The 72,089-nt window shown below is 40.5% G+C and overlaps 1 protein-coding gene across 2 annotated transcripts; it reads left to right on the forward strand.

The window, feature by feature from the left end:
* The first annotated feature begins 16,607 nt into the window (after positions 1-16,607).
* LOC122540552 (myb/SANT-like DNA-binding domain-containing protein 2) lies at positions 16,608-53,017 on the forward strand. Of its 2 annotated transcripts, none has more exons than XM_087976609.1 (4): positions 16,608-16,693; positions 46,865-46,913; positions 48,345-48,789; positions 52,194-53,017. In XM_087976609.1, the coding sequence occupies exons 1-4, from the start codon at positions 16,690-16,692 to the stop codon at positions 52,593-52,595; spliced, it is 900 nt and encodes a 299-aa protein (XP_087832735.1). In that variant the 5' UTR covers positions 16,608-16,689; the 3' UTR covers positions 52,596-53,017. The 2 variants fall into 2 exon arrangements, with proteins under 2 accessions (XP_087832735.1, XP_087832734.1); XM_087976608.1 differs by lacking the exon at positions 16,608-16,693 and adding an exon at positions 44,630-44,723.
* The last annotated feature ends 19,072 nt before the right edge of the window (positions 53,018-72,089 follow it).

Here is a 72,089-nt window from a genome sequence, read left to right on the forward strand (position 1 = left end):
GCAGAGAATATAATTACAGAGACTCTGTGATGAAATTTTTATCATGGGCTGTACTTAATTGATTTCTAATAGAGTCACAGAGATGTACAGCATGGAAACAGACCCTTTAGTCCAACTTGTCCATGACGACCAGATATCCCATTTAAGTCTAGTCTCATTTGCCAGCATTTGTCCCATATCCGACTCAACCCTTTCTATTCATATACCCATCCAGATGCCTTTTAAATATTGTAACCATACCAGCCTCCATCTCTGGCAGCTCACTCCATACACGTACCACCCTCTGCATGAAAAAGTTGGTCCTTAGGTCCCTGTTAAATCATTCCCCTCTCACCTTATACCTATGCCCGCTAGTTTTTGACTCCCTCACCTCGGGGAAAAGACCTTCCTATTTACCCTATCCATGCCCCTCGATTTTGCAATCCTCTATAAGGTCACCTCTCAGTCACCAACTCTTCAGGGAAAACTGCCCCAGCCTATTCAGCCTCTCCCTATAACTCAAACCCTCTGACCCTGGCAACATCCTAGTAAGTCTTTTCTGAACCCTTTCACGTTTCACAACATCCTTCCTTAAGGTCAGTGAAAATGCCAGAATGACCCATAACTGGACATCTTAATTCCTAACAATTGATCACTTGGTGGGCAGCAATGCCACTGATGTTTCCATTGCTAGTGAAACATCTTCTAATGCCATTTTACCAATCCTGTTGCCTCTCTGCTGTCTCTAAAGAGCTGGTAATTCACACTCTGATGTATCCATTTCTGGACATTTGACTTTAGAATGAGACTTTAGAGAGAATGCAGAAAATACCCACAAGAATAGTTCTAGAGGTGAAAGACTTCAGCTATTTTAACAAATTAAAGAAGCTTGAGTTGTTTAAATTCGAGGAGAAAGTGAAGACTGCAGATGCTGACGATCAGGGTCGAGAGTGTAGTGTCAGAAAAGCACAGCAGGTCAGGCAGCATCTGAGGAGCAGGAAAATCAGCATTTCGGGCATAACATCAGAAAATCCTGTCTTGTTCTACTTCGAGAAGAGCAGATTGAGAAGAAATTTGATAGAAGTGTCCAAAACCATGCGGGGTCCAGACAGCAGACAGAAGACAGAGAGAAATAGTACCCAATAGCAGAAAGACTGGGAACCAGAAGACACTCGCTTATGTTGATTGGGTAAACATTAGAAAACCATTAATTGTGGCAAGAAGGCTTGGAATACAGTGCCTGAGAGTGTGGTGAAGACAGATTGAGTTGTGGCTTTCAAAAGAAGTTTGGGTAAGCACCCAAAGGGAAGAAAATTGTAAGGTTACAGGGAAAAGGTGAAGTAATGCCAGAGAGCTGACACAGAAATGACTGGTTGGTTGGTTTCCTTCTGTGATGTCATCATGTTATGATTCTACAACTTGCACTAAAACATTCATAAAGGAACAGTTGCTGATGTTATAGACCTGATAGTGTTATTCACAGATCATTAGAGATACTGTGAATACAACAATCATTGAGACTGATGCAATGGGGCTGTCACTATTGAAAATCGCATTGGCCTTGACATGTTAAGCAAGTAAAACACACATGGGCTAAATATTTTGAAAGAAATATCATAACCTCTGATATTAAGTGAGTTCTTTGAACACACCCAAATCAAGTAGCCTATTGACTAATTCAGTATCAAAATTATAGCTTGCTCAGAATATATTAAAATTGAGGTGAAATGATAAATGCAAATTAGTTTAAAAGCTCATGATGAACTGTGGCCCAGATGCTTGCCACCTTAATGCTATTTACTGCTAGGAATGAGTTTGATCCTGGACCAATGCTTCTCAAACTTTCGTCCACTGCAAACACTTTTTGAGGTTTGAAAATTGCCCCAATTTCTCAGTGAAAACTGAGAGAATGGGGGGCCTATTAGAAAGGAAGCAATGCTGTTCTAATCAGGTCAGGGCCGCATTGCTTGTTCAGAAGTCATGACCCTAAAATGTCACCTTGTGACCTCATTTGGGAGATATTTTCTAATCATCCATTACACACCGCTGGAGCAAGTGAGATCTGTAATTGGGCCTCATGCCTCAGAGATACGGATACTACTATGTGCCACAAGAACTCCATGCTAGATGAATAATAAGTTGTGGTTGGGTATTGTTGAGTATTGAATCTTGGGGGGATTGGATCAGGTGTGGCAGGAGGTGGGGGCCTTGAGTTGGGTCAGCCGAAGGCTTCCGGGCAGGAATGGCAATGGGGTCTGGTCGGGTCCAAGGGCAATATTCAAGCTAGTAATATAAGAACTGGTTTAGACCATTCAGCCCCCCGAGCCTATTCCACTTCTCAATGAGATTGTGGATGATCTGTGGCCTAACTCCATACAGCTGCCCTGGGCCCATATCTCTTAATACATTTGCTTAAAAAAAAACGATCTCATATTTAAAATAAATAACTGAATCAGCATCCATTGCTTTTATGTGGGATAGAGTTCCAATCATTTACCACTCCTTGTGTGTAGAAGTACTTCCTAATATCTCTCGTGAATGATCTGGTCCTAATTCTCATTCTAGGTTCCCTTTTCTGGAATAGCCAAACTGTGGAAATAATTTACCCTTATCTACACTGTCTTTTGCTGTTAATATTTTGGAGACTTTTGATCAGATCAAACCTTGACTTTCTCAATTTTAGAGAAAGCAGGCATAATTTGTGTAATCTCTCCTCATAATTTCACTCCTGAAGTCCAGGTGTCATTCTTGTAAATTTGTGTGCATTCCCTCCATAGTGAATATATCCTTCCTGAAGTGTGGCACCTAGATCCTGCTCTCAGTGGAGTCCAAACAGGGTTTTATATAACTGCAGCACAACTTCTGCACCTTGTAGTCCTCTAGAAATAAAGGCAAGTATTCCATTAGTTTTCTTGATTTCTTTCTGCATTTGATTGCAATGTTTTAAAGAACTATACACCGGAAACCTCAAGCCTCTTTGGATATTTACTGTATTCAACTTCACACGATCCAGAAAGTACCTTGGTCTATCCTTTATCAGTCCAAGGTGGATAATCTCACATTTGCTTGCAGAGAACTCTATCTGCCACTGATTCTTTTTCTTCTATGAGTAGCAGCAGCAGTTCCTTCCTATTTGTCCAGCCCTCTCCTGCCTTTGCAAATGTCTATCCAATCTTCACTTAGCCTTCTCCTTTTCAAATGTTTCAATTTTTCCTCATAATTCAAGCATCTTAAGTGAGATAAACTTCCCTCCACAATCACCTGATGAAGGAGCAGCGCTCCGAAAGCTAGTGCTTCCAAATAAACCTGTTGGATTATAACCTGGTCTTGTGTGATTTTTTTAACTTCCCAAAATCTGCTCAATGGAGCCTTTTTCCCCCTCCCCATTGTTTCATTCTCAGCACCAACTTGTAAAATTCCTCTACGACATGTGCAGCCCATGAAGTTGTTATTAAATTGTTTAAGCTATTTTTAAGACCCCAAGCTTAATGATCAACATGTTAAGTCAGCAGACATTCAATAGAAAACTTCTGATATTTGGCAAGATGCAATTTCCATCTCGGGTTTGTCTTGAACTGTCAGCAGTCATTGCAAACATAATAGAACAGTGTGGGCCATTGTGAGTAAAGTGCAAGCCATCTCTTAACTCAAGACTCCTTGCTGTTCAGTCAGAAAATCCAGTGTCAATTAACGTATTTGAACTGTTCCAAAATAAAGATTAGAAGAAAAACCAAACCCAGCGATAAAACAAATTTGGAACAAAGTAGAGAATACCGCAACAGGATATCAATTTAGAAATGATAGAAGACTAGAAACTGGAGTCCAAATTGAACCTGACTCAGCTGGACTGAACCAGTTTGTAGCTCTGCTCGAGGGGCTAATTGACTCACACCATTAAAAGAGTCGATTTTTATCTGGCTGCTAAAGAATGGAACAATTGAAATGAACAGGTGATTTCCAAATACGGATCTATATTAAACTGGTAAAAGTGTGCAGGCTGACAGAAAAATCGATAAAACTAATATTGGCTGTGGAGTGGAACTAAATCTAATTCAGTAAAACTGCAGGTAGTTAGCTAAGATTGACTGCTTTGACAGCCTATTTTCCTGATACGGTGAACGAATCTGCACTTTACAACCCCGATTTTTAAATGAATCAGACATTGATTTCAATGGAATGTAGAATTAGAAATGGAGTAAAACTGGCCCATGCCTGCACCATTCATGCTAGTGGGTAGCTCTGCCGTCTGAGCAGATGCTTGTGCTTCACAATATAAAATAATTAATGAGGTCTAAAGTTCTAAAGCCTGTCACATAGCTGCTAGTTGTCCCCAGGAGGAATTTAGAATTATTTTAATGCAAAGGATTTGAAGGAAACCAGGAACCCAGTCGTTTGAAGTAAAGCCTGAAAATAAAGTTTTCTGATGGCTCATTCTATAGATACATAAGCTAAACTTCACTTTGACAGCGCATCCCGCGATTTCAACTCTATTGTAAGTTGTGTCAGCACATGAGGGCTTCAACATGTGTGATAGCCTGAGTAGCTTATTGGTGGATGGTTGACTGGGGCAACCCAAATTGAAAACAGTTTTCTGAAAACTATTCCCTTATTCTCTATTTATTCATTATTTATTACCCATCCCTAGTTGCCCTTAAGAAGATGGTGATGAGCTGTTGCAATCCATTTAGTGTCAGTACGCCAACATTGCCACTGTGGAGTTCCAGGATCTTGACCAGCGACACGGAAGGTATGGTGATATAATCCTAAATCTGGGTAGTAAGTGATTTGGAGGGGAAGCTGCAGCTGCTGGTATTCCCATGTCTCTGATTCCCTCATTCTTCTAGATTGTAGTGGCCATCAAATTGGAAGGTGCTATCTGAGGACCTTTGGTGAGTTTCTGCAGTGCATCTTGGATAGGGTACACACTGCAGGTAATGAACAACAGTGTTGAAGGGAATGAATATTTCTGGATGTGGTGCCAGGTTTCTTGAGTGTTGGTGGAGCTGCACTGATTGAGACAAGTGGGGAGTATTCCATCACACTCCTGACTCGCATATTATGGATGGATGATCGGCTTTGGGGAGTTAGGAGATGACTTACTCATTGGAAGGTTCTGACCTACTCTTATAGTCACTGTTTTTATATGGCTAGTTTAATTCTGCTCAATGGTAGCCCCCAGCATGTTGATAGGGGACTAGTTCAGTGATAGTGACATCATTGAATGTCACAGTGTGGTGGTTCGATGCTGTTTTGATCCAGTAAATTTATGTGGCACAGATGTTGCTAGCTACTGACTAAGAAAGAGTCAAAAAGAGGAGAGCTGAAATCCCTCTCCTTTTCTGGTTGTAACAACTTATAGTGCAATTGTTAAACAACTGAGGATGTGGATCTGTTGAAAATCACAAAGAAAAGGATGGAAGAAAGGAACTTGGACCTGGAAATTTATTCTTCAAGTATTGTACTCAATCTTCTGAGTATATAATGGCATTTTAAATTCCCCCAACGCCTGATTTCAACATATTTGTCAGTCAAAGCTTGGATATTATCCAGTTTCTTTTGCTGCATTTGGGCATTGACTATTTCATTATGAGTCACGAATAGTGCTGAACATTGTGCAGTCATTAGTGAACATCTTCATTTCTGGCCTGATGATGGAGGGGAGGTCATTGATGAAATAGCTGAAGATAGACAAGTTGAGGACAAGAGTGGTGCTGGAAAAGCACAGTAGGTCAGGCAGCATCCGAGGAGCAGGAAAATTGACTTTTCGGGCAAAAGCCCTTCATCAGGAATGGATCTGGGAGGAACTCCTGCATAGATGCCCTGGAGCTGAGACCACCAACCACCAACAATCACAATGAGCAACCTTTGTGCCAGATATGACTCCACTAATGAATGGCTTTCCCCCAATTCCTATTATTTCCAGTTTGAGGCATTGATGTCAAAGGCAGTCACTCTCATCTCACCCTTGGGATTCAGCTTTTATCAATGTTTGGACAAAGCTACAATGAGATTGGCATATTCAACTCCTAATAAACTTACTGAATAATCTAAAGAGTAGGGGAAGAAGTAGGATTAAAATTTTATAGCCTCTTTATCCTATTCCTCAGCATATCTTAAAACACTGAACACACAATAATTAATAAAGTAACATAAGCAAAACATGTTGCTGTTTTTCTACTCCAAGGCTCACAATTGGCTGTGAGATGAATGACTAATTGATCTGTTTTGGTGTTATGGTGATGCTGGAATGTTGCTCAGGCTACTGTGAGAATTCCCTGTTGTTGTTCGGATCAGAAACAGAATATCTTTAATATCTACCTGAACCAGTGAAGTGATCCAATTTAAGGTGTAATACCTTCAACATCTCATCTAAAGGTGTGGAAAACTGTTGTTGGGGGAGTTTAACAATTGCAGTGTAAGTTGTTAGAAGCAGATAAGGAGAGGGATTTCAGCTCCCCTCGTTTTAACTGCTTCTTAGCCAGCCATAATAATTAGTTTTATTTGTTGTTGACATGCAGCGATCACACTTTAAATAAAACATAATTTACTTGATGAAAATGAAGCAACTAATCTACATGGATTTCTTGAGTAAGTATTTTCCCTAATATTCTGAAGAAAATAATAAAAGCATCACAACAAACATACTCAATTATCACTGATAAGTTTAAAAGTATGAAGGAAGATGCAGGGTTTCTAGTACAGACCAGCTGTTAAGGCAATTTTAGTTCTTTTAACAAAACATCCTTGGCATCTTTGAGGTGATATTTTAAACCTGAAGCTGATCATTTATTCTGAGATCGTGACAGAATTTGTTAATCTTGAGTTCCTTGTGAAGGTTATTGTTCCAAGTCTTTTTTTTATTAGGTTGAGAACTGACTTCAAGGTTTGAAAGACATAGGGTGGCTTCCAACTTCCTGCTATTATCAATTCATGTTTCTATTTCTCGCGACCAGTTGTTGATGTTGGTCCATTTGTATACTCCTGCGACTGCTCCATTGTCTTTCGAGATTCAACGTTTCGGGCATAAGCCCTTTATCATGAATGAGGCTTGTGGGCCAAGGGGACTGAGATATAAATGGGAGGGGATGGGACTGGTGGAAGGTACCCCCACCTTTATCGATTTCCCAGCTACCTTCCATTCAGCCTTACCCCCCTCCCCTTTTCCTCTCTGCCCACTTGGCCCACAATCCTCATTCCTGATGTCACAAAGCTGGTCCTTTTTCCTAAAAGCTGTTCCTTTTCTCAAGGACACTGTGCACTTGATTTTTTTCAGAGGTATCATAAAACACTCCAGGCTCTGAAATAGCTGGGTTTGGTACAGAGATGAAAGGCCTTTCTGTTTATCCATAAACAGATGAGACTTTAGGTCAAAGCTTTTATGTTTTTAGAAGTAACCTGTATAAGTCAAGGGGACATGGCCAGCTTTCGAGCTGAGCAGTTAGGGTGCAGAATTTTTAAGTAGAGAGTTCAGCTATGGAGCTGTGTGGAAGCAGGCTGCTAAACTCTCTCTCCTTCTGCCCTGCTAATTTCAACCTGTAAGTCTTCATTTCAATTTTTGCTCTGTGTTTAAGGGGTTTCTTTATTGGGACTATTGTGTACATTCGGAACGGCATAATTCAGTCTAGTTTGGGATAGTCTGAGTTCTGTGGGTATTTGATATTCTGTTCTTTGTGTTCATTCCATAATTTTGTGAATAAATTTTGTCTGTTTTAACACCTGGTAGTTAACCCACCTAACTTACTCCGGGTAATTTTCACTGTGCACTTACCGAAACAAATTGCAAACTTATGGTCTGGGCTGCCTGCTTAAGAGTGTTTTGAATTGTCTGGCCTAGTTCATGACATCCAAAACATCGATTCTCCTGCTCCTTGGATGCTGCCTGACCTGCTGTGCTTTTCCTGCACCACATTCCTCGACTCTGATCTCCAGTATCTGCAGTCCTCCTAATCGAACTAGGTCCTGTGAAGAAAGATCTAGTGGAGTCCTGTTCAATCACACTTCGGCATCTCGTGAAAATTCTAATTATTATTGATTAATTTATACTCATACAATTCACAGTCCTCAATCTGTGACACATCCAAAACCCATTTGTGTTATTTATACATTGTGACAGTACTGGTAAGTGACCTGTGAGCCATTTATGAAAGATCTTAGCCAATGATTACAAAGACAGGAAGTGAAAACCCATCAGAATACAGTGGAGAAAACAGCCACAGCAATAATTTGAGCACTCATTGCTGGAGTTTGATGGCAACTGACTGGAAACCCACAAAACACTGACAAAAGCCTTAGTCCCAGACAAACTGGGGATGGAGCTGCCTCCTTCTGTGAGGAAAGGAGAGATAATTACAGCAGGAGCTAAGCATTTAAACTTGCTCAAAACACCATCAGGATCTATAAAGATGGCAAGAATTCAATTGCAAAAGAAATGGATTGAGTTAGAGGCGAGAGATAAGAAAAGGGCAGCAGCATTGAAACAGTTTGAGTTATGATTAAAAGCAAAAGAAAGAAAAACAGAGAGCAACAGAGGAGCGAGAAAAAAAGATCATTTGAACTTCAGAAATTGGCACTGAAAAAGAAAAGTCTGCTTAAAAGGCTGGAGATAAAGGCTGAAGGTAGGCTGAGTGAGGGAGAGAGTGAGGATGATCAAGCCCCTGGTAGTCAGAAACCCAGTGAGAAACTGTTCAAGTATGTTCAAGCATTGCCTAAATTTGATGAGAAGGATGTGGAAGCCTTTTTCATCTCATTTGAAGAAGTGGCTAAACAAATGCAGTGGCCAGTGGCAATGTGGGTTTTGTTGATCCAAACAAAACTTGTAGGTAGGGCAAGTGAGGTCTTTGCATCCCTATCAGAGGAGCTATCTCCTGAAAAAATCCATTTTAAGTGGATATGAGCTTGTATGAGAAGCTGATAGATAACGTTTCAAGAATCGAAAGAGGGAGCCTGGTCAAATCTGTATTCAGTTTGAAAGGATCAAACAGAGTAATTTTGATAGATGGATAAAATTAGAGCAAACCTATGATGCTCTTAGACAGACAATTATTTTGGACCAATTCAAAGATTCACTGCCTGAAGCAGCATGAACTCATGTGGAAGAGCAGAGAGTTAAAACGACAATGTTAGCAACTGAAGTGGCTGGTGATTATGAGCTGGTCCATAAAACACGGTTTAGCTTCCAGAATCAATTTCAGTCCATGAGGGATAGAAATTGGGGCAAAGAGAAATTGTCACGTGGAAAACAAAAGGTAGATCTCAGTGAAGATCATAAGGAGAACTTACCACAGAGTAAAACCAAAACCCTCGAGGGGGATAAAGAAGTTTAAAAGCTCCAGTGTTTTCATTGTAATAAAGTGGGCCACATTAAATCAGTGTTGGTGGGCTACGAGAAAGCCAGGATAAGCCTGGAAGTTTTGTTGGCATAGTAACAGAAAGCCCAATGAAAGCTAGAAAGCTGAATCAGAGGTTGATTAAGGAGGAAGTGCCAGATCTGCTAAAAAAAACCTGCAAGGGTAAAGTTTATTCACATAGGCCAGAGGTAGCAGGTAAAGAGGTTACAATATTAAGGGACACAGGATCCTCTCAGTCTGTAATGCTGAAGGATGAGGAGATATGTGCTCCTGAAAACTATTGCCAGAAAAGGTACTGATATCAGGAATCCATGGTGAGACAAAAAGTGCTCAATTATATAAAGTGAGGCTGGAGAGTCTAGAGAAGAGTGGAGAATTTGTGGTGGGAGTATTGGACAAACTCTCAGCTCCAGGAATACAATTTGCCCTTGCAACTTAAATAGCTGATTCATCGGTAGGTGTGCTGCCTCCCTAGTTGAAAAGCCAGTGGAGACTCAGGCAACTGAAGCATGGCAGGAGTCTTATTTGGAAATTTTCCCAGATTGATTCTTAACGAGGTCACAGAGGCACAAGCTGAAGCAGGAGAGATCAAAAGGTACAGGTAAAGAAAGTGAATAAGTATTATCAGAGACTCTTTTTGAACAGATAAGTGGGACAGAACAGGAGCAAATAGGTAAACATGCAAGTAACTTTAGCTCTACTATGCTTATTGAGTAGAAAGATGAAAACTGAAAACAGTTGTATCAAACCAAGTATCATTATATACGAAGAAGAAGAGTGAATGCATTCCTGTGTGTTATTATTTAACAAATGATGTCCTAATGAGGAAATGGAGACCATCACACATTAAAGCAGATGAGAAATGGGCAGAAGTTTATCAGATTGTTTTGCCAGTAGGGCATTGAAAGGAGGTGTTGTGAGCGGTGCATGGGCAACCACTTGGAGGAAAACACACTCTAAAATACAAAGATGTTTTTACTGGCCTGGACTACACAAGGATGTAGTTGAGTTTTGCCAGACGTGTCATACATGTCAGCTAATCGGAAAACCACAGGTAGTAATAAAACCTGCACCTATAATTCCTATTCCAACATTTGAGGGGCCTTTCACAAGAGTTTTGATGGAAGGTACGTAAAAGGCCTGGATAAGTTCACTGATGACACTGTCACTGTCGGCCAGATCTCAAACAATGACCATACAGAAGACAGGAAAGTAATAGAGTGCTTAGTGGTGTGGTGTTAAGGTAACAATCTCTTACTTAATGGCAGCAAAACAATAGCATTGGTCATTGATTTTAGAAAGTAAGGTGGAAGGCACGCCCCTGCCTAAATCAATGTAGTTGAGGTGGAAATGGTTGAGAATGTCAAGCTCCTAAGAGCGGCAATCACCAACAATCTGTCTGATCCATCCACATTGATACGATGGTTAAGAAAGGACAACAACGTCTCTACTTCCTCAAAAGATGAAGGAAATCCAGCATGTCAGTTCAGACTCTTAACATTTTTTAAAGATGCACCACAGAAGGCATTCTGTCCATATGCATCACGGCTTGGTACAACAACTGCTCTGGCCAGGACCATAAGAAACTACGGACAGCTGTAAGCACTGTGAACACAGCCCAGTCCATCACCCAAGCCAACCTTCCATCTCTTGAGTCCATCTACACTTTTCTCTGCCTCAGAAAGGTAACCAACATAATCAAAGATCTCTTCATCCCAGTAATAATCTCTTCCAACTTATTCTGTCAGGCAGCAGATACAAAAGCTTAAACACACATGCCAACAGGTTCGAGAACGGCTTATTCTCTACTGTTATTAGACTTATGAATGGACCTCTCAAATTTTGAATGTAATGTTGACTTCACTCATTGTGAATCTTTTCTGCAGCCATAACATTGTATTCCTCCCTCTGTTCTATTACCGTAATGGACTTTGTATGTATGATCTGCCTGTATTGCATGGAAAACAAAACTTTTCACTCTACCTCAGTGCATGCGACAATAATAAATCAAATCAAATCAAAAGACAAAGCCATGCATTGGATTAATTGGCAATGCCATATCAATCATTGGCAGGCCACCTCTGGACTCTCACAGCGGCCTGAGAAGGAGTAGGTTAGTTATTGCTGTGTGCAATCAGACCTCATTCCAGTTAAACATGAGATCACAGAAAACTCCATCAAATATGAAGAAGACAGTGAAGCTTTTGATTCTCATTTTAGTTTAAATGCTAAATCTGGTAAAGTTAATTTGGTGCAGTCAGGAGCTTAGGGGAGAGTTTTGATTTTTTTTATAAATTTCCCTTACTGCCTCACTAATACTTTGAATGGGGAACATTGAGAAATGAACTCATAAAAGACTGTACCAGGGGTGCTAGATGGAGCTGAATCAGATTTTTCGCAGTCAAAATAAGACCATACATTTACAAAATCAGTACAATGCAATTCACCAGAGAGGCTGAAGCTTACAGGCAAAACCGGTTTTTTTCTTATCTGAGGAGACATGTAAGTCTGTTGTTGCCAGTCCATCGATTCTGACTCAATCTAGCTCACCAGAGTGCTGCTAATGTACTACAGAAGATGTGATGAAGATTTTCTGTTCAGATTAAAATCATCTGATAGTGTTGAAACAGTTCATACCTTTCAGTTTTCTCATGGTACATAAATATAAATAGATATTTTCTATATTTCTCAGGACAAGAGAATGCAACCCTCACTTCTTAAAAATGAATGAGAGCACTGTTGGAATTTGATGACTTTAGTGAAAAAAAACTTTGGGCAAGGGAGTTGGAAGAAGATCTAAATAGTTTATGGGGTATATTGAAAGATTTCAGATGAGGTGTCATACATGAGATTAATAGCTACATGCTAATAACTAGACTGCATCATCTGGTGGGCAGCACAGTGGTTAGCACTGCTGCCTCACAGTGCCAGAGACCCAGGTTCAATTCCCGCCTCTGGCGGCTCTCTGTGTGGAGTTTGCACATTCTCCCCGTGTCTGCGTGGGTTTCCTCTGGGTGCTCCGGTTTCCTCCCACAGTCCAAAAATGTGCAGGTTAGGTGAATTGGCCATGCTAAATTGCCCGTAGTGTTAGGTGAAGGGGTAAATGTAGGGGTATGGGTCTGGGTGGTATACGCTTCGGCGGGTCGGTGTGGACTTGTTGGGCCGAAGGGCCTGTTTCCACACTGTAAGTAATCTAATCTAATCTAATTTTTAATCAACGAATGGTCTCTGATATGATAATCAGATGATGGAATTTGACTATCAATAGTCTATTTTTATTGTGATCTAAACAAGATTGATGAATATTTTCCTGGAAAAGCTTGTTTCACATTGTGAAACTTATTAGATTGTACTTTTATAGGCATTTGATAAGGACTTTTCATTTATCCAATGTGTAAACATAGAAAATAGGAGCAGGATTAGGCCATTAGGTCTTTGAGCATGCTCTACCATTTGCTATAATCATAATGTTCATCCAATTCAAGAATGTGCAAACTCCACATAGACAGTCACCTGAGGCTGGAATCGAACCTCGGGTGACTGTCTGTGTGGAGTTTGCACATTCTCCCCGTGTCTGCGTGGGTTTCCTCCGGGTGCTCTGGTTTCCTCCCACAGTCCAAAGATATGCAGGCTGGGTGAATAGGCCATGCTAAATTGCCCATAGTGTTAGGTGCATTAGTCAGAGTGAAATGGTCTGGGTGGGTTACTCTTCGGAGGGTCAGTGTGGATTTGTTGGGCCGAAGGACCTGTTTTCACACTGTAGGGAATCTAATCTAATCTAAAAAACTCAGTATCTTGTTCCAGCTTTATCCCCATATCTTTTAATTCCTTTCGGCTGAAGAGCTACATCTAACGTCTTCTTGAAAACATTTAATGTTTTGATCTCAACTGCTTTTGTGGCAGATATTTCCAAGATTTACAACTCTTTGGGTTTCATCATTTCAACATATCTTCCACCAAAGTTATGATGAATGAACAGAAGGAAATTCACCTCTTCTCGTGGTCTATTTTGAAAATGTTTAGTGTCTTTAAGTAATACACTGAGTTTTAACATATAAGTGAAATGCTAGACAAATGCAATATCTGACCACTAGTTGCAACTAGTCAAAAATTCAGTTCACTGTACCCTTGAATATGTACTGGCAGTTTTATTTAGATAGACAGCATTTTGAGGTTGAACTTGACGAAGAGGTTGGATGTCGTGCAGTACGCAATTTCAGACTATTTATAAGTGATACAAGATTCATTTGTAACCTTGTTATAGGTTAATGATGAAGAAAAAGAAGTATAGGGCATTGCAAAATCAAGGCACATATCCTTGTAATATTATTGTCTCAGTACAAAGCCACTCAAATAGTTAGTACTGATGTATTGAACATAATGGAAATGCCACTGTCTCTCAACCAACTGTGATTTGGAGTGCCAGGCTCATAAATGAAGCAATGATTTAGCATTTTAGTGAGTGTGTTAGCGTTAATAAGGGACAGGGGCACTGTAATGTCTGAAATATTTGTCAAACCACAAGTAGACAGTCTGCAGCAGGAGAGAGTAATAAAACTAATTTCGACCACATCTCTGCCATTTTCTGGAGGAAGATGGGGGTCAGCATAGGTTGAGGCAACATAAAATGAGCAGCTGTCTTTTTGCTACTGGGAATACAGAAGCAGGGCTTTGGGAAAGCGAAGTGATTTCCCCAGTAGTACAAATGCTAATGTTTGTTTTTAAATTGGAAGTATATGTGTATGTATAAATATACTATGTCGTGTTTATTTAATTTTTCCATTTCACAAATACACTACCAATATTTTTCCTCCATATTGAATTGGGCATAAAGTAATTTACTTTTGATCTTAGTTATGCTGAATTTCAATATACTGGCTACAATTTAAATAAGAATTGACACAAAGTGGGGATATTCATTGTTACTTGAATAAATATTTAAGAATGGAATTCTAAGTGATGGGGAACCACTGTAAATGCCCATGCTGTATTGCTTTTGTGGTTAAAGAAAATATCAATTGTTCAGCTCATCAGAGTTTTATTAAGCTCCATAAAAGTTAGCTGAATCCCTCTGAGTCATACAGTATTGGTTTCTTTTTCCCAGCCCAATTGTCACACCTCATTTCATTGAAAACTCCATTCTATGTTGGTATAACAACAACTTGAATTGAAAGAGCAGGTAAGATATCACAAAGCTCTTCACAGAGAAAGAATTGGACTGAAAGCCTGAATTTGATAATGCGTTATGATTTCCTTTAGCCCTTAGGATTTTGTTCGGTGGTGGAGTTAGCAGGATTATGGAAAATAACAAGGGAAAATTAATGAGCAATAGATGGCATTGGGAGGTCTTCCAGGGCCTTCTAATACTATCGTGGTTCCCTTAGACATCAGGATCTAGGATGGCCAGTAATGCTCATAACTCTATGTACTTAATAGAGGTTGGGCTAGGTTTTGCTGCGTGAAACACCTTGTGATATGCCTTGATAGGTAGACTTGTTTATGCATATTTGAACTTAAAGTTTAAAGGATTAATCATAAAATGACTGGAATTGTGAGCTAATAACTGTGCAAAGGGAGCATCAGATCATCTGCTACATTGGTCAACTATGAGACAACACACTTGGTTAACAAGTAAAATTCAAAGATTCAGAACTAAACAGAGAAGGAACTAAGGAGAGGGCGGATGAATTCAGTTGCACATCAGGCACAAAACAAAATGGAAAACAAGATTGGAGCAAGACAGAATGATCAAAAAACCAAACAGAGAGGAAAAGTAAGAAAATTGGTCTTAATTTTAAAATCTCCTGAAATGTTTTGAAGGAATGAAGCTTCATCTACTGTTTGGGCATGAGAGATTGACTGGCAATCATTAATAATTATCCTACCATTAAAAGAGTTATTATTTGCTAGACTTAACTTTCTATGAAGACCTCAATGAGTAATTAAAGGACAAATTTAGCAACTTGATGAAAATTATCACATGTTTAACAATGCAATGTTGTTTTTAAAAGGCAACATGTTATAAATTGATCAGCAATGTATTCTAACTTGTAATTCATGTTCCAGTGCCTCCTGGTGACACATTGCTGCCTGAATTAAAGGTTTTCGGAGTATGGAGTATGCAGTTCGACCATATAGATTGGGACCATATAGATTGATCTCAATAAATGGTGGAACAAGTGTGAAGGGGCTGAATGGCCGACTCCTGTTTCTATGTTCCTGTAAATTATAATATAACAGTGTATATAATGCTATTTCTTCAGCTAAGCTTAGCTCATTATGCATTACAGTTAATACAAGGTCTTGAAATAATGATGAAAGAATGGAAAAGAAACAGATTTTTAACTTGAGGACTGAAAGGCTGCTGCTGTTATGTAGCCATTTTGGCCAGGAGATCTGTTGTCATGTTCACGTCTTGTACATCCACATTCATCCTCAGTAGTTCATCAACTACCTCTCCATAACTGCATCATGCAGCCATACCTAGGTTGACCATTCTTACAACTGTTTTTCACTTTGTCCTCTAGAAGAGATTTCTGTAGATTTTTCACTCTGATCAAATGGCTGAAATATGGACAATTTATTTTGTTGTTGGAGCTATTTCTATACTTAGAATTTAAAACATCCTCTTCTTCTGTCTTATGATCTGTGTATTCAACTTGTAGCATGCACCTTAGCAGCCAAATTTCAAAAATTTTGGTTCTGTCCAATAACTCTTCAGTTATAAATCTTTAGGGTTGCATGGTGGCTCAGTAGTTTCCACTGCTGCCTCACAGTACCAGGGTAAATCCCAAGAGCTACCTTAAATATATTAAAGGAACAAGAATAAGTAGAGTGAGAATAGGGCTCCTCAAAGACCAAAGTGGACATGTATATGTAGAACTACAGGAGATGGGCAAGGCTCTCAATGAATATTTCTCCTCTGTGTTTACCTTGGAGAAAGACATGAATGCTTGGGAACTTGGAGAATTTAGTGGTGATATCTTGGAGACAATCCATATCACATTAGAGGAGATGTTGGATGTATTGCAATGTATGAAGGTGATAAATCTCCTGATCCTGACCAGATATATCCAAGAACTAGCCTGTTATTGTTACAAGTCATTTTGTTTATTAGGTTGAGAACTGACTTCAAGGTTTGAAAGAGACTGAGTGGCTTCCAACTTCCTGCTATTATCAATTCATGTTTCTATTTCTCTACAGGCTAGAGAAGAAATTGTGGAGCCCTGGCTGATATTTTTGCGTCATCATTAGCCATGGGTGAGGACTTGGAAGAATGGAGGTAGCAAATGTTGTGCCATTATTCAAGAAGGCCTGCACAGAAAAACCTGGGAACTATAGACCAGTGAGCCTAACATCTGAGATGGGTAAGTTACTTGCGAAGATTCTGAGAGATATGATATATATGCATTAGAAATCGTCAGCATGGCTTTGTGAGTGGGAGATCATGTCTCACAAATTTCTTTGATGATGTGACCAGGAAGGTTGATGAGGACAGGACATTAGACATAGTCTGTATGGATTTCAGTAAGGCTTTTGAAAAGGTTCCACATAGTAGGCTGCTCTGGTAGGTTAGATTGCATGGAATCCAGAGCAAGCTGTCAAATTCGAAACAAAATCAGCTCGATGATAGGAAGCAAAGGTAATAGGGGAAGGATGCTTGTTAGACTGGAGGTCTGTGAGTAATGGAGTGCCTCAAGGTTGCTGCTGGGCCCTTTAATGTTTGTTATCTAAATCAATGATTTGGATGAGAATGTACATGGCATGATTAGTAAGTTTGCTGATGACACTAAAATATGCAGTATCGTGGACAGTGAGGAAGCTTATCAGAAATTGTAGCATTACCCTGATCAGCTGAGGAAGTGGGTCAAGAAATGGCAAATGGAGTTTAATATAAATAAGTGTGAGGTTTTGCTTTTTGGAAAGTCAAATCAAGGTAGGAGTTTCATGGTGAATGGTCGAGCCTTAAGGAGTGTAGTGGAACAGAGAGACCTTGGAGTTCAGGTTCACAATTCTCTGAAAGTGGAGTCACAAGAAGTGGAGACAGGGTAGTGAAGAAGGCTTTTGGCACACTGGCATTCATCAGTCAAGGCATTGAGTATAGAAGATGGGAAGTTATGTTGCAGTTATACAGGATATTGGTGAAGCCACACTTGGAGTATTGTGTTCAGTTTTGGTCATCTTGTTAGGAAAGATGTTATTAAACTGGAAAGAGTGCAGAAGAAATTTACAAAGATGTTGCTTGGACTCAATGGTCTGAGTTTTTTCTTTAGAGCATGGGTGACTGAGGGGGGATCCTCATAGATCCTTGTATAAGATCATGAGAGGCATGGATGGGGTGAATGCATTCAGTCTTTTTCCCAGGGTCGGGGAATCGAGGACTGGAAGGCATCAGTTTAAGATTAGAGGGGAAAGAATAAAAGGAAATCTGAGGGGCAACATTTTTACAGAGAGGGTAGTACACATATTGAATGAGCTGCCAGCGGAAGTGGTTGAGGTGGGTGCATTAACAATATTTAACACATGGATAGGAACAGATCAGAAGAATATGGACTGAGTGCAGTAAAATGGAGTTAGTGTGGACAGACATTTTGGTCGGCATGGACCAGTTTGGGCCAAAGGGCCTGTTTCTGTGCTGTGGACTCTATAACTCAGGCTTGATTCCAGCTTTGGTCGACTGACTGTGTGGAGTTTGCATAATCTCCTCATGTCTGCGTGGGGTTTCCTGTAGGTGCTCCAGCTACCACCCACAGTCCAAAGATGTGCAGGTTGGATGGCTTGACCATGGAAAATGCAGGGTTACACAGATAGGGGTGGTCTGGGTAGGATGATTTGCAGAGAGTCAGTGTGGACTCAATGGGCTGGATGGCCTGCTTCCACACTGTAGGGATTTTATGATGCTTAATGTTCAGGTTTCTGAGGCATACAGGAAAGTAGGCTGAATATGACATTTTATAAGTATTTTTGCTTGTTGCAAACTTCAGTTTTCTTGTTCCTCATACATCTTTGCAAAATTGCTTCTTTTTTTTAATCCTTCTTCTAACTTCTGCATGACATCTGCCATTGTCTGTTATCATTTTTCCTAAATAGATAAACTTATTTACTTGTTACAATGTGATACATACCCTTCAATCTTCACTCCAGGTTCACTTTTCAAATAATAAACATTTATGAATGTCTCAGGATTGAGGAACCAGAATGGAGTTATCAGAAGGATAGGTAGAAAGCAAATACAAAGCATGAATGGGAATATGCTTTAAATGAAATATTACTAAAATGGAAAACAAATATACTGGGAGTGGATTAGAGGTGAGATACGTGCCATGTTAGAATAGGAAAGAGAAACATTTGAATACGATGCGATTGTATAGTAAAATAAATAATGCATGTAGGTAGACTGAAAATAAATCACACAATGAACTGTGTGATAAAGTATTGGTGCTGAAAAGAAATCACAAAATGAGACTCATGCTGCAAAAGATAAAATCTTTTGGCAGATGGGCAGAAAGGAATATGAAGCGATATGAAAAGGTATGTGGTGCACAAAAGGCAAAGATGGTAAAACATTGTTTGAAAGGGATGCAGTCACAAAACATGTTGTTAGAATATTGTATGATGACTTGAAATCCATTCTTGATTATTCAATACCACTTCTTGACCTAAAAACTCCAATAATTTGTATTATAAGGTATTTTTACACATTTTTAAAATCAGATTATTTGAAATAAGCAACTTTATATTGAGAGAATATGAATAAAAGAACAAAAACAAAGAAAAAATTACTTAAATTCTGAACAGGTCAGGCAGCATCAATGGAGGGAAACAGTTAATGGTTCTATCTAATTGTTGGAAATAGAATAAGTTAGGGGTGGAACAGGATTTAAGGAGAAAGTGAGGACTGCAGATGCTGGAGATCAGAGCTGAAAATGTGTTGCTGGAAAAGCGCAGCAGGTCAGGCAGCATCCAAGGAACAGGAGAATCGACGTTTCGGGCATAAGCCCTTCTTCAGGAATGGGGAAGAAGAGAGCTTCTTCAAGGAAGGCATCCTTGTAAGAGGATTCGCCGTAGGTTAAAATCTTCGAGGAGAAAGTGAGGACTGCAGATGCTGGAGATCAGAGCTGAAAGAAGGGCTTATGCCTGAAACATCGATTCTCCTGATCTCAACTTTTCTCGTGCATATAATATTTAACATCTTGTCTATGCTTGATCTCCACAAGCTTCCATTATTTGTTGACAGTTCTTTGTTCAGAATTTAACATTAAAATTGTCCGCATTATCACTTCTAATTAAAAATCCTGATGTTGCTTTAACGGTAGGCTGTGGTCACTCAGTGGGTTTCAGCTAGCCTGTATTCCTTGACATACCTGGTGTACAAGAGATACAGGCTGGGAAATTTACTAAAGCTTTTATCATTTGTTAGGGATAATGTAGTGATGCTTTTTACTCTTCTTGAATTAATTGACAGTACCAGGAAACTATATATTGAGTCAAAACATTTTAAAGATTATTCATACATATTTATATTGATAGTATCAAAATAGAGAGCAGAGAGTCTTGTACCTGAGTTATCAATAACATTAAAACACGGACATGGAATATGCAGTGATGAGACCATTTCCAGTTTTCAAAAGCAAGCTAATTCTATCTATATAGGATAAGAAACAGGGCATTGGGTGCCTACTCTCTATACTGTCCCATTGTACTTATGTAATGATGTCTTCTTAATTCCTCCTCAATCTGCTAAAATTCAATGGAATCCTGTTCTTCATCATCACATCATTAACCCACACACCACAGGTACATTAGGGGATTTGGATTAAAATGTAAACATGTCTGTGAGATATTGAGCTATCAAGATCTTGGGAAAAGGCAAGGAGTCAATAACAATACCTAAAAGGTCAATTTGATAATGTATTTAATTAACTACATTAACATTTCTTATTCAGGTCTGATCAATATGGTCAGGCTTGTCTGTCATGAATTTTTTGATAGAATGTGATAAATACACGAAATTCATAAGATATATGAATATCTGGCCGTGCATTACCGTTTAACATTATGATAAATATTATCATTTAATAGCAAAGAGAAATATTGGGTTATATTTTACACTCAGCTCTGTTTTATCATCAGTAATTAACAGCAAATTTTAAGTGTGCTACTTCAGTCCCAGCATTCACTGATTTTCTTAATACAGCACAGGCAACAATGTCATATGAAAGATTAATGAAAATTGCTGGCAAAACTCAGCAAGTTTGGCAGCATCTGTGGGAAGAAAGCAAAATTAATGTTTTGAGTCCAGCGACCTTCCATCAGAACTTATTGAAGCTAGGAAATACTGGTGTTATTGCTGAAGGTAAGGTTGAAGCAGGGCTGAGGGAAGGTTTATGTTGATGAGGGAGAAAGAGAGACATGAGTAGCTAGATGGAGTTGGAGCTCAGAGAGAGAGAGAGAGAGAGATATGAAGAGGGTAGGTAACCAAGGCGATAAAAGTTATGTGATACAAGTTTGCTTCCATCTATACTCCAACAATGCGAGTGGAAAGTATGCCCTTGCAATATTTTAAGAGCATATTTAAATGAATTTCTGTAAAAGTCAGTTTGAAACCATTCAAAAAATACCATTAGAGCAGCCAAGTTAATAATGCAGATTTGAATACAGAGTTTGGAATTTCTTTTTAATAAATAAAGTATTATATTTCTGATAGTGCTGTTATTTGATCCACTCAATAAATAAACCACTTGCCTTGAATCTTATTGTTTTTGTAATGCAGGTTTATACGTGTCAGATTTTTTGTTTAATAGCATGAGTGTGTTAAATACCCATGACAAAGTTTTAGTGGTTGTACAATGTTTTGGTCACTGATATAATTAGAGATACAATGATGCTCTTCTGCTTATAAACTATGAAAAAGAGAAGTGCCTTTCATCAAGGGGCCAACACATTTTGAACCAAAGAAAAAGGAATAATAAATGAGTGGGCAACAGAATGCAACACAGATCTCTGAGAAATTGAGTCAAAAGAGAAAATTAAAACACAGATGTAATCAAATAAAATGAAGAGATGAAAAACTAAAATGATAGAATAGAGGCTGCCTGCTATATAAAATTCAGGAGAACTTGATCATCAGGAACTTGTTCTGACTTTTGTTTTAATTACTCTGCCTCCTTTTGTTCAATTAAAATCCCCACCCCAGTCATATGTATCTTACTGACACTTACTGCATGACACAGATGTATGTTCCAGTAGTGAAACTAATAAAAACCAAAGTTTCAAGGCCAAATGTACCCAATGTTAAACATCTCCAACTGATGCTCTATCTCAGTCACAATGACAAAAATCAGTGGCGACACTGCACTGTAGGTCCATATCATCTTCACAGTCAAACTGATATTTGCATTAATAGAGCACTGTCACCTCACTGAACATCTGCCTTAAAAACTCTGTGCAAAGAATAAAAAGGATGTCTTTTTGTGTGGCTTGAGATCAACACCATTACTCTCACTTAAACGATCACCATTGAGAGAAATGGGCAGTATTCCAATCAATCACAAAATCTCTTGCTGCCACATTTTGCAATCTGAGAAATATTCTTGTAAAAAATATAAAAGGAAGTTATATGATTCATAAAATATATGTTTTTTTTTCCAAAGGAACAGACATAGCTAATAATTTGTTGACTGAAATAGAATTGAATATTCTGTTTGCCTTTTGTCACATGGGTCAGATACATCATGTCATTTAGTGAGATCAACTTGCATAGGAAAAACTTCAACTCAGCATAGGGTTCTTATCTAAAGTGAAGAATGGATTGATCAAAAATAAACTGAGTTGCTCAAAACAGTAGAATACTTTATTATTTAAATTCTCCCAAGGCACAAACACAAATCTCGAAGTCAAAACCACCTCATGACTACTCCTCTTAAAAATAAGCATTTTGTAATGTAGAAGGATGTTAATCATATATTAGCATGATTTGGTACATGTTTAATGCTCGTACACAAGTGTTAGAAATGTCTCAGTTTTCAACTACGATTACGCTTGGCACAGTGTGCAAAGTAACAGGAAGAAGAGAGATGCAAATGCAATTGACACTGGAGTTGCATTAAACCTCCCCATCAAGGGCAATAATGGATTAAAGGCCGCTACGGTGCTACAGTTTTCCAGTCAATATTCTTTATTTCCTGCATAACCTCTATTTCATCTTCTTCACACACCATTAGGAGGAGTCGATTTGCTGTCAATTGCCATCTCAGGCAGATGCATTAATGCAGGCTCACAAAAAGACGACACACTGCATTATCACTTCACTCCCTTTCAAATTAGAGCATAATGCTGGCTCCTCACAGCTTGTGACATGTTAACACTATCAGCTATTTGTTGTGATTGGGCTTAATGCATTGTGTCCAAAGATTTCATCAGATGTTTGATGACAGAAATAAACCACTGCCCACAGGGAAATTGGACTGATTAATAGAATTAGACATTGTGTGGAATCAATAAGGAAGAGGTGGCTATGTGAGTCCCTTGGAGACTCAGCACTTCAAGGAGACTTTTGTCAACATTCGAGAGCTGGCAGCCTCTCTTAGTAACCTGGAATCCTGTGTGTGTTCTGCTAATGGAACCCTCATTCCTTGTCTGTAAAAGCTAGGATAAGGCCTCTGAGAGCGAAATTACATGTACATCCAACAGCATTTGCTCGGCCGCATAATAGTGATTCAGAATAATCGTAATTTACCATTAGTGCTAAGATATTGCTTTGAATTGCATTTTTTAAAGATGTGAAGTATTTTGTTAGTTGCTGTTCTCTGTGTTTATCTTACAAGGATTGACATGTTGTGCATCTCAATCATTTTGTTTCAATGTCTGTAGCTTTCGTTTTCTAGCTGGCTTACTAAACAAAAAGACAGATGTGCAGTGTTTCAAAACATTTGGATGAGCATCAGGGCATTATCTGAGGCAGAATCTGAATTATGAAATGATGCTGAAAATATGACATGAAGCAACACATGAAAGATGGGAGTGTTATGTTTACATAATGCTTGATCGCTTTCTGAGGGCATCTTGAAGTGCTTCACCACAAAGTACATCTTTTGAAGTTCAGGAACTGTTGAATGCAGAGAAAGCAAACTTACAGATTAGAAAGCCTTACAAATTATGTTGTACAAGATTTATGCACACGGTTATTGTAAAATATGCCTCAGCATTCAATTAGGCTCAGTACTTGCAATGCAGCAGGAAGAAGAGAAATGCAAATGCAGTTGACACTGAAATTTCATTCAATTTTCCCATCAAGGGCAATAATGGATTAGCATTTTAATCCAGAAAGTCAATTGATGCAGAATAGTACAAGACCTCATTGTTATGCATACTGGTATTTATTTACAGAGTGAAATATCATAAGTATACACCTCCTAATCTAATCTAAAGGCAATATGAAACCACATGATAACCATGGATGAAGATAACCATGCTGCCATATTAGAGTTGAAAAGTGTGGCACTGGAAAAGCACAGCAAGTCAGGCAGTATCCAAGGAGCAGGATAGTCGATTGTTTTGGGTATAAGCCCTTTATCCAAAACATTGACTCTCCTGCTCCTCGGATGCTGCCTGCCCTGCTGTGCTTTTTCAGCTCCACACTTTTCAACTCTGACTCACCAGCATCTGCAGTCCTCACTTTCTCCCATGCTGCCATATTAACTAACCAACCAATAAGAATCCAATAACTTTACCCTCACATTATAACAGCCAGTTGTGTTTAAATTATGTCAGAAGTTATGTTTCTCTGTCTTAAAATTGATTTGTTTTTATTAAATTGGGACATGAGCGTCGCTGGCCGTCCAACATTTAATCCCCATCCTTAGTTGTCCTGCAGAAGGTGAGCTGTCTTCTTGAACTGCTACAGTTCACATGCTGTTGGTTGACCCACAATGAATGCCCTTAGTGAAGACATTCTAGGATTTTGACCCAGCCACACTGAAGGAATGGTGATATATTTCCAAGTCAAGATGGTGAGTGGCTTGAAGGGGAACTTGGAGGTGATGGTATTCCCATGAATCTGCTGCCCTTGTCCTTGTAGATTTTTAGGTATGCCTGGTGCTGCTCCTGGCATGCCCTCCTGCACTCGCCATTGAATTGGGGTTAATCCCTGGCTTGATGATTGTGGTTGAGTGAGGGATATGCCATGCCATGAAGTTACAGATTGTATTGGAGTACAATACTGCTACTGATGGCTCACAGTGTCTTATCAATGCCCAATCTTGAGTTGTTAGATCTGTTCGAAGTCTGTCCCATTTAGTACGATGATAGTGTCATACAACATGATGGAGGGTATTTTCAATGCAAAGTTGAGATATTGTTTCCACAAGGACTGTGTAGTTGTAACTCTTACCAACACTGTCATGGACAGATGCATCAGCAGCCAGCAGTTTGGTAAGGATGAGGTCAAGTATATTTTTCCCTTTTGTTGGTTCCCTCACCATCTGCCACAGACCCAGTCTTGCAGCTATATCTGTAAAGAGCCAACCAACTTGATCAGTCATGTTGCTGCTGAGCCACTCTTGTTGATGGATATTGAAATCCCCCACCAGAGTATACTTTGACCCCTTGATGTTCTCAATGCTTACTGCAAGTGTTGTTCAACATGAAGGAGTACTGATTAATTGGCTGAGAAGGGATAGTCTGTGGTAATCTGCAGGAGGTTTCCTTGCCCATGTTTAACCTGAAGCATGGAATCTGGATTCAATGTGGAGGACTCTCAGGGCAACTCCCTCCTGGTTGTATACCACTGTGCCACCATCTCTGCTGGTTCTGTTCTGTCAGTGAGACAGGAGATATCCGGGATGGTGATGGTGGTGTCTAGGACATTGTCTATAAGGTGTGATTCCATGGATATGACTATATCAAGATTTTGCTTGACTAGCCTATGAGAGACGGCTCTCCCAACTCTGGCACTAGCCCCAGATGAGAAGGAGATATTTGCAGGCTCGAAAAGGCTGTTTCTGTCATTGACTTTTCCAGTGCCTAGGTCGATGCTGGGTGGTCTGATTTAATTTCTTTGAGATGTTTTAGCGATTTGGTACAACTGAATGGTTTGCTCAGCCATTTCAATGTGCAGTTGAGAGTCAACTACATTTTGATGAGTCTGAGGTCACATGCAGACTAGCCCAGTTGAGAATGGCAGATTTCCTTTCCTGGAGGACATTAGTGAGCCAGATGGGTTTTTCCAACAATCGGCAATGGTTATCAGTCAGTTCTTAATTCCAGATTTTTTAAAAATTCAATTCAAATTCCATCATCTGCTGTGGTGGGATTCAAACCCGGCCCCTAGAGCATTAGCTGAGTTTCAGGATTCATGGTTTTGTGACAATACCACAAGTTCAAAGTTAGATTTCTTGATACCAGTCCTAAATTCACCATTTATGAACTTAAAACCATTATTCCACTCTTATAATTGAATTTGAATTAATGTCCATATTCATAATGAATCAATTTTACACAAGTCTGAGGGGAGGGGAATGGTTCTAAGGCTAGTATTCTCAATTAAAATAGAGATAATTATCAGGGCATGAAAGGAGAGTAAGAATAAGGAGAAATGAATACAAATGTTAGGAGGTTATGTTTCAGTTATACATTGCAACGTTTAAACTACATCTGAAATAATATGTATTGTGTTGGTCTTCTTAAATAAGAAAGGATGTAAAAATGTTGGAAGGGAGTTCAGAAAAGGAGCAGGAATGGACTGGTTGTCATCTGAAGAATATTTGAACATGCTGGGCTTTTACCCATAGGAGACTTGAAGCGTTGGTGGCAGTCAGATTGAGACATGTAGTATTTTGAAAGGTCATACGGTAATGATGTTTACTTTTGTGAGTTAATCTAGAACTAAGAGTCACTGTTTAAAAGTAAGAAATTGCCCATTTAAGCAAACAGTAGGGGAATGTTCTCTTGTGAAATCTTTCAAACTCTCTTCCTGAAAAGGCAGTGGAAGCAAAGTGTTTAGGTTGATTTTTAACTTTGCCCACTGCAGTCCAACACTAGCACCTCCATATCACAGATATTTTAAAGCAGAGGTGGATTGTTTTTCAATCCCTTGTTTATCAAAAACCTATCAGGGATAACTAGAGCAATCAGATCAGTCATGACCCTATAGTAGAGAGGTTTGAGGAGTCAAGTTGTCTAATTCATATGATCATATGTTAACTATTACTCTGTCATTAGTCCTGTCCACAAGATCTGCTGTTAGAGCTTAAAAATGTGTTGCTGGAAAAGCGCAGCAGGTCAGGCAGCATCAAAGGAGAAGGAGAATCGATGTTTCGGGCATAAGCCCTTTTTCAGGAATTCGCCCGAGCGCTTCTGGAGGCCGATGGAAGATTCTGGAACGGTTGAGGAATCCGGAGTGTGGGGGTAAGTACATGAAAGTTTTTGGTACATATTGTCTTTAATTTCCGATATGCCTAGAAAGAACTGTTTGTTTAGTGTATGGATTCTTCTGTGGATGAAGAAGAGTAAAGGACCTTTGCAAGTCTGTGAGACTGTTGTCCTGAGCTGGGGTAGGGCTGACCGTAGGGAATGTAGGTAGCGGCACATGGAGCGGAGGACCCAGAGGGAGGTCTAGAACATAGAACATAGAAGAATACAGCGCAGTACAGGCCCTTTGGCCCTCGATGTTGCGCCGATCCAAGCCCACCTAACCTATACTATCCTCCATATACCTATCCAATGCCCGCTTAAATGCCCATAAAGAGGGAGAGTCCACCACTGCTACTGGCAGGGCATTCCATGAACTTACGACTCGCTGAGTGAAGAACCTACCCCTAACTTCAGTCCTATATCTACCCCCCCCTTAATTTAAAGCTATGCCCCCTTGTAATACCCATAGAACAAATTGTCCTGAAGAAGGGCTTATGCCCGAAACGTCGATTCTCCTTTGATGCTGCCTGACCTGCTGCGCTTTTCCAGCAATACATTTTTAAGCTCTGATCTCCAGCATCTGCAGTCCTCAAGATCTGCTGTTACACATCTACATCCAACACCAAAAAGCTTACATTTTCCTGAATCAAAACTGAAAGAACTGCAGATGCCAGAAATCAGGAACAAAAACAGAATTTGCTACAAACGCTCAGCAGGTCTGGTAGCATCTGTGAAGAGAAATCAGAGTTAATGTTTCGGGTTCAATGACACTTCTGATTCTGAGGAAGGGTCACTGGACCTAAATGTTCACTCTGATTTCTCTCCACAGATGCTGCTAGACCTGCTGAGCTTTTCCAGCAATTTCTATTTTTGTTTCTTAAGATTTCCTAGTCTCTCTTCAAATATTAGGTTCCTGACAACTGTATTTAATGGTATCCAGAAGATTTATCACTGTAGTCAGTGCCTGAAGATGTCTCTTAATCCACAATGAATAAAATGGATGAAGTATTCAAGGTGAGAATTGATCAATACACCAGAAAAAAATACTGTTACATTCTCTGGCTTGATTTTTAATTCATTCACAGACTGAGGGTGTTTTGTGCATTTACTACCAATCCTTAATTGCACTTGAGTAAGCTACCTTCATAAATCTTTGCAGTCTATCTGGTGTATGTACACCAGTGCTTAAGGAAGGGAATTCTGGGATTTTAACTTAGTGATATTGAGGGAAGGGCAAAATATTTCTAATTCAGGATGGTCTTTGATGTGGTGAGAAATTTGCAGTCATAGAGTCATGAACCCATAAAGTTTTAGAGGTGTACAGCATGGAAACAGACCCTTCAGTCCAACTCATGCATGCCAACCACATATCCTAAATTAATCTAGTCACATTTGCCAGCATTTGGTCCATATCTCTCTAAATCCTTCTTATTCATATACCCGTCCTGATGCCTTTTAAATGTTGTAATTATACCAACCTCCACCATTTCCTCTAGCAGTTTATTCCATGCACACCTTTTGCATGAAGAAATTGTCACTTATGTCCCTTTTAAATCTTTCTCCTCTCACCCCAAACCAATTCACTCCAGTTCTGGACTTCCCACCCCAGGGAAAAGATATTATCTACTTACCATATCCATGCCCCTCATGATTTCATTACATTGTTCATTTACACTGCTGCCTGTCTTTCTTAATGGTAGAACAAAATTGTCTAGTTTTTTTTTCACATGGGAGGTCATAGTTCAATTTTTGTCCTACTCAGGGAATGATGGAAAAATTAACATAATGGTTTGCCCAACAGTACATGAATTTCAGGGAACAAAAATACAATTCCATAACAGTAAATTGATACTTTAAATGAATGAATAATGAACAAAATGACTGTTAAAGCATGTCAAGCACCAGAGTTAAACAATAAAGCTTTTTTTGCTTTTTCAGTTGTGAAGAAAAGTGAGAGGCAGATAGACGAGGCCCCAAATTTAGGGAAATGGATGGGACTGAGGCCAAGTTAAGGAGTTCAGGCAGCATCAAAGGAACAGGAGAATCGACGTTTCGGGCATAAGCCCTTCTTCAGGAATGAGGAGGGTGTGCCAAGCTAAGATAAAAGTTAGGGAGGAGGGACTTGGGGGAGGGGCGCTGAGAATATGATAGGTGGAAGGAGGTTAAGGTGAGGGTGATAGGCCGGTGGGGGTGGGGGGCGGAGAGGTCGGGAAGAAGATTGCAGGTCAAGAAGGCAGTGCTGAGTCTGAGGGCTGGGACTGAGAAAAGGTGGGGGGAGGGGAAATGAGAAAGTTGGAGAAATCTGCATTCATCCCTTGTGATTGGAGGGTTCCTAGGCGGAAGATGAGGTGCTCTTCCTCCAGGCGTCGTGTTGCCATGGTCTGGTGATGGAGAAGGCCAAGGACCTGCATGTCCTTGGCGGAGTGGGAGGGGGAGTTAAAGTGTTCAGGCACAGGGCGGTTGGGTTGGTTGGTCCGGGTGTCCCAGAGGTGTTCTCTGAAACATTCCGCAAGTAGACAGCCTGTCTCCCCAATGTATAGGAGGCCACATCGGGTGCAGTGGATGCAGTAAATGATGTGTGTGGAGGTGCAGGTGAATTTCTGATGGATATGGAAGGATCCCTTGGGGCCTTGGAGGGAAGTGAGGGGGGAGGTGTGGGCGCAAGTTTTGCATTTCTTGCGGTTGCAGGGGAAGGTGCCGGGAGTGGAGGTTGGGTTGGTGGGGGGTGTGGATCTGACGAGGGAGTCGCGGAGGGAGTGGTCTTTCCTCAACGCTGATAGGGGTGGGGAGGGAAATATATCCTTGGTGGTGGCGTCTGTTTGGAGGTGGACAACTTTCCAGCTTTCTCATTTCCCCTCCCCCCACCTTTTCTCAGTCCCAACCCTCAGACTCAGCACCGCCTTCTTGACCTGCAATCATCTTCCCGACCTCTCCGCCCCCACCCCCCCACCGGCCTATCACCCTCACCTTAACCTCCTTCCACCTATCGTACTTCCAACGCTCCTCCCCCAAGTCCCTCCTCCCTACCTTTTATCTTAGCCTGCTTGGCACACTCTCCTCATTCCCGAAGAAGGGCTTATGCCCGAAACGTCGATTCTCCTGTTCCTGTGACGCTGCCTGACCTGCTGCGCTTTTCCAGCAACACATTTTTAAGCTCTGATCCCCAGCATCTGCAGTCCTAATTTTCTCCAAGTTAAGGAGTTGTGTTTAACTAAGATTGGTCTTGGTTCACCATTGGTGAGTACTCTGTGTCAAGTTCGATGGATTTCATATGAAAATCTGGTTCAGAAACAGGTTGCTCTTATACACACACATGCACACAGCATACAAATAGTTTTAGGAGCTCAGGCTTATGCAGTAGGGTGACAATCTTCTTTTCACCGATGATCCATGTTTCTTCCCTCACGTACAGCTCTCTCTCTGTCCTGTCAAACGGGCCTGTCTTGGCTCCATTCTAGACTTTGAAAACTGATTGCTTTAGCTACCCATCCTGTGCTGTTTATCCAATCATATGCTCTCTGACGGAGGAGGAGAAAACATAATACCAGCAGCAACATAGTGGTATTGTCACTGAACTAGTCATCTAGAGATTAATCCAGAGATCTATGACCTGTGTTTTCAATATCACCCTGGCCGATTACCATAATGATGATGGAAGAAGATGGCCATCATTGTCACAAAAGCCCATCTGGCTCAATTATGTCCTTTAGAGAAAGAAACCTTTTGTCTTTACTGGGTCTGGACTACATGTGACCCTGGGTCAACAGCAATGCGGTTTACTCTGAACTTCCTTGGTGAATAGCCTCACGAGCCACAATTGAGAGGCAAACTCAGCCCTGTACACTCTTTTCATAGACTAGTCAAGTAAGAACCTTACATGGTCATATCTGTGGAATTTTACCCCACAGACAAAATCCCAAGTGGGTTTTTCCAACAATTGGTAATGGTTTCATGGTCATCACTAGACTCTTAATTCCAAATTTTTATTGAATTCAAATTTTACCATCTGGCATGATATTCCCAAAAACATTACCTGGGTCTCTGGACTAATAGTCGAATGGTAATACCACTAGGCTATTGCCTCCCTGCTTTCAACATTATGGAGTTACCTGATTTCATAAAATGTAGAGGCAGAACATAAAAGTCTTAGTATTGATAAAATTACTGTCTAAAGTAATTCAAATTGTCAGAGAGTGAACACAACTGGAGGAGAACGGATGTGCTTTGCACTGCTGATCTCTAATTATTAATAAGAAGCAGCCACCCAACAGGTTCTCATTTTACTGAGAACACAGCATTTCCACAGCCATTAAAACCAGACAGATTTTACTCTTTAGTTCAGTATGCTCTCACTCATACAGTATCAGCAGTAGCCTAGTGGCCTCCACAGTTCATAAAGTGCTATTGCATGTGCTTTAACAGGACAATGTAATGCATTGTTCACAGAAGCCCTACAATGTGGAAGAGGCCATTTGATGCCTCAAGTCCACACTGACCCTCCTAAGAGCATCCCACCCAGCTCCAATCCCCATAATCCCACATTTACCACGACTAATCCACCCCTGGACACTATGAGCAGATGAGCATGACCAATCCACCTAACCTGCATATCTTTGAACTGTGGGAGGAAACAGAGCACCTGGCAGAAACCCACTCAGACTTGGGGAGAACTTGCAAACTCCACACAGACAATCACTCGGGGCTGGAAATGAACTAGGTTGCTGGAGCTGTAAGACACCAGTGCTAATCACTGAGCCACCATGCTGCCCATATTATTATTCAGCACAAGAGGGTCTTGTAAAATTAAAGCACTGTCAATTGTTCTTTGGTTCAAATTTAAGACTTTGCAAGTTTACTGTAAAAGTATAACAATTTTATCACCCATGCAATTTTTGATTATAACTTTGGCTTTGGATCAGAAATCCTTCCATTTATTGACCATCTCTGAAGCCTTGGTAGCAAGTCAGCTCAATCATTTTTTTTTCACAGCAAGTTAGATTTTACCTCTTTGACATACTTGTGCAATCAATAAGAAAAAGTTATCAGATTATCCTGTGCATAAACTTAGAGCTGAAAAATCTTTGTATCTATCATTCTGATAACTTGTGAATTTTGTGATTTGTTATAATGAAGTCCTGAAGTTGACACATCATTAAGAGGCCAACACTGTGATGCAGTTTTAAGGAAAAATACATACAGTGAATTGGAGTTATAGCTAGGCACATTCGAGCTCTAGTGAGTTGAGATTAACTTTGGCTTTACTTTACTGCTCAAATATGGGTTAACAGGAAGATGGCTCATACCCCAATGGATGAGCAATAGGTCTAGTTAAATGAAAGCTTCCTTACTCTGATTGAAAAGGAAAGGGGCTTGCATCCCACTCAATGAAGCCTTTTTGTGTTTAGTGGGAAAAGTTTGCAAACAGAACCCCCCTGCAGCTGAAGAAACTGTTGTGGCTCATTTTAAAGAATGATGTGGAGGTGCCAGTGTTGGATTGGGATGGAGGAGTTAAAAATCACACAACAGCAGGTTATAGTCCAATAGGTTTAGTTGGAAGTACAAACTTTCAGAGTGCTGCTCCTCTGTCAGGTAGCAAGTGGGACAGGATCATAGGACATAAAATTTGTAGTAAAAGATCAAAGTGTCATACAACTGACGGTGAAGGAGTGAACAAACCTAGATTGCTATTAAGTCTTTAATCATAGAGAATGAAAATGCAGATTTCGAGTGATTACTATGCAAATCCTAGAAATTCTTTCAAGTCACAGACCTAAGATAACTTAAGGTTTTATTAAAAAAAAGGTTACATCACAGCTTAGACAATGCATTGAAGGTGTGAGGTTAGAATCTACAATCTAGATTCAGACTGATTGTATTTCCAAAGTAGGAATTTATAAAATGTCAGATGGACTGACTGCTTACAGAACGTGTATTTTTTTGAACAAAATGAAATGTATCTGCAAATACAAATCTGAAAATGCAAATTCACCTCATGGGCTTATATGAACGAGTGTGTGTGTGCGAGAGAGAGAGAGCAAGTGTTTTTGTGCGTGCTTGGTAGAGTGTATGCGTAAGTGTGACAGAGTATATACGTGTGTGTGTGTATTTGAGAGTGAGCATGTGTATGAGAGACCGTCAGTGTGAGTGTGATCACGTGCAAGAGTCTGCGTGTATGTATGTGTATCTGTGCATAGGTGTGAAAGTGTATAGTGCAGTGGGGTTACCTGTAGTGTGACATGAACCCAGGGTCTCAGTTGAGGCCATCCTCATGGGTACTGAACTTGGCTATCAGTCTCTGCTTGGTGACTCTGCGTTGTTACATATCCTGATGTCTGCCTTGGAGGATGGTCACCCAAAGATCCGAAGTCAAATGTCCCTGAATGCTGAAATGTTCCTCGATTGGGAGGGACCATCCCTGTCTGGTGATTGTTGCTCGGTGTCTATTCATGCGTTGTCATGGCGTCTGCTTGGTCTTGTCAGTATACCATGCCTTGGGGTATCCTTGCCTGTAGCGTATGGGATAGACAACTTTGGCTGAGTCACATGAGTTCCTGTCCCTCCTGCTGGATCTGAAAATGTATTGCTGGAAAAGCGCAGCAGGTCAGGCAGCATCCAAGGAGCAGGAGAATCGACGTTTCGAGCATGAGCCCTTCTTCAGGAATTCATGAATAAGGGCTCATGCCCGAAACGTCGATTCTCCTGCTCCTTGGATGCTGCCTCACCTGCTGCGCTTTTCCAGCAACACATTTTCAGCTCTGATCTCCAGCATCTGCAGTCCTCACTTTCTCCTTCTGCTGGATCAGCAGGCAGTCTGGCTATCTGACATCTTTGCTCTGCTTAGAGGGAGAGCAACATTGTTTTCAAACAAATATACAGTTAGTGAGGGAGCTCTCTCACCCAGTTTTAAAGAAAATGAGCCCTCAACCCTGCTGGTTAAGCAACAGTTGTTTCTTTGAATTTAAGAGAGACCGAGAGGTTTCTGAATAGTTCCCCAGTGATGAGGAAGCTGTCATAACCATGTGGCAGAGCAGCTAGTCCAACTAATGTCCTTTTGGGATGGAAACTGCCTTCCTTACTTAGTCTGACCTACATGTGACTTCAGACCCACAGCAGTGCGGTTGATTCTTAACTGCTCTCTGGGCAATTAGTGATGGGTAATAAATGCTGCTTAGTCAGTGATGCCCTCATACTGTGAATGAATTTTAAAAAAAGCAACAGTCCCCCTGAAGATGGGGGATAGAAAGGAGTTTTGCAAGGTCCTCCAACTATGCAGGAAAATCTAAAATGGCATGGGCGTGGGCGGCACGGTGGTACAGTGGTTAGCACTGCTGCCTCACAGCACCAGAGACCCGGGTTCAATTCCCGCCTCAGGCGACTGACTGTGTGGAGTTTGCACATTCTCCCCGTGTCTGCGTGGGTTTCCTCCGGGTGCTCCGGTTTCCTCCCACAGTCCAAAGATGTGCAGGTCAGGTAAATTGGCCATGCTAAATTGCCCGTAGTGTTAGGTAAGGGGTAAATGTAGGGGTATGGATGGGTAGCGCTTCGGCGGGTCGGTGTGGACTTGTTGGGCCGAAGGGCCTGTTTCCACACTGTAATGTAATCTAATCTAATCTGAAAGAATTCTGCAACCCTGTTGGATGAACACGAGATCAGGATGGTCAATACCAATTTCTGTATTTAGAGAGAGAAACCAGGGATGTTCAGTATTTAACATGCAGAGGGTGAGGGAGATGCCACATCTAGTTGAAGAGCTACAGGGCATACAGTAATGTCTGGAGAGCCATCAGGGATGGTAGAGTCTTAAAGCTTATAGAAAGGTTGGAGACTAATTCTTCCCCAAAGTAACAGAACTGGGAAAGTTAAAACTCCTAAGGTTCCATAGCACTTATTACTACCACAAGGGAGGCTAAGGTAAAACATATAGCCAAGTTAATTGGAGAGCCAATATTCTTCTAACTGTAACAAGAAGGTGTCTGCCAAAGGGTCATACTCCCAGACATATCATAGCTGGGAGGCTGGCAGACATTGCAACTTGAACTTACGCATCCAGTGAACACTCTGACCAAAGAGCAGTAGAATGAAACTTGAACATTTTAAAGAAATCTACAGGGATTCGACCAATATACCCCATTGGCAGTACATGCCATGGATGTGGGAGAAGCCCCACCCCTTTATCAAATTACTACCAGCTCAACCCCAAAAGGCTGGCATATGTCAGGCAAGAAACGCAACCCATGTTGGGCAACCAGATCATTGCGCCTAGCCAGAGCAACTGGAGTTTCCCAATTGCACTGATCCCGAAGCCAAATGGGTCAAATGGAATGAAAAGGACAGCTTCTAATCTAATTCTGACTTTGGGGATTGTATGGATGATGTAAACCACTTTCCCCTCTTTATCAAGATTGACCTTTTTAAAGAGTACAAGCAACTTACTATGACCCCAGAGCAAAAGAAATTTCACCTTCATCCCTCTGGATGGCCTATACTTGAGCAACGTTGTATTCTTTGGCTTATCATTGACCCAGATTCTCTCTGAGGCTGAGAAACATCATTGAACATTGTCGGTTTAAATTTATATTGAAAATCCAATAATGATACTGGGTGTCAAATCTCATCAACATGAAACCAGGGAACTGCAAGTACTTAATAAGTGCCATCAGGCAGCCTATGGGTAAGTAATGAAAGGCAGATGACAAGAAAATGCATACTTGGAAGCTACTTAAGAACACAAAATGGAAAGGTCAGTGGTTTATAAGTGTCACACAGGCATTTTGTTTTACAGATAGAGTCTTTCCCTATGCAAGAATAGACAGTAATAAGGAAGATCCCACATACAGCATCTTGGATGGCAGGACTTCCTTATGAAGGGAGACTAGATCAGTTAGGATGATGTTCACTGCAGATTAAAAGAAGGAGGGGTGATCAAATAGAAACCTATAAAATTTTAACTAAACTAGACCGGTGAATGCAGGAAAGATGTTGTGATGACTGGAGAGTCCAGAACCAGGCGTCAGAGTTATCATTCTCCTAGCTATAATCTAATATAACTTCCATTTCTCAGTATCATTACCTTCCAAATTTTATATTTGCTTTTACCATTTGTGACTGAGCTGAGGAGATAATTCTTCACCCTGTAGAATTTACTGTCACAGAAAGCGGTTGAGACCAAAATATTCAAGCACTTAGATATATTTCCTAAGGCCAAAGGGATCAAAATGTATGGGGAAAACGCAGGAACCTAGGAATGAGTTGGATGATGAGCCATTATCCTATTGAATGGGGGAGTGAGCTTGTTAGGATGAATGACCTGCTCCTGCAGCTATTTTCTATGTTGCTATATTTCTATCTGCTTGTACCACCATTGTGATGAACCAATTCAAAATGTTTAGAGGATGCCACAATCAAACTGTTCAGATTTCAGCTTTCTATCAGTACTGTGGCAATTCCTGTTAACTTGGGTGCACAGTACTATCTGCACTCATCCCTTATATTTCATTATGAACAGGGTTATAAAAGTTGCAAGAAAATCTAATGCCTTGATAAGTGTCAGTGCGTATGTGAATCCATTCGAGTATCTAACATGGCATGAATCGTGACAAGTGCTTCTTATGCATGAACATCAATTTTCAATTCAGTTTTCAGAGAGCCCTGAAAGCATTTTCTCACCCTTCCTTGAGAGGGCATGTCATTCTTAAGCTGTGAAAAGAGGACCTGTTTTTGGAACTGAGCATTTGGTTAATTGGTAGATCAGTGTTGCTGATTTATGTTATCATGTTTGCATTGTTAGATGGGTTAAATTTTAGTGAAGATATTGAAGTTTATTCTTCTGTCTTTCCCTTTTACTCTGAATATCCTGCAAAGTCACTGCTGGTGGAAGTTCTCCAAGGCCTGTGACCCAACTCTCACTGTCACATAGATGGGCAGTGACAACAATAGTGTTGCAGACTAAAACCTTTATCCTCTTGGGACAGCTGATTCTATGCTGAATCTCTCTTTGTGTCTCAGATGTATTTAAGAATTGACCTCGACTGATTTTTGCAGATTGGCGCATTCCAAGATTCAGGATTATGTGCTGAGGGATGCACTAAAGCTTGGGGCTCCCGATGCCAAAGCACAGTAGGAAAAGACCATTGTCTGAGATCTTCCTGCTGAAGTTAATTGGGTGTGTGTTCAGATATCAGACCCTCCTAGTGCCTCAATGCATGTAAACATAGTCTTGATAATGAAAAAGTTGACTTTGGTTTGTTGGGATAGAGTAAACACAAATATTTGTTTGTTTACTTGATATGGTACTGTACAGAACTGAACTGCATTTGTGACAATGTGTATATGGACAGAGATTTTTTTATAAATAAAGAATACTTTAAAATATTTATTTAAATATAGCCTTGTATGAATAAGAAATGATTTGAGTTTGTTTATTCTCCATATGTAAAGACTGTATAGATTCAAACAGCTCTAGTGACTATAGATATGAAGAATTTTCATGAATAATGTATATTTTAAAATAAAAGGTAGCTTATTAAGGAAGATAAATAAAAACCCAAAGAATGGTGAATGCTGTAAATCAGAGACAAAAATAGAAGTTGCTGGAAAAGCTCAGTAGGTCTGGCAGCATCTGTGGAGAGAAATCAGAATCAATTGGAGCTAATTGAAAGAGTCCTTCTGTGGAAGCATAACTCGCCCTGAAAAGTTAACTCCAATTTCTCTCTACAGTTGCTGCCAGACCCTCAGAGCTTTTCTAGCAATTTCTATTTTTGATTCTTATTAAGAAAGGTAGCTGCTGAGTTATGGGAAAAGTTCAACAGCTTGTGAAGTCTCCCCATCCATAACAATAGCTTGAGATGAAGGGAGAAAAGCAAAATACTGCAATTGCTTGAAATCCAAAATAAAAACAGAAAATCCTGGTGAAACTCAGCAGGTCTGACAGCAATTATGAAGATAGAGAAACGACATTTCTTCAGAATTTTGTCTTCTGCTAGAAGTGAAGTTACGTGTCTGGGGAGAACTGAATGGAGCAGTTTATTCTTGCTGATATTGAGTGAGAGACCAATTGTTTCATATGCGGAGTTGAAGAGGTTGAGGGAGTTCTTAATATTGCTTGCTGTACAGTCACAATTTTCAGCATATCGTAAGCCACAATGTGCTGAACTTAGCCATGAATTTCATCCTGTTGGGTCAAGGGAAACTTTGCACCCGTGAAGAATAACTCCTGAGTTTTCCCTACACTGAGATAGGCAATTTCTTTTTACATGAGGAATTTTATGTATAGAATCTGTTTTGACCTTTGTGTTGGAACAGAATTTTTAGCCGTGAAAGAACAATTAAGAATTTCAAGTTTTTTAACCTTCATATAAATATAATTGTCAATGAATGGGTTCACTAATGTATAATCTAAAAGCTCTGATCTGAGCTTTTCCAGACACATGGTGCTTTTCTGTGGCAGTTTCTGCCTAATGAATAAACTAGACACCCGACCCCCACTGCTCCACATCTCCAAACGACAACTAATCCCTGTTCTCTTTATCTCTGCACCAATTCAAGGAAGGAATGAGAAGGGCTGCAGCGTTTTATCTGCCTCCAGCTTCAATTAACTCCAGTTGTACAGGTCAGATAGGTTTAGTAGAACACTGAAAGCTGAGCTTTCACTAATCACCAAGTCTGGCATCAGCTTGTATCTAAAACCTTTAGCTCATTTGTTTCAGCAGGGATAAAGAAGATATGAAAGTAACTCTATTCTGTTTGAGCAGAGCAGGATGTTGAGCAAGTATGCATTTTAGACTCCACAATAGCCTTATTTTCTTCACTGTTAACTTTAGTAACTACATGGATATGAATGAAAACTGGTGAAATGCATTGAAAACACTTGAATGCATTACATATTTCTGTTTAGTTCTGAGTTTAATTTAACACCAGCTATTGTAAGGGTTGGAGACTTGTGCTAAATCTTCCAAGAGACCCGATCCTGAAAATATGCGCTACATATTATTCTTGAATTGCAAAATCAGGATATTTGAACACAAGACATATACCTATTTGTATACCCATAGAATCATACAGTACAGAAGAGGCCCTTTGGCTCATTCAGTCTATGCCATTAAGATTTTATTACACGTGCCATTATGATTGAAAATAGAATTAGGTGAAGCAGCATGTCTGTGCAGCCCTCGAAGGTGCATAGTGCCTTGAGTTCCAGACTATTCCTCCTGAATAGCTGAACTGTTGCTTCCCTGTATGAAATAGCATATTTCTGATCATGAGTCTTGTCACATGCTCTGTGCCCCACCATTTTATTACTTTGTCATAACTCAAAGGGACAGCCTCCTCTCGATATCATGTCTTGCTTGACTCCTCTTGTCAGAGCCTGACTCTGTGTCTGTGTTGCCACATCAAGGGTCAAGCTCTGCTTAGTGCTATAGGCTGCAATTCCTGGGGTTTTAAGTATTTTATTCCACCCGGGCATCATAATTCAGTCCACAGTGGCAGTTGGTGAAAGAAGGTATAGGGCAGAGTGGGAAAAGGAATTCCAAGGAGGAGGAGAAAGATTGGCATCATAAAATATTGGGGGTGATGGAACAGGGAGGTGAGGGGGCAAGTGCTTCTATATTATTGTGAAATTCTTATGAACAATTCGACCATTGGATTAATGCCAAAAAATATTCAAACAAGCCCAGAATTTCTTTGCAGACAATAGTAGGAAGTCTTTGCAATTTTGTTGCATTTCATTTATGCCAATGGTGAAATGGCAGTTCTATAAATGAGTGGACTTTCAGTATTCTAGGTTTATAATAAGGCTAGTGTGATTTTCTGAAATGGTGTAATTTTTCTGGAAACAACTGAAATATATTTATAGTTCACAGGTCGGCGCAATATTGAGGGCCGAAGGGCCTGTTCTGCAATGTATAGTTCTATGTTCTATATTCTAGGCTGTTTGTAATAGTGTGAGGCCAGTCATTAAGTCTTTTGACAGATTACATTATGCTGCTATCTTTGTTAGATGAGATCCCTGTATAATTATTAAAGTGTGACAAGTGTGATATGCTATGAAGCTACATTATTCTATACCATAAGAAAATGACTGTACCATGAAACAAGGTGATCCAGCCTCACTCGAGGACAAAATTTCAAGTTGTTTATTTTAATATTGAGCTATATAGATTCTTTGATAATGGGCATAAAAATGTAACTTCCCAGGTTATATGTACCTTTTATCCCACTACTCATTCTGCTTTGTAATTGAATTTTCCAGACGATTTTGGAAGAGACTTGCCTGATTATAGCTTCTGTTCTAAATCTGGAATGAATGGGCACAATCCATGCAGAACAGAAGACTTCATTGTGTAGGTTCCTGGCAGATGCTTGAAAATTGCTACAGGAATGAAAGGGACTATGAGTTAATTGTTAGAGATTTGTTTGTCCCTAGCTTCCTTCCTTTGTGTGAAGATCATCAACGCACAGTCTGCTGGTTTCAATGAGAGGAACTAACTAAAGTATGTAGAGCTAATAACTTCAAGTGAGGAAAGGAATTAAAGAGTCTTATGAAAATGGTAACAAACTTAAAACTTATGTTCTGCTATTAGTATAATTAAAATGATGTACCAAATTTTGGTGATTAAATACATATGATCATTAAGATTCAAACTTACTATTTTGTTAAAAACTCAAAATATTCAGCAGGTCTGACAGCATCCATGGAGGGAGAAACAAAATTAAACTTTTCAGAGCTGCCATGATTTTTAAACAAGGAAAAGGTTGGGGGGGGGGGGGGGGCGATCCAGAAACAGGAAATGGGCTGGTTGAAAGGAAGGAGAAATGAAGAAATAGGTGAGAGAGATAAAGAAATAAAAGATAATTTTAAAGGTGGTGTAAATGGGAACACTAGAATTATCAGCAATGACTATTGTTAGAAACCATAGGACAATAACTTACATGTTGGTGAAAAGTGAGGCATGAAGTTGAAGCTTTTCATTTGTACAGAATAATGAGAATGCAGAATATAAAGAAATGTTGTGTTCTGTCTGTGGCCAGTATATTGGTGTACCTTAAAGAGACATGGTATGATCACAGCAACATAACATTTGACTTGAAAGTATAAAGTTCTCATCTTCAATCTTATCCCGGATTACTTGAAGCTTGACTGGAAGCATGTTTTAACATAGTCACTCTATATTAGCCCAGACACACATGAGCTTGAGAAATTAAATGTTTGTCTGTAACAGTCAGCTGTAATGAACCTCTTTTGGATTCTTCAACACCACAATATCTGCACACATTTTCTTATGTTACAGGAGATATAAGAATTGCTGGAATGAGTGAGGAAATCACACTGCTGGAGGTAACCTTATACCAGAGGTCGTCATCTGAAATTTTCAACCTCGGTGTTGCATCTAGAATGCTGTAACATGTCTAATCAAAAGATAAAGTGTGAAATAATTGCACAGAGGCTGGTATCCTATCACTAAGTCACTCTTTATTTGCAAGTACAAAGTAGCTGGCTGTGGTCAGTCAGCTCTGAATCAGACCCTGACACGAGGAGACTCTGAGTCCCCTGTCTATATCTGTCAGCCAGCACTCCATGAATGGCCCAGCTTAGCAATGTCAATTAAGGATCTAATAATCAATAAAATCCATTTGGTTTCAATCACTATAAAGTGCTATTCCTCAAGTCATCATAAATTTATTGGAACATTGTAGGTGTGGGTGAAGTCTTAGTCAGAAGCACTGTTTCAAGTCTCACAATTAGACTTGATGATCAAGAAGATGCATACGTAGAGTAATCAAATAAGTTGACTATGAGCCTGCAACTGCTTCCAACGTAAGTCAGTGATATGTGCTAAAAGCAGGAGAGATTGTAGACTCAATACAACTATCCATAGCTCCAAGCCACAATGCCCATTTAAAAATCTGTGTAATCGCAGTAACTTGGATTTCTTGAGTTAACTGTAACACACCACTGCCACAAGGAGTATGAATGGGCTTGAGAATAAAATGAGAAGTAACAGAAATCTCAGGGCTATACGTGTTGTTGCACAATCCGTTCCTGGTGTCCCCAGTGTAGAGGAGACCACATGGTGAGCAACTAATATAATTTATCCAATTCAAAAAAAAATCACAAGTCCATCTCAGATTCACTTGGAAACAGATTGGAAGGTGAGAAGGGATGAAGTAATTTGGCAGGTATTGCATCTCCTCTGCTTGCACAGGGAAGTGTCATGCAAAGGGTTCAACATATGGGAACTGAATAATAGGAAGCGGTAATGGAGAAACAAGCCTCCAGCATAGAATTATTATGAGAAGGAGTTAAGTGAATGGGAAAGTTCTTGCAAATTGTAAAATATGGGAAAATGTGTAATTGTCCATTTTGACAGAGGAATAAACAAAGCATATTATCTAGAGGGCAAGAAATTGAGATCTTTGAGATACAGAGAGATCTGGGAGTCTTTGTACACGAATTTCGAAAGATTAAAATCATAGCCATAGATATTGACAGCATAGAAAAAGACCCTTTGACCTATTGTGTCTATGTCAGTCAAAAATAATCTCATAGGTATTTTAATCCCATTTTCTAGCACTTAGCGAAAATCCTGACACAGATGTACACTTGTGTTGCCAAGTCATATGTGTTATGAGTGTTTCTACCTCTGCCCACCCATACAGGAAAAAGTGAGAACTACAGATGCTGGAGATTAGAGTCCCTTCAGGGCTTTTTCCTGAAACGTCGATTTTCCCACCCATACAGGCATTGAGTTCCAGAGCCTGTGACTAGATGAAAAGCTCAAAATTAGGAATACAGTTGGTGAAACTTTCCAATTCAGGGCAAAAGGAAGGGACAAGGATAATAACAAGTTAAAGTCAAGGTATGAAGAAATCCTGGAGCAGGAGCAAGCTAGAATGATGGTTCTTCTAGGGAAGTAATTGATTTTGGATCTTTGAAAGGTTGTAGCCAGGCAGGAGACATGTTTGGGAAGGTATGAAGTTAGAGTCTATGGAGGGGAGATCTCCAGAGAGGTGAAGTCAATGATAATTGGAAACAATGGCTTGATGCTCAGTAGTGGGATTATGGTCCTTAGGGAGACATGCTTCGTTCAGGAATTCACTGCTGATTTATGAAAGAAACAAATGGGATTTAGAAGCTGGATAGGAATTTGACTTTAACTACAGGCTTGATATATAGTCTGTACTCAGTCTAATTGCTACATTAAACAAAACAAAAGTTAGAACTGGTGAGCCAGACCATAGCATAAAACCTTTCCTAATGAAGGGCTTATCCTGGAAATGTTGATTCTCCTGCTCCTCAGATGCTGCCTGACCGGCTGTGCTTTTCCAGCATCACACTCTCAACTCTGATCTCCAGCATCTGAGTCCTCACTTTCTCATAGCATAAATTTGGTTATATTGTCATGGATCCTAACACAATACTCCTTTAAATATTTCACTCATGGTCCTGTAAGCATGTGATACACCTTTGAAAACTAATCTTGCCTCAGTACATTTAAGTGTGTTCTGATGGCATTCTAGTATGCATGGGTTAAATAGTTTCATTGCAATAGCCCATACTGTATTCAGAAATGCCAATATGTATCATATTGCATAACTTAAAATATAATTTATTTTATGTATAATGTCAATAGAATTCAGTGAAAGAAACAAAGCCTTGCCTGGAAGTTATTTTCTGTGCTACTTATTAAGCAGCTTAGAATATTGAGCTGAGTACTTTTTTGCATCTTTTTGACATTGCAGAGCACTTGATGAATGAATTAATGAATGATTTTAGCCATTGCTGTCAATCTGTACACAGCAAAGCCTCTGAAATAACAATTAAATTAACAAGCAATTTGCTTTCAGGATTGAGGGAGGAAGAATATTGAACACACCAAAATCCATCAGTGGATTTTCTTGAGGATGTGATAAGATGCTTTCATTGATCTGAAGAGCAAGATGGAGATGGGGTTCAGCATTTTATGCCCCCAAAATATATACCTCCAACAATGCAGCATTCTCTCACAGCTGCACTGACATTTTAGCTGAACCCATAGCCGCTTGATTCAGAGTAAGGGCATTACCATTGAGTCTTCACACAAACACTGCACTTACTCATATCACATTGCTATAATCGCAAGCAGAGACAGAAATACATTTGAAATAAAGTGACTATTACTTACAATGAAGCAACAAAAGGAAGGACGTCATGTGAAAATGCACGCAGTTGTTCATAAATATGATCAACATAATTTTGATATCTGTGTGACCAGTAATGGGAAATATATTTTAAAAAACTAGCAAAGAAAATTAGTTATCATGTAAAAGGAAATTCTGTTCACAATGAATTAAAAGCAGCCTTCAAAAAATCTATTCCATTTTAAATAATCTTTTACTATGAAACTCTATTTGAATTGTATTGGCATGTCTATTCTAAGAATTCATGAACATCACAGACAGCTCTGGGGTTAAAGGCCCCGTTGAAACAGTAGACCATCTGTGTAAAACAAGCAAGTTCATTCTCTTCTAAATGAAGTTATTGTGCATGTCTTGTGTCTTAACGTAAAAGAAGTCCAACAAGGCTGCATTGAGTCACAATCAAAACCATGTAATTTATTAATTTATTTTCCAAGGGACCTTTTTGACAGGTTTGAGTACTGCCTGATAGCTTTTGCATCAAAATTACAAAGTAAAGAATTTGTCTGCTTACTCCCAACACCAGATTAAGATATGTCCCATACTATGACTTATTTCTTCTCCATAATATGCCAGATGTATTTACAGGAAGTAACTTTTGCCCCGTGCTTCATTTGAATGATTCAAAGGGTTAATTATAGATAGAGATTAAAAACGGGAACAGGACACAGAGGCAGAGCAGCCTTATTGTAAGGACCCATCAGTTTGATCATGACTGCTGCTCATTCAAGAAGTGTTCACTAATTCCTTCAAATTGGAACACGGTGGGAAGATTTTCTAAATTTAACACAGAATGCAACATAATGGCTGGTAAGGAGAGAGATTTCCAGAATGGTTCTATGTAGCACTTTCATTAAGTAAGAATTAATTTAACCTATCAGCTAATCTTTGCAGATTTCACTGGAGTTTTGCAAAGACAATTACCTTGAATGATAATTGTAAAATTGGTTACAATATAGAGAAGGATGACACACTAGTAATTTTTATGAGAAAATGTTCGGTGCAAGATCAGAGATGTTGCTTTGGAAGGAAGAGTAGCCAGACGTGTTCAGAGCAAATCAGTATATCACCTGATATATTACATTAAATGCTTGTAACAACATCACTGACTATTTAGAAAAATCTAGGCTAAATAGATCTGACAGTCTACTCCGAACCATTCAGTGTCACTTATGTGTGTTAAAGATTTTGGATTATCTAATCATTTGATATCCAATGTGGATAACACAGTAGAATGGAGAATTAAAAATGAATTAGTAGATATTTTATCTTAAGAGAAACAGACTGTCGTGAAAGTTCATGGTTCTATTGCTGATCAGAAATATTGATTTCTTACCTTCAGAATTTCTTTTATTGAGTAATGAGTTGACCTGTTTAATGTTGTAAAATGTACTGAGACTAAGAGGGAGATGTCAGATCTTATTCCTTCAATGTCTAAAGCTGCACACTTGCCCAATTCCTTGTGACATTGTCATGCTGGATAGTCCTTAATGCACTCCTAAGCATTAACTCTTTCAGACCTTTAAATTATTTAATTCAGAATTTACAACATTTATTTATTTCTGTTGTATCTCTACCATTATGTTCTGCAAAGAAACCCAGAGACAGTCTAATTAGATTCCACATCAAAAGTTGAAACTAGTGTTACCATTATTTATTTTGATGTAATTAATTTCCTTCTACTAAACCAGTTCAGAATTAAATTGAAATTGTAAAGTTATGAGATACGTACGATGAAGGAATTCATTTGACCTGTATCTACTCCCAAATCCAAAAAAGAAGCCCCTCTTGTAACAACATCTTGTATTTCCCAATGTTTCCAGGTTTTAATCTCCACTGTGTAGTGCCCAAAAGTTCATTCCTTATATTGATCATTCTTTCTGTGACGTTGCAGCGACTTACTAAGATTCCTTTAATAACATCTCAGAATCCTCCATCTCTACCACCTAGCAACTGCATTTACCCTCCAAGTCTCACAACATTCTGATTTGTAACAATATTAATCATTCAGTGTCACTGACTTTAATTCCTGAAATATCCCCTTCTTCAGATCTATGAGCATGTCTAATCTAACTGAACTGCACTGATTCAAGAAGACAGCCACCACCTCCTCAGGGCAGTTAGGGTCAGGCAATAAAAAAATCTTCTCTTATTAGCAATGGTCACATCCCATAAACAAATCATTAAAAAAACTGATCTGATGTCAGTGCTTACCTGACAGAACACATTGTAATGATTAAGTTAAGCATGTCATTAAAACATTGGTAAACTGTTATATGCACCTGACTAATGATTAATAATCATAGAATCTCTATAGTGCAGAAGGAAGCTTCTTGACCCATCAAGTCCACAGTAACTCTCTGAAGAGCATCCCACCAAGTCCCCCACCATATTTCACATAAACTACACATCCCTGAATACTACAGACAATTTCAGCATAGCCAGTCCACATTAGCTGTGCATCTTTGATCTGTGGGAGGAACTCAGACCACCGGGTGGAAGCCCACACACTCATGGGGAGAATGTGCAAACTCCACACAGACCATCACCCAAGACTGGAATTGAACCCGAGGTCCCTGGCATTGTGAGGCAGAAGTGCTAAGCCATCATGACAACTGTTTTCATAAGGCTTGCCAATGGTTCAATGGTTTTCAAGTCTCTTTTGATGCCTTTCAACATAGTGGTGCATGGCCAATTGTGCATTGACCATAACCTCATTTTACAGATGGAAGTGTATCATTACTTATTTTTTCTGTCATTCTTAATCATGAGGTTTCGATTCAAGAACAAGTATGAAGCATTCTGAATTTAGTGCATAGAGATTTGTGAAGTCAAAGCCTTCCAAAAGCAGATTGGTTTTCAATGATCATTATTATTATTATTTTGGAACAAAGATATAAATTGTAAATTTTGCAAAACTTTATTATAATTTACTTTTCTTTGAATCTCAGGATTTATTAACCGGAGATCAATATGTGGGGATATTCCAGGCCTGGAGAGGTAGGTAGTGGACGTCAAATCTTATATCAACATCTGTTAGTTCGGGTCAGCTTGTCAGTGAAGACTTAAGTTCTTATGTCAAAGGACAGCTGCCAAAAATCTGAGTAGAACTTTCTATAGGATATTGTTCAAGTAGTGTCTTTAATGGCTGCTATAGATTAAGGTGAAAGCATTACAACAGATGTCATACGACTACATCAAGCAGCCAATGAATTATGTGGGGTAGTGTTAGTTCAATTGGCTTGATGGCTGGTTTCCAATGTCGAGTGACACCATCAGTGTAGGTTCAATTCCTGTACAGGCTACAGTCAACATGCTCCTACCTTTTCAACATGCTTACTTGCCTGAAATATGGTGATTCTCTGGTTCAAACACCACTAATCATCTCTCTCTCTCCAATGAGAGAGCAACCCAATGCTCCTTTGGGTCTCTGATGACTTTACCTTTATGTCCAAAAACGTTTCTCTGAACAATCAATGCCCACTTTCTGTTTGTAGAAGCATACATAATAGAAGGAAAATACTGAAAACCCCAAACAAACAGAAAGAATGCTGGGGAAGCACAGCAGGCCTGGCAGCGTGCTGAATAGAGAAACAGAGTTAACATTTCAAATCTGATATAACTCTTCTTCAGAACCGAGAAGTGTTTAGAAAACAACAGAGTTTGCAGAAGGAGCAAGGAGTAGATGGCATAGAGGCCAAGCACAAAAGACAAAAGGGTGATCAATGGCAGTGAAAGAGAGAAAGAGATGTAAAGTGGCTGTAAATAAAATATGGAAGAGGGAGAAAAATATCCTTCCCAATAGGAGCAAAGTAAGCAAGACACAACAAGACAAGCCTGGGATGGTGGGGGGGAGGGTGGAGGCATAGTGTGTTGGGGGCATTGAGAGTGTGATGAAAAAGTAGACCATATGTAAAGCAGTCATTTTCTAAGTTTTGGAATATAGTATTGTTATAAGCAAAATGTTATGATCTCCTGTTTGGACAGGTTACAGTAAATTATACCTGGACACGCTTATAGTCTGGCTTGCTCTTGTCAGCAAAATAGACTATAGCAAAATAGAAAAGTTTAGTTTACTGGAATAGCTTTTATGATTCTGCCATAAGTTCAATTATAAATACAAATAATTTATTTAAATGAATACCAGTAAAGTCAAATCTTGATATTAACATTATTTTTTCAAAAAATAACTTAATATTGAGGAGTGTCAAAAATAAGAGTCATCATTTGTAAAAGTCTTATAAAACTCATTTTCTTTTATTAATAATTATTTTAAGCTGGGTGGAAGGAGGAAGCATAACCTCTTGAGAAAAATAGGACGTGCTACCTTGTAGTAGTGTCTGTGCACTGTTTGGATGAGATTTTTGAAGGGCATATAGCACCAGAGGTGAGATGTAAATCACTTAACTAATAACGGTATCTTTCTTGCAGGAGAAAGTTCTTGACAGTTCGTCCCTACATTCGACTGCTAGAAACTGCATGCCCCACTTGGTTACCTTTTAACTTATATTCCAAAGACCAGTTCCATGAACTCTCTGGGTTTGGTCTTTATGCCATTGGATACAACACACGCTGGAATCCCAAGATCCGGTATTATTTGACAAAGCTGAGCAGCAGGGGCTCAAAGCTGATTGATTCCTTCCTTACTCAAGGTGGCAAAGGTCACAAGGTAATTGAGATGAAAGTGGAGGCTAGAAAATGGAGAACCGTGTTCTACAAGTACGTGGACATGACAGTAAGTGAGATGGAATGCCTCCAGCTCCTCCAGCGAGTGAAATGGATGCCATTGCGCAGATGTACTTCGGAAGATGTCCTTTCTCGCATCACAGAGGAAAGTGGTCTTTTGGCAATAGGCTGCAGTGAACTGAACATTGAGGTCGGTATTTACCATAAGTTAAAGATGAGCTCAGTAGACTGATGAATTATGTCAGAAACACAGGAATTGCTGAAAAATGGCAGCAGGTCTGGCAGCATCTATAAAAAGAAAGCAGATTTGCTGTGCTTTCTCTCGACAGATGCTGCCAGACCTGCTGAGTTCTCCTAGCAATTTCCTCCTCTTCTTGAAGGTAAGGGACCTGATTTTCCTCCTTACTTTTGTCTAGAAATGATATGTACATCTGAAACCTGCCTGAATTTGACTAGGCTGACTACATCACTGGCACTGAATCACAGAATCACAGAAATGTTAGGGTGTAGAAGGAGACCATTCAGCCCATTGTCTCATCTTTGTGCACCAACTCTTCAAATCATTACCTACTACCAATTTCTTGTTTTTTTTCCTCATTCCTATCACATTATTTCAATACAAGTAAGCATCTAGCTTTTTTTTTTAATCTTCAATTGTACTGTTTGGGCCAGATTAGGGTTGGTCAACCTGAAGTCAGCTGACGAAGGAGCAGCACTCGCTCCGAAAGCTTGTGATTTCAAACAAGCCTGTTGGACTATAACCTGGTGTTGTGTGACTTCTGACTTTGCCCTCCCCACTCCAACATTGGCACCTCCACATCATAGCACCAGGGTAAGTACCACATTTTTTCTCAACCATTTCATACACACTCTATCTCTGCTACTGCACCCAGCTCGGCTCATGTTTTACAATGCTCACTGATGCCTGTAACATTATTCTTCACTCACTGTCATCCTTCTTCATCTTGCCCTACCTGCACTAGCACAGAGAGTTATGCCACCTTGCTAACATCTGGAAGTTGAACTTGAAGTGGGCGTAACTGTCTTTGGCAGAAGACCCTCAGCAAGTCTGGGCTATCTAGACACAAATGCCTCAGATTTGCCCAAAGAGACCTCCAGGGCAAACTGTCTCCAGCCCAGCTGTGGAGCCAGGAAATATAGAATCTTAGAATCCTACAGTGGGAAAAGAGGCCATTCAGCCCATCAAATCAAGCACAACTCTCTCAAAAACATTCCACCAGATCCACATCCCCATCCTATCTCCATAACCCCTGTTTCCCATGGCTACTCCACCTAGCCTGCACATTCCTGGGCAATATGGGTCAATTTAGCATAGCCAGTCCACCGAACTTGCACATTTTTGGACTGTGGGAGGAAACCGGAGCGCCCAACAGAAACCCACACAGTTACAGAGTGAATGTGTAAACTCCATATATGCAGTTGCCCAAGGCTGGGATTGAACCAGGGTTCCTGGCACTGTGAGGCAGGAATGCTAACTACCGTATTAAGATGTAGTGGGAGGGAGAGGGGGAAGAAAACTTATTTAGGGCACTTTGGTGGTACAAGTGACTGTATGCTATTTGTTACATTTCTATAAATCGTGCTATTCTGACCTCATATCTGGTTGTTCGACTTTCTATGCAGCCCTGAATGTAAGTGTTTCATTGTGGTTCATAAGTTAATGTCCGCACATGGTGTACTGTGGATTGATGTTTGTACTGCAGGCCTGCTACAGCATCTGGGAGCAAGAGGAACAAGGCACTTAGAGGACAATGGGTTGTGCTGACAACATTGCCCTTGTCCTACAGCATCTTGATTATTTCACTTCTCAAAAACATTCCACCAGATCCACACCCCCACCCTATCTCCGTAACCCCTGTTTCCCATGGCTACTCCACTGAGCCTGCACATTCCTGGGCAATATCCAAAAGTATTGGTGTGAATGAGTTGGTCAGTGATGTCTGGTGCAGGAATGTGAACAACACACCCGAAGATGATACAATGGGATCACCAGGGATTATGGACCTGCAGGTCTGTGTCCTGCACAATGCATAGGGCTGTGTGCAATGTTGTTTCCCATGAAAGCCCGCATATCGGTAGATCTTCCAAATCCCTCCCTGACAAGTTGATTCACTTACCTTGTCCACTCTGAGTGTTGTCATAGCCACTTTCTTCCTCATTGTGCGCTTTGGATTTCCAGGACAATGGGGGAGGGTGACAGTGAATGTTCTTCAGCCAATGGTTTCCACCCTCTGCCACTACCTGTCTGTGAGGCCCTGAATACATAGACCCCTTCCTGGTAGCTTTTCTTTGACAAACCCATCTGTTCACACCTCCCTATGTGCTTAGAAATCCTACAGCAATGTAAAGGGGTGGATGCTTAATGTAACATGAGGTGAAACTGACCGAGCAATTTTTAGCATGTCCAATCTCTGCTGTTGTCTTTCTGGAAAATTGATTTGAATGATGTCATTGTTTGCATTGTTAATTATTTTTGGCCAGATGGCAGACAAGCAGAAACTGGTCTGAACTGACTTTTCATAGACCTTTTTGAGAAGTAAATAAGTGCCTAAATTTTATCAATAAATGGCATCCCATCACCAGTCACTCTTAGCCTTTGACAATAGTACTGCCCCTCACTGAGTTAGGCATATAGGGCTCAATATCCCTGACATTTAGCCTTTTATGTCAGTCAGGTCTCCCTGATTGGATCAGATTAACAGCCCCAATCACGGAACTCATATTCTATGAGGTCCAGCTGGCTGGCTTCATGACAATCATATCTCATTTGGCACCAGCTTGCGTGCAACCCAGATCTTTGAGATTAATGAATTTTTGACCTATTTCTACATCCATCCTATTTGAATTAATCTGGAGCTTAATGCCTGTTTGTATCACAGCGTTGCAATTGATGTCTGCTCCACTTAAGTGGCAGTTCTGCCTAATTACTCCAGTATCAACTGGTTGATTGGGACTGTTAGGACTGATAGGAGTGCACTTCAATTGTTCTGCACAAAATGATTGCTCTCAGAAAAAGCGCCTTGATATAAATGAAACTGTGTCTCAAAGTTGAAAATGTTGTTTGGAAATTTTAAGTGACCATGCAAACAAACCTTACAATGTAAATAGAGCAGATTCCACAGGAAAGAGGGAGTCAACACTTGCTGAGCCGCCTCACTCAGCATCAATTCAACAATATTAAGAGGACCTTACTGATGGATAGTGGCTGCCAAAGCACAATCGCAATGTACATGGATTTATGTCATATGTTTATGATCTGAGATTGCTCAATGGAAGGTCAAAGTTCTCTAATAGGAAAAAAGTTCAGGGAGTTAAGTAGGCCTCAGGCATCGTTTTCACCATACAATATATTATGGACATCAGACTATAAAAGAACAATCATTTAACATAACCCAGCTATTAATAATATTGAAGAGTGGTAAAAACCAGCTGGAGGTATATTTTGGAAACACTATCAGGAACACAATTATGCATTTCTAGAATCAAGACTAAAGTTATTTTGTAGAAACCAAGAGTTCTTGTACTTCCTTATTGCTTTATTGATCAAGATTTCTTCTGTGTTTCTCAATTCAGGTAAGAATGAATGTTTCAGACTTAGATGGCATTGATGACTGGGCTGATGACTCATCTGAGGACCAGGCAGTCTCCCCAGAGTCAGATACTGAGCGAGACAGTGAACTCAGTGGAGTAAGTCAAGTCAAATACTGCTACATAGAAGCTGTGGCAACAAGTATTCGGGATCAGCTCATGAAACTACTCCAAAGTCCAGTGAATATGATTGATGATCAACATTCCTGTGCAGATATCCATCATTTCATCTGGCATCCATCTTCAATGGATCAGAGTAAACTTTACTGTAAGTGGTATCCAGTAAAGCCTGATGTCCTCAAACATGGCTGCATTCAGGAATGTGTGGAGTCAGCCCTGGGCTACAGACTCAAGTATAAGAAACCTGGGACATGCAGGACAAGATAGGCCAATTAAAAACCAATTGTTAATTGCCTGACCAAAAATTTAATTCAAAGCCAAGGATTTTGCTATTGTTTTGTAAGTTGTCCCATTGAGAAACCAAATGATTTTTAGATTGCCCCATTACTAAAGAGCTTTTAAAATAATGAACAGACATTGTCACATATACAGGTAACTATGACTTGATAATTAATGATTTTTATTGTATTGTTAATACCCACACTTCAGTAAGTCACAACATTTTACTTTAACAAATACAAGTGCAAAACTCAAATGAATAAGTGTTCAGTAATTAATTTTTCATAAACAGATCTATGAAATTTGAGAAGGCTTGTTTGTATCATAGTTAAAGTAACAGTAATTTGTAATGGAAGATATACCAGTTTTCAATATATGCAGCCAATTTTCAATTTGAAAGTTCCAGGACTTTTTTTTATATGCGTTACCAACTGCTGGTGTAAGATCTAATGACAATGAGGATAAAGGATAATTTGTCATCTTAGTTATTTAAATGAAACATAATTTTTTCCAATATTTATCATGGTATGTTCTTGCATTTATATTTGGTTGGTCCTGATGATTACAACTGATGGATTTGTGGATTCATCTTTTTACTCCAAGCATATCCCAGATTTTCTATATCATTAGCTGGGATCATATGATGGCAATTATGTTATTACTGGCCAAGTCAGATCTCAGCCTGAAATCTGGCTTGATAATTCATATTTTGTTTTGTTTTTATTTCCCAAGGTGGTTTTTCATTGAATTATAAGCATACCTGCAACAGGTGTGGTTTCCACAATGAAACAGAAATCTATGATGCCAAGAAAAGAAGATAAATTGGAATAAACCAAGTTAGTTTCATATCACACAATTTGAAAGATTTTGAAACACACTGTAAAAATACAATCCTATGAGGTTCGCCAGGAGCATCTCATGTAGTATGAGTTCCCTGATGGGAATTGTTAACCTGGTCCAATCAGGAAGTATAGGCTGACAAATATTAACAGAAGTTTCAGGGATTCTCCTCACTCTAGGGTCTGGCTCTGAGCTGGTCAGGGTATATGAGCTGTGCACATGTAAATAAAGGGTGACTTGGTGATGGGATACCAGCCTTTGGGAAGTTATTTCACTATCTATTACTAAGTTACCATGTTACAGTACTCTAATACCAGAGAGTGTTTCTTTCTTTCTCATGCCTATAGTGATATTCTTAACTGTTCCTTTCAATTTTGATCTTGAAAGTTTGATAGTCTCTTCCTTGATTATTTATTCCATTGAGCTTAGACTTCCTCAGTTGCTAATAATCCATTCAGGGTTCTAACATCTCTTGTCTGGAACTTTTAAACTGAAATCTACCTTGGAACTATTCTGAGCTAACTGCTTTCTCCAGGAGAATTGATTCTTAGAAATCTGTTATGGATCAGGCCAGACCCCCTCAGAACATTTCAAGAAAGTAGCCAGACCCTAACTTTGCTCGTTGTTTTAAGCAGATGTAACGCAGGAAGGATGCAGTTGGTCAAACCACGTAGTTTAAAACAAAAACAGCATTTATTTACAAGTTTACCGAATGAAACACAAACAAAAGGGAATAGAATACTGAATAATTAATCTATCCAAAAACCCAACAGATCAACCCAGATTAATGATGCTCTTCCAAATGCTTGCAACAATCCCCACAAACACCCCTTGGCACAAAATGTAAAATCAAACCCTAGGTTTTACAGGAGAAATATCAGAGTGAGGGAGGAGGATCAGCTTAGATCTGCTTCTTTGGGGTCCAACAATTTTTTCAACTCTACTGTGCATAAAACCAAACCAAACCAGAGAAAAGCTGAGCTGGGAGAACTGGCGACTCCCCTTTTATTGTACAAGTGTTTTCTTTTAAAACTTAAAAGCCTTCTGCCTCGGGCAGTATCTGTTAGCGATAATCAAATGGACCCTGAAACCCTGCAACTTAGACTTTTCAGAGTCTGTGTCTTTTACAGCCTCTCTGAAAAAAACCCAAGGACAACATAACATTGTTATAGGAGCAGCTTCATCACAAATCTAGCTTCTAATTTCAACCAGGATTTCTGCAAATTGAAACTGAAAGCTTTCTAATATATCATTTTGTTCTTTATTTCCTTTTCGATTACTTTCATATTGTCACTTTTGGCCTTCATGATCCATGACCCTGGTTCTTATGGCCTCACACACAACAGAACTCAGGCGACTGACTGTGTGGAGTTTGCACGTTCTCCCCGTGTCTGCGTGGGTTTCCTCCGGGTGCTCCGGTTTCCTCCCACAGTCCAAAGATGTGCGGGTCAGGTGAATTGGCCATGCTAAATTGCCCGTAGTGTTAGGTAAGGGGTAAATGTAGGGGTATGGGTAGGTTGCGCTTCGGCGGGTCGGTGTGGACTTGTTGGGCCGAAGGGCCTGTTTCCACACTGTAAGTAATCTAATCTAATCTAATCTAATCTAATCTAATCTAATCAAAGAACACCTCTCCTTTCTGAGCTCTTGTGCAATTAAATATTTTTTATCAAATTACAGGTTAACATTTTTTGAAGAAAATGAAGAAAAACTACAAAAGAATTAACTCTGCTCAGAGCTCTTTACCCTAGTTTTGGAATTAATCCAGTAGTCAGCTTTTGCACATACACTGACTTAGCCTCCCTATTTTAGAAGGAAGGATATTACATCAATGCATTACTTCAGATATGAACACATTACTATGAGAATTTTGTCTTTTTTTGTACATGTACCCCAGTCCTGAGCCTTACTGTTGTATACATTTTTTAACTGTGAGCCTGATCTTAGCAAGCTGTTCCCTGTAACATCTTTATCCAGTTACAGCAGCAAAAGAATAATCCAGGTTTGCCGAAAGGAGAACCATAGCACAACATGTAACATGAAATTCAGTACTTATTAACAAAGGGTTCAAAGACTCTGATCCAGAGTCACAGGTTTATTTACTAATCACAGTAGAAGGAAGCTGATTATTAATATAATTGGCAATGTCTAAACAGGCTAGTCAGTTAATTGCATAACAGTAACATTGGATGCTTAAGATTACAAAAAGCAAAGGGTATGGTTCAGTCGGAATACTGCTTGCCAGCTTCCAGGATTAAGATTACTCTTTGAAACATGAACACCTAGACAGCTTTGGGGAACAATTTGACTGCAACATAGACAGTTTGCCTTACATACAGTTTGATATAGTTTCACGCTAGGAATTATCAATATCTTTCTTGGCTATTTATTCATTCCATCCATATGCATGCTTAAATTAAATCTTAAGATTTAAAAAGAGAAGGAAGTTAAAGCAGTGCCTTCTCTCAACTTATCAAATCTTCTAATCTCCTCCAGAAACTAGTTTCATATTTTCTAAAAGTAAACTTAGTTGTGTAGACATAAAAATTAAAATGGAACTCAAAATGATAACTTTATTTCTGTTGTGGATCTGTTCGCCGAGCTGGGAATTTGTGTTGCAGACATTTCGTCCCCTGTCTAGGTGACATCCTCAGTGCTTGGGAGCCTCCTGTGAAGCGCTTCTGTGATGTTTCCTCCGGCATTTATAGTGATTTGTACCTGCCGCTTCCTGTTGTCAGTTCCAGCTGTCCACTGCAGTGGCCGGTATATTGGGTCCAGGTCGATGTGCTTTTTGATTGAATCTGTGGATGAGTGCCATGCCTCGAGGAATTCCCTGGCTGTTCTCTGTTTGGCTTGTCCTATAATAGTAGTGTTGTCCCAGTTGAATTCATGTTGCTTGTCATCTGAGTGTGTGACTACTAAGGATAGCTGGTCGTGTCGTTTCGTGGCTAGTTGGTGTTCATGGATGCGGACCGTTAGCTGTCTTTCTGTTTGTCCTATGTAGTGTTTTGTGCAGTCCATGCATGGGATTTTGTACACTACATTGCTTTTGTTCATGCTGGGAATCAGGTCCTTCGTCCTGGTGAGTTGTTGTCTGAGAGTGGCTGTTGGTTTGTGTGCTGTTATGAGTCCTAGTGGTCGCAGTAGTCTGGCTGTCAGTTCAGAAATGTTCTTGATGTATGGTAACGTGGCTAGTCCTTTGGGTTGTGGCATGTCCTCATTCCATGGTCTTTCCCTTAGGCATCTATTAATGAAATTGCGGGGCTATCCGTTTTTGGCGAATACCTTGTATAGGTGTTCTTCTTCCTCTTTTGCACATCTGGCGTACTGCAGTGTGTTGTGGCCCTTTTGAACAGTGTCTTGATGCAACTTCTTTTGTGTGTGTTGGGGTGGTTGCTTTCGTAGTTCAGGACTTGGTCTGTGTGTGTGGCTTTTCTGTATACCTTTGTGGTGAATTCTCCGTTCGGTGTTCTCTGTACCATCACTTCTAGGAATGGGAGTTGGTTGCCCTTTTCTTCCTCTCTAGTGAATCGGATTCCTGTGAGTGTGGCGTTGATGATCCAGTGTGTGTTCTCTATTTCTGTGTTTTTAATGATTACAAAGGTGTCATCCACATATCTGACCCAGAGTTTGGGTTGAATTCTATTGACAAAACCCTAGCCAGAGAAACAATAGCCAACCTGCTGGACATACAGAACAGACAACAAGACGGGAACCTATCAACAAAGACTGCATACTCTAACTACTGGACCTGTGCCTCACAACACACTTCACATTCAACAACCAAATATATGAACAAATCAACGGCACACCCATGGGCTCACCGATCTCTGGACTCATAGCAGAAGCGGTAATGCAAAGATTAGAACAAACAGTCTTACCGCAAATTCAACTCAAACTCTGGGTCAGATATGTGGATGACATCTTTGTAATCATTAAAAACACAGAAATAGAGAACACACACCGGATCATCAACGCCACACTCACAGGAATCCGATTCACTAGAGAGGAAGAAAAGGACAACCAACTCCCATTCCTAGACGTGATGTTACAGAGAACACCGAACGGAGTATTCACCACAAAGGTATACAGGAAAGCCACACACACAGACCAAGTCCTAAACTACGAAAGCAACCACCCCAATACACACAAAAGAAGTTGCATCAAGATACTGTTAAAAAAGGCCACAACACACTGCAGTACACCAGAACTGCAAAAAGAGCAAAAAGAACACCTATACAATGTATTCGCCAAAAACGGATACCCCCGCAATTTCATTAACAGATGCCTAAGGGAAAGACAATGGAATGAGGACATGCCACAACCCAAAGGACTAGCCACACTACCATACATCAAAACCATTTCTGAACTGACAGCCAGACTACTGCGACCACTAGGACTCATAACAGCACACAAACCAACAGCCACTCTCAGACGACAACTCACCAGGACGAAGCTCCCGATACCCAGCATGAGCAAAACCAATGTAGTGTACAAAATCCCATGCAAGGACTGCACAAAACACTACATAGGACAAACAGAAAGACAGCTAATGGTCCGCATCCATGAACATCAACTAGCCACGAAACGACATGACCAGCTATCCTTAGTAGCCACACACTCAGATGACAAGCAACATGAGTTCGACTGGGACAACACTACTATTATAGGACAAGCCAAACAGAGAACAGCCAGGGAATTCCTCGAGGCATGGCACTCATCCACAGATTCAATCAATAAGCACATCGACCTGGACCCAATATACCAGCCACTGCAGCGGACAGCTGGAACTGACAACCGGAAGCGGCAGGTACAAATCACTATAAATGTCGGAGGAAACATCACAGAAGCGCTTCACAGGAGGCTCCCAATCACTGAGGATGTCACCTAGACAGGGGCCGAAACGTCTGCAACACAAATTCCCAGCTCGGCGAACAGATCCACAACAACAAGCACCTGAGCTACAAATCTTCTCCCAAACTTTTAACTTTGTTTCTCTCTCTGCAGGGTCTGAGTTTTTCTAGCAGTTTTTAATTTCAAATTTTCTTATTTAATTGAACAACACAGGAAACATTGGCATGCAAATATATCAAGGAATTGCCAATTCATTGTACACTTTCACAGAGATTGAGTGCATACAGATTAAATATTTTTAAGATGCTGTGGTTGCTTTTGCTGGCACTATTTTCCTCCAATCATTGACTTGTATATTGCTCTCTGTGCGATTTTAACACAGATTAATTATTAGATTAATTCCCTTGTCAATATTACAGAGGAAAGGTGTCTTCCACCCTAATGCAATGAAAAGCCCTGATATAATGGAAGCCATGGTTGTATTTTTGGTTACTCTAACTAGGAATGATTAGATTAGATTCCCTAACGTGTGGAAGCAGGCCGTTCGGCACAACAAGTCCACACCAACCCTCTGAAGAGTAATCCACCCAGACCCATTTCCCTCTGACTAATGCACATGACACGATGGGCAATTTAGCATGGCCAATTCACCTAACCTGCACGTCTTTGGACTGTGTGAGGAAACCAGAACACCCGGAGGAAACCCACACAGACACGGGGAGAATGTGCAAACTTCACACAGACAGTCACCCAAGGCTGGAATCAAACCTGGGTCCCTGGCACTGTGAGGCAGCAGTGCTAACAACTGAGCCACTGTGCCACCCAATATATATGCTGAATACGATGCTGAAGTTAAGTTGTATGGAAAAACACATATAACTAGTTCATTTATCAAAGCCATTATACTTTGATCAATTAAGATAAGTTTATCAAAACTTGATCGTAGACATAAATAAAACATTGAAATTGTTCTTCAGATAATGTGATCTCAGATGTGCAGCAACTGCAAAAGTGCAATAGCCCATATGATTCTAGTCCCTGATTGTGGAACCTTGTAAATAAAGGCAACAAAAACACAAGAGAAATCTAGACTTCATCAAAGATAAGAAAAATAACCATAGAGGAAAAGGCAATCTGTAATCTGGTTGTTATGCTGAGTTGCTAATTATTGACATTTGTTTGCACTTTTCATTCTTCTTTCACACAAAAGAAAAAAAACATTCTGAAGCTCTCAAGCAAAAAAACACAGCAATCTCCTGCAATGATTGCTATGAAATGGTGTATTCAGATCAACTGGCTAAAATTGTTTTCCTCTGTCCTTCACATTTTACCGCTCCCATCCATTCTGACAGAAGCAATTGAAGAAGCTTTTATTTTCTGAGCCTTTCAAAGCCAACTTTTGATCCATAAAAGAAATGTAGTAATGAATGCTTCATTTTTTGACAATCCATCTCCTGCATGTTACTCTGTGCTGTTCATAAAGGGAAAAATCATCAGTACTATATTATTCATTTTAGCTTTCTGCAATTTGGCATCTGTCTGCAAGAGGTAGTCAAAATAAAGGGTTAATTCTTGTAAAACCATATGGGATAATTTGAACATAATTTGCCTGGATGGAAATCTCTTTATCCATCAAAGTTTAAAAAGTAGAATGGGAAGGGATATAAAAGGAGAAGAAAAACAGCAGGCAAATATTCCCACTGCCTTGACTGATGTGGACAATGAGAAGAAAGCTGGGAAAGTACAGCAAGAATGAAAAAAATCAGATTCCCTATGTTAAGAAATGTTTGCTTTTTCCCTGAAAGTCTAAATGACAAGTTCTGAATTTTGCTAATGAGTTGGAACTTGCTTATTTTCATACACTGTATCTTATTATCAGCAAGTCTAACTTCATTTCAGTGCAGTTCGCAACTGTCAGAAGTGCTATGGCGCAGAAGGTGGATATTCTGTAAGTTGTGTCTGCATCAGCTCACAATTCTCCTGCCTCTTCCCCATACCTTTGCATATGGTTTATATTTAAATAATCATCTAACAGCCTTTTAAATGCTTCAGTTGAACAAACTTCCACCACAATTCCAGGTAGCGTATTCCAGATCTGAACAAGCCATTGTATGAAAAGGGTTTTTGAAGCATCACATTTGCTCTCCTCTTTCTCTCCAAGAAACTAGATGATGCCAGTTCCAAAATGGAAGCATCACCTGGCTTCACAGCTCACTGCTTTTTTCTCTGGGCCTTCAGAAAACTCTAACACTACCACCATCTTCTCCATGGGCATTGCCCTCTCGCACAACCAGCCATTGCTAAGACACCAGCCTAACCCTGTCATCAGAGCTGCTTTCAGACCAACTCACACCCCACTTCAGCCCTTCAGAATATCACTTGTAAGTTGCGTGCCCCTGTCAGGTCACTTTGTGCATAGGGCCACACATGGATTTCTGCATCTGTGCAGGATGCATTTTATGGATTTTAAATTGCTTTCTCAGCACTCACTTACTTTGTCCTTACTTGAAGGCTGCTTCCCTCTAGTTTGCACAGTTTTTAAAAACAGAGAAAAGGCAGGCAACTTGTCACTATCCAGAGGACTGAACTGTCAAGGCAACGGGTATGTTTCTGTATGGCACCATGCTTACATTAATATCATGTCTACAGTATCTACCAGCATCTTATGTGGCAAACACATTGCACATACCTCTTGACTTAAAGTTAAATGGGCCTGTCCTGGGTGGCATGGTGGCTCACAGCGCAGGGACCCAGGTCCAATTCTAACCTCGGGCAACTGTCAGTGTGAAGTTTGTGCGTTCTCCCTGGGTCTGCATGGGTTTCTTCGAGGTGCTCTGGTTTTCTCTCACAGTCCAAGGATGTGCAGTTTAGGTGGACTGGCCATTCTAAATTGCTTATAGTGTCCAAGAATATGCAGGCTGGATGGATTAACCGTCGGAAATGCAAGAGCACAGGGATCGGGTCGTGGGGTGGGTCTGGGAAGATGCTCTTTGTAAGGTTGGTGTGGATTTGATGGACCAAGTGGCCTGCTTCCAAACTGTGGGGATTTTATGATTCTTAGTTGAGTGAAGGCAGACTGTAGTCAGTCATGGGCTGCTGCCATAATCAATCAAGGGGTTGATCAGCTGGTCAGATCTCAGTTCAGGGGCTTGGCAATGCTCAGTCAGGCTTTTGGCCCAACTACTCTCCAGGATTCAGTGTCCTTGCAGTCTGAGCTTGGTCCACAGACTGCCCTGCTGCTCAAATGTAACCAGTTGGTGAACACAGGCTTCAGAGGTACTCTTCCTGGTCCTGCGTCTTCAATCTCTCCCTGCAACAGGCCACTGTCCCTTTCTGTTTCAAGAGGGCCAAAATCATCAACTCCAGCCTCCCCACTACACTTGACCACTCCAATTTGCCTATCGGACCAACAGATCCATGTCAGATGCCATATCACTTGCCCTTCACCCCTTCCTAGAACATCTTGACACCAAGAACAGCTACATAAGAATCCTACTCATTGACTACAGTTCAGCCTTCAACACTATTATCCCCTTGAGACTGATTACTAAACTTCATGATCTTAGACTAAGTCCCATTCTCTGCAACTGGATCCTGTTTCCTGACCCACAGGCCACAATTAATAAAGATTGGGGACAGTATTTCATCCTCACTAACACTCATCACTGGAGCCCCCCAGGGGTGCATAGTCAACCCCCTAATGTACTTGCGGCATACTCATGACTGCTTCGCCAAACACCAGACAAATGCCATTTACAAGTTCGCTGATGACACCACTATAATCAGTCAAATCTCAGATGGCGACAAAACAGAGTACAGATGGGAGGTGGAAGAGCTGGAAAAATTGTGCACTGAGAACAAACTAGCTCTCAATGCCGGCAAAACCAGGGAACTCATTAATGACTTTCAGTGGGATATTCCTCATGCTCCCCTACATATTAACAGCACAGAGGTGGAAAGAGTAGGCATTGTCAAGCTCCTGGGAGTGGTCAGCAAAAAGCTTTCTTGGACGCACTGGTTACAAAGGCAGCTGAGGAAATTTGGCATGACAGTGAATACCCTTGCCAACTTTTATAGGTGTGCCATCAAGAGCATTCTGTCTGGATGTATCAATACCTGGTGTGGCAACTGTACCATTCAAGATTGGAAACGGTTACAGAGTGTGGTGAACTCAGCCCGGACAATCACAAAGGCCAACCTCCCATCTATAGAATCCCTCGACCAGACCCGCTGTCAAGGAAAGGCTGCCAGCATTCTCAAAGATCCAACCTATCTTGGCAATGTTTTTCCACAAGCTCTACCCCCATTGGGGAGAAGGTACAGAAGCCTGAACACACACACCAGCCAGTTTTGAAACAGTGCATGGCTCATTCCATGCACGCACCAACTTCTGTACAAGAAAAGTTGCCACTTACGTCCTCTTAGATTTTCCCATCTCAACTGAAACTGATGCGCTCTAGTTTGAACTCCTCTTCCCTGGAGAAAAGACCTTGCCAATCACCCTCTCCATGCCCTTCATGATTTTACAAACCTCGATGAGGTCACCCCTCAGCCTCCGATACCTCAAACCCTTGAGCCCCAGTAACATCCTTATAAATCTTTTCTGCAACATTTCAACTTTGACAACATCTTTCCTGTGGCAGGGTGACCGGAACTGAATGTAGTATTTCAGGGGTGGCCGAACCAATGTCATGTGCAGCCACACTCCTACACTCAATGCACTGATCAAGAAAGGCACCCTGTAATTCTGCCCCCTGGACCAGATCCTTAATGAAGGTGTTACAAAGGTGATGGAATACTGCAGCACACGGGGCTTACATTGAATCCCTCATCAGCCATATCCAGCACATGTCAGCAGATGTTTTAAATCAGAAACAAAAGCAAAACTTGCTGGAAAAGCTCCGCAGCATCTGTGAAGAGAAATCAGAGATAACTTTTCGTGTCCAATGATTGTTCTTCAATACTAACCGTGTCCACTTTAATTGTCCAATAAACACAGGTCCACCATTTGTTTGGTTTAATTTTCAGACTGAAATCTGTTGAACACAAAGTGCACAAATGTGCCTGGTTATCACACCCAGATCAAATTATTATAAAGTTCAAGCACTTTTGAAAATATCTCATTTGGATACTAACTGTGTTTTCAAATATTCTTCAGTCCAGATACAAATACATTTTAAAGCGCTTCCACCTCTCTCCCGTGTGAGTAATCTGGTATATGAAGGTCAGTGTCTGTGTGATGCTATGTATGTAGGCCATGCCTCTGAAAGACTGACAGATTGTTCCAGACTGCATTTCTCTTCAGTTCTTCACAACAAACAGGTTACTGCCTGGACCCAACCAGCTTACACTCATAAAACCTAAAACCCAGTGCCCCCCATTGGTTGTGATTGGGTAACATTTTAAATGAATTCTAATCCATTCCTGGGCATCGCTGGTTGGGCCAGCAATTATTGCCCATCCCTAGTGGTTTGGGTTTGGAAAGTGCTGTCTAAGGAGCTTCTGTGAATTTCTGCAGGGCACCTTGTGGCTGGTGCACATTGCTGCTCCTGCAGGTCAGTGCTGAAAATAACATGGATGTTTGTGGATGTCGTGGCAATCAAGTGGGGTCTTTTATCCTGGCTGGTGCCAAGCTTCTGAAATACTGTTGGAACTGCCCCCATCCAGGCCTATGGGGAGTATTCCATCACAATCCTGACTGGTGTATTGTAAATGGTGGACGGTCTGTGGGGGATCAGGAGGTGAGTCATTCACTGCAGTACTCCGAGCCGCTGACCTGCTCTGTTGTCACTGTATTTATATCGCTAGTACAATTCAGTTTCTGGTCAATGGTAACCCCAAGATGTTGACAGGAGAGGATTCAGCAACGGTAACCCCATTGAATATCAAAGCATGATGGTTTGATTCTCTGTTGTTGGAGATGATCTGGGATAAAGTGGGGGGAGGTGAAATGAAGAAACTGGTGAAATCTACATTGATCCGATGTGGTTGGAGGGTCCCAAGGTGGAAGATGAGGCGTTCTTCCTCCAGGTATCAGGTGGCTTGAGTTTCACAGTGGAGGAGGCCCAGGGCTTGCATATCCTTGGCAGAGTGGGACGGGGAGGTGAAGTGTTCAGCCACAGAGTAGGGGGGGCTGTTTAGTGCATGTATCCCAGAGAGGTTCTCTGCAATATTCCACAACTAGGCGCCCTGTCTCCCTAATGTAGAGGAAACCACACCGAGAGCAACGGACACAGTGGATGATGTGTGTGGAAGTACAGGTAAATCTCAGCTGGATTTGGAAGGATCCATTGGGGCCTAGGATGGAGGCGAGGGGGGAGGTGTGAGTGCAGGTTTTGCACTTCTTGCAGTGGCCAGGGAAGGTGCCGGGAGGGGAGGGTGGGTTGGTGGGAGGTGTGGACCTAACAAGGGAGTCACAGAGGGAATGGTCTCTGCGGAATACAGATAGGGGTGGGGAGGGAAATATATCCCTGGTAGTGGGGTCTGTTTGTAGGTGGCAGTAATGGCAGAGGATGATGCGTTGTACCCGGAGGATACCCGGAATAGAAGGTGAGGACTTGGGGGTTCTGTCCTTGGTGTGATTGGAGAGATGGGGTTCAAGAGCAAAGGTGCAGCAAGTGGAGGAGATGCATTGGAGGGCATTGTCAACCATGTGGGAGGGGAAACTGTAGTCATTGAAGAAGGAAGCCATCTGTGATGTTCAATGGTGGAATTGGTCCACCTGGGAGCAAATGCGGCAGAGGCGGAGGAATTGGAAAGCAGGGAAGGTGTTTTAACGGGAGTGGGGTTGGGAGGAGGTGTAGTCCAGGTAGCTGTGGGAGTCTATGGGTTTGAAGTCGATATCCATGTTGAGTCTGTTGCCAGAAATGGAGATGGAGAGGCCCAGAAAGGAGAAAAGGGAAAGATCCCTTGCTAACATGGTGCCATTATTTAAGAAGGTGGTAAGGAAAAGCCAGGGAACTATAGACTGATGAACCTGTTGTCAGTGGTGGGTGAGTTTTGAGAAAAAACAATCAAGTTAAAAAAGTAGATGAAGAAGGACAGATTGTTTATACACGGAGCTTGTGGAGAGGCCTGTAAAGGGACGGCTCGGGAGAGGTTTGTGTATCCGGACAGTGAAAGCTGAATGTTGGATTATTTGAGGAGGAGCTTGTTTTCTCATTTTTTTCAGTTAAGTGTTTGATTTCTTTTTATATTGTTAATTTTTCCTTCCATGCTTCATATTAAATCTGTGGGTAAGGAAAGATAGTTTAGTTTAACAGTGGTTAGCACTGCTGCCTCACTGCACCAGAGACCCGGGTTCAATTCCCGCCTCAGGCGACTCACTGTGTGGAGTTTGCACATTCTCCCCGTGTCTCCATGGGTTTCCTCCGGGTGCTCCGGTTTCCTCCCACAATCCAAAAATGTGCAGGTCAGGTGAATTGACCATGCTAAATTGCCCGTAGTGCTAGGTGAAGGGGTAAATATAGGAGAACGGGTCTGGGTGGGTTACGCTTCGGCGGGTCGGTATGGACTTGTTGGGCCGAAGGGCCTGTTTCCACACTGTAAGTAATCTAATCTAATCTAATCTACTGTTGTTAGAATACTGAATGAACTCACAAACTCTTCGCATCTGCCACTGTTTATCTATTATAGAGTCATAGCGTCATAGAGATGTACAGCATGGAAATGCTATTTAACTATGTGAGCTGTCTGTATTGCTGGCAAAACAAAGCTTTTTACTATGTCTTGGTATAAGTAACAATAAATTCAATTCAATTCAATTAATTCACTCCTGGGTAATGCTCATTTGGGACTATCCTCCTAAGAGGTTGGACCATGGACAATCCTGAGGGATTAGGCATTAATCACCAGGGAATCTTCAGAGGCAGTTCATGTAGTCCTTTGAAAGTGGAAATCTTAAATCTGGATTGGTGTCCATTGAACCTTATCACTGAGGGAGTGATGATGGTGAAAAGGGACAGTTCAAGGTGGAAGGGTGCGATTTCATGGAGTGTAGGAGGTGACAAGAAGTTGCTAGGAGTGGGTTCTCATAAGTGACAATCACTCTGGCCTCAATGTGGGAGAGTGTACAGCATGAATATTTGTGAAGCCATAGGGAAACAGGTTAAATAGGGAACATTAATGATTATATAAAGGGGCTGAATTGGAAATGAAAGAAAGCTGAAAGATCATTGGAGACTTAGAGAACATGAACATGGGGGAGATCATTGCTCATTTGAGACAGAGTCTGAATTCACTGATGAGGGCACGAAGTTGAAACATTGCCATCTTCACAACAAACTCAACTACACACTGAGGGAAAGTAGTTGGCACTACACTTAGCGTGGGCAGAAATATTATTTTTCCCTTTGAGTGTAGGATATAATTCTTTGGATGTAGGCTGCTAATGTATGCCCCGCTACAGGCAATTACATTAATTGTGCATCTACTGATTGTGCAATGCCGTCTGTCTGGAAGCAATTGCAATGCATTGTAATGTTATCAATATGCTGTTCTTTCCAAGATTCCTCAAATGTTATCAGATCATGTATTTGAGACACAGGCAACATTCCAAAAAACAACTGGAATGTGGCATGTCCCAGTCCTTGTTACATGTTTCTGATGCCATTTTCTCCTGATGACCAGAGCCTATGATGGGGAGAGACAAGCAGCTCAGGCAGTGGGATTCTTCCCCAAGGACCAGGCACTATAGGTTGCTTTGAGAGAAACCCAGCACCAACCTGCAGAGTTTGCAAATAGAAGAGCTTCCCCATATGATGTTCACATTGTATGGGACCATTAATTTCAAATGTTGGAGGTATGCTCCAAATATCCAGAAAGTTTCTATGGCTCTTTCATGTGAGGGATCGAACTGGTTATTGTCTCCTTCCAAATCTCCAGCTAGATAGGGATGGCTGCTGGGACTAGTCCCTTTAAAAAATAGGTCAGGACACTTTTAGGAAATCTTGACGAGGGTCAAAACAGAAGTACTACAATTATACATACTTCTACCCAGGCGTCGGTCTGCTTCAGATTAGGTTTCAATGGCTGGGCTGCTCATGTAAAATCTTATAGTATAGCCCAGAAAAGGTACGCTGCACCATTGTGACTCACTGTGCCCTTCACAACTGAAGTCAACAAACAGGAGAATGTCATAATGCAGAGGAAGTGGGTGATCAAGTGCAATTCTCTGAGGATAACGATGGTGACAGTTCAACACTGAGAGAGGCAGTGTTTTATGCAGCTGAAAAATGGAATGCAACATTGTCTTCAGAGACATGTGAAATAATCACTGATTCCATCCTCTCACTGCATGCAGCCACCAGTGTACACCTTTGAAATGCCTTTGTCTGAGTTCCTTTTGCAGCCATCAGAGTGAGAGAGTGCCTTTTATTTTCTATATCTTCAGTGCAGGGTGTTTACTAGCTGTTCCCAAACTGATTTTCCCAGCACACTGGTGCACACACTAATGCATCAGACCACTAACATACATCAACTGGGATTACAGTTATGTTTTAAGCCCACTATTTGAACAGCTCTGACACAGTAAAACACAAAGATGTCTACAGGAGATGGCTTCCTGCTTAGAGGGAAGGGGGTAGTCAGATGCTAATTATCTTTCTGTTTGGAATTTTCTTCACTTCATACAGCTGTGACATTCTGCAGGGCCACACAGAACTTTGCCAGTCACTGAATTTACATACATCATCATCTTCTGGCTATAATAGAACCCTTTTAAAACATGTGTATGAATTAAAAGTTCAATATGCCTATGAGCACTTTGGGGTTCTGAGCTATCCTCATGACAGGTCCCAGACTCCATGACATCTGAGGCTCTTTGCACTCAAGGTGTTGGGTTTTTGTGAGGGATGAGCAATGCATTGCCATTATGACTTCTTTCATCCTCAGATAACATGAAGATGCTGCTCACTTCACAAATAGATATGACTTCACCAGGTCTGACAGCTATAAAGAGACTTTGTTATGCCTCACTCAAGTAAGACTTGGGAAACCAAACCCTATTATCCCTGGAGTCATCACAAAAGACTGAAGCGACTGGGCTTGTATACCATTGAGTTTCGAAGATTGAGAGGGGATCTCATTGAGACGTATAAGATTATGAAAGGATTGGACACTCTGGCAGTAGGAAACATATTTCCACTGATGGGTGAGTGCCGAACCAGAGGACACAGCTTAAAAATACGGGGTAGACCATTTAGGACAGAGCTCAGGAGAAACTTCTGGTGGCTGTGTGGAATGCTCTGCCCCAGAGGGCAGTGGAGGCCCACTCACTGGATTCATTTAAGAAGAAGTTGGATAGAGCTCTCAAAGATAGTGGAATCAAGGGTTATGGAGATAAGGCAAGAACAGGATACTGATTAGGAATGATCAGCCATGATTATATTGAATGGCGGTGCAGGCTCGAAGGGCTGAATGGCCTACTCCTGCACCTATTGTCTATTGTCTATTGTCTAAAAGTTAAAAGTTTTATTAAAATATGCAGAATTTCCAAATTTACCTCTCTTTTAGATCCAGAATGACAGAAAGCAATGTCCAGATTTATGTACTTAACAAGAGTTAGTATTTTAAATAAATAGTTTCCAGCTACAGCTAAACACTTATGAACTGTCGAGCTATAACTTGGTGAAATCTAATCCCTTATGGGATAATCTTTTTGGCTCTTAGAATCTTGCACTGTTTGATTCTCCTTCTTCAGATACTTTCACTTTCTTGTAGTAGGTACAGGATGATTAGTTTTCACTTACAATGGTGCTTGTCTTACGAATTAAAAATCAGAGGTTAAAGCAACAAAGAACAAAGAACAAAGAAAATTTACAGCCCACCTTGGAATTTTGCCACACAAGAATGATTCCTCTATTTGTTAAGAACAAAGAACAAAGAAAGTTTACAGCCCAGAATAGGCCCTTCAGCCCTTCAAGCCTGTGCTGATCCAAATCCACTGTCAAAACCTATCGCCCAATTCCTAAGGATCTGTATCCCTCTGCTACCCACCTACTCATGCATCCATCCAGATGCACTTCAAATGAATCTACCATGCTTGCCACTACTACCTCTGCTGGAAAGATGTTCCAGGCACCTACCACACTCTGTGTAAAGTACTTGCCGTGTGTATCCCCCTTAAATTTTTCTCCTCTCACCTTAATGCGTGACTTATCATTATTGAATCCCTCATCCTGGGAGAAAGCTTATCTCTATCTACCCTGTCTATAACCTTCATGATTTTGTAGACCTTAATCAAATTCCCCCCTCAATCTCATTTTTTCTAATGAAAACAATCCCAACTTACTCAACCTCTCTTCATAGCCAGCACCTTCCATACCAGGCAACATCCTTGTAACCTCCTCTCCACTCTATCTAAAGTGTCCATTTTCTTTTAGTAATGTGGTGACCAGAACTGTACAGTATTCTAAATGCGGCCAAACCAAAGTCTTGTACAATTTTAACATGACCTGCAAACTCTTTTTCTCAATACCCCGTCTAATGAAGGCAAGCATACTATATGCCTTCTTGACCACTATCCACCTGTGCAGCCATCTGGTACAATGGACCTGAACTCCCAGATTTCTCTGCTCATCAACTTTTCCAAAGGCTCTTTCATTTACAGTATAGTTCACTCTAGAATTATATTTCACAAAATGCATCACCTCACATTTGCCTGGACTGAACTCCATCTCCCACTTCTCCACCCAACTCTCCAGTCTATCTATATTCTTCTGTATTCTTTGACACTCCCTTATGCTTTCTGCTACTCCACCCAATCTACATGTCATCTCCAAAATTACTGATCAGACCACCAATGCCCTCTTCCAGATCATTTATGTATATCACAAACAACAGTGGCCCCAGCACTGACCCCTGTGGAACACCACTGGTCACCTTTCTCCATTTCGAGAAACTCGCTTCACCTTCTACTCTCTGTCTCCTGTTGCTCAAACAGTTCTTTATCCACCTAGCTAGAACACCCTGCACACCATGTGACTTCACTTTCTCCATTAATTTACCATTGGGAATCTTATCAAATGCCTTACTAAAGTCTATATATATGATATTTACTGCCCTTCCTTCATGTATCAACTTGGCCACTTCCTCAAAGAACTCTATTAAGTTGGTAAGGCACTATCTCCCCCGCACAAAACCATGTTGCCATCACTAATCAGCCATTTCTTTTCCAAATATAAATACATTTTATCCCTCAGTATCTTTTCCAGCAACTTTCTCATCACTGACATCAGACTCACTGGTCTGTAGTTACCTGAAATATCCCTACTACCCATCTTGTACAGGGGGACAACATTAGTAACCATCCTGTCCTCCAGCACTTCACCTGTGTTTTAAGGATGCTACAAAGATCTCTGTCAGGGCCCCAGAATATTTCCTCTCTCGTCTCCCTCAGCAACCTGGGTTAGGTCACATCTCAACTGGACTGGGGAAGAAATTGGCTATATTCAGACTTGAGAAACAACTCCTTCTCCTTCAGAAGTCTAATGGTTAATGTCAAAATATCCACAGCTCAAACTGTTCAGCTAACTGGGAACCAATCAAGTTGTTACTAGGCAGAAAGCCATCATTATTGATCATTATTTACCAGACAATAGACCAATCAGCTTCTTGAAAGTAGTTATTACTTATTAGTTTAATTAACTATTATTAGTTCATTACTTATTAACTATCTTTTGGCAGTACCGGATATTTCTCAAACCCTGGACCCAAGCCACTTTTGTTTCCCTATCCAAGCTGGCTGAGTCTGATGTCATGACCTCCTTTGCTGGTCTGGAGTGTGAAGGCCATTTTCTGGCTTGCACTGCCTGAAGTGCTGTGGAAGAAGGGTTTTAAAATTGTGGCAGCCCCTTGAATGTTGAAAATTCCTAGTAGTAGACCTTCCATCAATCCTACATGTGTTAGGTGCTGTAGAAGCCACTGGCATTATTGATGAGCTGAAGAATAGATCTTTGTGTGAGAAGAGTAAACATGGACCATAGAGGAGCACCAACAGTTTTCCACAAATGAGAAAATTCAGTAAATTGTCTCTTGTCCCACAACCCGGATGGGTAGCTATCCCATTTGTTAGGCAAACTTTTAACTGAATCAAAACCCATTCCCTTACAAGAAGTTAAATTCAGGCCTGTCATCACCCTTCCCTTTACTTTACCAGCAGAGGGCACCCTGTGCTGGCCCATGTTATGAGGCTGTTGGACTTAGTTGAGATAGGAAATGTAATCTATGTTGAATTTGTAAGGCAATCTAAAATGTTTGAAGAAAATTCCAGTCGACCTTATTTTAGCATGGACATTAATTGAAAACCTAATTATGGTCTACATAACAGAAGACAGAGAGGAAATACACACAATCCAAGTTTATACAAAAGTGGCAGCATTTAAAATGACATTTATGATTTCTAACAGTTGCAACATATTGCTGTAAATTCAAAAAGGATATTTATCACATTAATGACTTTGATGTGAATGTCGAAGGTCTAATTAGTAAATTTGCAGATGGCACAAAAATTGATGACGTTGATAGTGGTGAGGATGGTCTCAGATTGCAGTCTGATGTTGATCAGCTGGTAAATTGGGCAGTGTAATGGCAAATGAAGTTTTATCCTGATAAATGTGAAGTGATGTTTTTTGGAAGGTCTAATGAGGGAAGGACATACACAATGAATGGTAGATCTCTAGGGAGATCGAAAGAACAAAGGGATCTTGGTGCATAAGTCTCTCGATCCCTAAAGGTGTCATCACAGGAGGATAGGGTGCTGAAGAGGGTAAATGAGATGCTTGTCTTCATTAG

This window comes from Chiloscyllium plagiosum, unplaced genomic scaffold, assembly GCF_037043375.1.
Source record: "Chiloscyllium plagiosum isolate Xiang-an unplaced genomic scaffold, Cpla_swu_hap1 HiC_scaffold_29, whole genome shotgun sequence".
Classification (NCBI taxonomy): domain Eukaryota; kingdom Metazoa; phylum Chordata; class Chondrichthyes; order Orectolobiformes; family Hemiscylliidae; genus Chiloscyllium; species Chiloscyllium plagiosum.

Bases quoted from the DNA above. Each gene is read 5' to 3' on its own strand.
- LOC122540552 (XM_087976608.1), top strand. The intron at 46,914-48,344 runs GTAGGTAGTGGA...TCTTTCTTGCAG, and splicing joins GATATTCCAGGCCTGGAGAG to GAGAAAGTTCTTGACAGTTC. The intron at 48,790-52,193 runs GTCGGTATTTAC...TTCTCAATTCAG, and splicing joins GCAGTGAACTGAACATTGAG to GTAAGAATGAATGTTTCAGA.